Genomic DNA, 60948 nt, shown 5'->3' on the forward strand with positions numbered 1-60948 from the left:
AAGAACAAAGGAGGTGAGCCATGAAGGCCGTAGGGATGACCGATTGACAGGTCAGAGGCTTCCCAATCAGAAAAGATTTGGAAGACCGACGAACAGGGCTGCCACCAATTCTCCCCAGATCAAGAGCACTACCGGCCTCCCTCTGCAAGCGCAAGGGAGGCAACACAGCGAGCTATTATAGCATCAATGGAGGCCATGTGGCTGAGTGAGAGACGTAGAGAAGAAAGCTAGGAGAAGAGGAGGCGAGGGCGCCGTAGAGAGCTAGGGTGAGAGAGAAAATCTCTCCTAGGGTTTTTTTTTCCAAAATAGGTGGGTGTGTATACTATAAATTTATGGCTTTTTTTTAAGAAGGAACAAAGTTGATTTCATGTTTTATTGTTCTATACAAGTATTTACATTCAAAGTTTAGTGGACTTATATTTGACTTCTCTTAAGAGATCTCAATTATTGAAGACTTTTTTTGTCATTTCATTTTATTGATGAATATACAAGTTATGTTATTTTTTGCCCAGGGCCTTGAAAAAACTTAGGACCGGCCCTGATGTTAATCAGCTGACTTGCTTAGTATTTAATAGGGGAAATTATCATTTACCCAAATTTAGGGGAAATGATCATTCAATCAATTTCATGGTTGTTGTCCGTGTTTCTCACGTAGGTTAATGTGGCATTGCCTGGTTGCCTAGGTTCGTAGAAAATGTCATGCACGTAAGTTCCAGGAATTCCTAATTGTCAATCGGTCTTTTTCTAATTAACAGAAATATGGCTGACGCATATTAATTGTTATAATTAGCAGAGCATCAGCTGATCGACCTATAACAGCCTAAACAGCATCATAGCAAGAGTGATTTTGAGAGAAAACCGAAAGAAAACTTCGATCAGTATCTTTCTACGCTTCCTTCTCTTAAAATCCCAAGTCGAGACGCTTCGGATCCACGAGCTAGGTACACCATTGTGCCATATATGTTTCTGTTTGTTGCCTTTTAATTTTGTTATTGTTATAGGATTCCAATTCCAAGTTTTTTTTTTTTCTTCTGAAAAGGGATTTGGAACCCAGCCTAGCTGGCATGGGACTTCCAAGTTTAACAGTGTCTGAATTATTGTTACTTTTCTAATGCAGCTAAGACATATACAATTTCTCTGAATTTGGGGAGTTTCTCGGGCAAGATTGTTCGTGAATGACTATTGCATCCTGGGGACACTGGGAGTTGTTTGCATGTGTTGCTGAACCTGTGTTTGATGTCCATTGGGATGTGGTAAACAAGTCTTTTGCGTCTGTGGCAAGACTAGTATGTTCCTAAGGAAAAAAGAAAAAAGGAATAAATAGCTTCAAAAAAAAAAAAAATTAATGAATCGAGCAAAATAGATAGCATCTTAGTTATGTCAAAGAACTTTATGTGGATATAAGCATATTGCATCTCGTGTTGTTTAACTTCATTTCTTTCGTAATCTTTAAAGTTTATTAGGCTGAAAGGGTTAGATTGAAAAGAACAGCAATTTCTTGCTTTAGGTGTCGTTTTTTTGTTGTTGTTGTTGCATAGGATCCTGAAATGGCGGATGTTATAGGGGCTGTTTTAGTGGGTCTTGCTTTAGATGGTGTACTAGATAAAGCAACTGAATTGTTCAGTAAAAATATAAAACTGTGCATCAGCTCTCTGCAGTTTAGTAACTTCGTACGGGATTTCGCATATGGAGTAGATTATTTAGAATCTCAGATCGAAAAGGTAGACGATCAAAACAAGGAATTAAAAAAGACGATACAGAGCGCCAGAGGGCTCCTTGACAAGTGTCGGAGACTTAGTAATAGTAGGTGGAACGCCATCAAAAGATATAGATACACCGCGAAGGTCTTTCGATTAAATAAAGCTTTTAAAATTCATGTAAAGATCTTGGAGTTGATGAATCAGATGGAGATCTTGGAATTGTCAAGGAAATACCGCGACCAATTTGGTGAATCAGCAAACGTTGAGAACGAGATCTTACAATTGGAGAGGTATATAGCGGTGATGACCGAGCAAATTGGTAGTACTACCATGCGAACGTTAGCTTTTAAGGATGTTCCTTTGAATAATCTAAATGATCTGGTACGCAGTCAAATTAAAATTGCAAGATTTAAAGCTGGAATGGGTGTTCCTTTGAAGGCGAATCTAAAGGAAGCTGTAAATGATACTGAAATGAAAGCATCATCCTTTCACGTTGAACTGGATGTGCCTATAAGGGAACTGAAGAAGAAGCTCTTTACGGATGGGGTGTCAATGCTTGTTGTAAATGGTAATGGAGGTTGCGGGAAAACCAAAGTGGCAAAGCAGTTTTGTCAAGATGACGAAGTCAAAGGTGCGTGTGTGTTTTTTATTTTTTAGAATGTGTCTCTAATCTCTATATATATTAAGCTTCTACGTTGTAGTTAGAATTTTAATATCATTTACATCATATTTCTACATTAAGATCATACATAATACATCATTACATTGTGTGTGGTTTCAAAAAAAAAAAACATTGTGTGTATTTCTCTGGTTGTTATTGTACTTTCTATGCCTCTCACAGTGGTTATATTGTATTTGGACAGATAAATTCAAAATGAATATCTTTTTTGTGACGGTTTCAAAAAATACACCAATTATATCAACAAATGGGTTCAGAGGCTTGTATTTTCCAGAACGATGTAAGTGCAGTTATGTGGCTAGAACATTTTCTAAGGGAAGCGGGGCAAAATCCTTTGTTGTTGGTCTTGGATGATGTTTGGCCTGGATCAGAATCTCTTCTTCAGAAGCTTGATGAATTGAATAAAATGCCAAATTACAAGATTTTGGTGACCTCAAGATTTGAATTTCCCGGATGCGGCTCTACATATTATTTGAGTTCGTCAAATAGTAAAGAGCCAATGGACCTTTTATATCAGAAACGGCTCACCACTCCGACTTCAGCTATTTCTATAGTCCCAAGGTATGCAGGCTAATTCTGTACTGTAAAGACTGTTTTCTCAACAGCTCAAAGTACATATATAATCTCTTCTAATCAACTTGGTTGATCACAACCAGGATGGAGAGGAGAGAGGCGATGGCTGATGATGAGTTACGTGCTGAACTTAAAGCTGAGGTGCAGGCAGTCAAGCGAGACTTGACAAGTAAACTAGATGGCATCAACCAACAACTTGTCTACCTCATACAAGTAAGACTAGCTAATACATTACATTTCTATACTATTGCCAAGATACAGTTCAATTAATATAATTGCATGTACATGTGATATTATATATAGAGTAAAGATGAGAAGGGCCCGGAGCGCACAAAAGAAATTGAGGTTACACAAGGTTACACAAGACGCATGGACGTTGATGCCATCACTGAAGACTTCAAGGTTACACAAGAACTTCAAATCCTAGCAACAGAGCAACAATCAATGAGGCAGTTTCGGGCATGGATCGGTCATCCAGACGATGGGTATGTCTTTTTGTTTTTTAATTTTTCGAGTTTTTAATTTAGGTCTTGATGGGTATGTTTTTGTTAAGGCTCTAAATATATTTGGTGAAGCTCAAGTCTAACTCGAGTTAGGGCATTCCAGTCCTTTATTAGGACTGTTTATATTTTTTCGTTCAATAGTTTGGTACCTCATACACCTTAGCACAGTGAAGCATTACTGAAGCTAGGGTAGTTTGTATAAAAACCTTAATGTAATCTCTGTTAGCTCTTCAATCTTCATAATAACACAGAAAACTCCTAGCTACCTTTTCCATTATTCTTCTTTTGCAAGATTGAGCTTTTTAGCTCTGTTGCTACAATCCTAGAAGCTTTTCATGTAGGGTTTTTCCATTTACCTCAATTCTAGAGATTTTTTTTCCACTTACCCATTAAGTTTTTTTAACTCCCCCTTACCCAAAACACTCTAACTGTGCATTTGGATGAGAAAATTATAAAATCCATAGGAATTTATAAATGATGGAATCTTTAACTCCATCAATCTAAAATTCTATTAATTGCAATTTCTATTGTTTGGTTACATCTATTTAGGATTTGAAATGTGTAATAAATTAAGAAAGTTTAAAACAAATAAAAAGATAAAATAGAAAAAAGTCTTGTTTTGGAAATAAAAATTGAATACTGCAAAGGAATTCGTAAATGACACCTATTTTGATGGAAATTGAAGTGAGGAATTTAAATAACGAATTCCTTCATTTTTTTCCATAGAGAAATTTAAAATTTCGAATCTGATAATGCCAAACGAGGGAATTGACTTTTAGGAATTATGAAATCCTCACTTTCAATTAAATTCCATCATTTTTTTCCCTCATCCAAACACACTCTAAAGGAGGTCTTCCCTAATACCCCATTAAGTTTTTTTTTTAGACTATTTTACCCTCACCCCTTTGTTACATAGAGAGAGAGAGAGAGAGAGAGAGAGAGAGAGAGAGAGCAAAATGGACGAGATAGAAGGCAGCCGGATTCCCGTCACCGGCTGCCAAAATTCCGTCACCGCCGCCACCTACCAGACTTCCCTGAAAACCTCGCCGGAGGTCCACAAAGAGATTGTCGGAGATCTTATAGGTATCTAGAAAAGTTTATTACTCCCAAATAGGCCTGTATAATATTGCCCCCCAATAAGCTCTTATTGCCCTAATAGAGGAGAAATAAACCTCTATTGCCCCCAATAGAACTTCCAATCGCCGGAATAAGAACTAGTCTCGTTAAAATTAGACAAATAAAACTTTAATTAAAGAAAAAAACGATGAGATTACATCAACTCAAAAAACTTTATGATTTTTAATTTAGGTCTTGATGGGTATGTTTTTGTTAAGGCTCTAAATATATTTGGTGAAGCTCAAGTCTACCACGAGTTAGTGCATTCCAGTCCTTTATTAGGACTGTTTTTATTTTTTCGTTCAATAGTTTGGTACCTCATACACCTTAGTACAGTGAAGCATTACTAAAGCTAGGGTAGTTTGTATAAAAACCTTAATGTAATCTCCGTTAGCTCTCATTCATAACACAGAAAACTCCTAGCTAGCTTTTCCTTTATTCTTCTTTTTCAAGATTGAGCTTTTTAGCTCTGTTGCTACAATCCTAGAAGCTTTTCATGTAGGGTTTTTCCATTTACCCCAATTCTAGGGATTTTTTTTCCACTTACCCATTAAGTTTTTTTAACTCCCCCTTACCCAAACCAGTCTAAAGGAGATCTTCCCTAATACCCCATTAAGTTTTTTTTTTAGACTATTTTACCATCACTCCTTTGTTACATATATATATATATATAGAGAGAGAGAGAGAGAGAGAGAGAGAGAGAGAGCAAAATGGAAGAGAGAGAAGGTAGCAGGATTCCGGTCACCTGACTCCAAAATTCTGTCACCGCCGCCACCTATCGGACATCTCTGAAAACCTCGCCGGAGGTCCACAAAGAGGTTGTCGGAGATCTCATAGGTAGCCGGAAAAGTTTATTACCCCCAAATAGGCCTGTATTGCCCCCCAATAAGCTCTTATTGCCCTAATAGAGGAGCAATAAACCTTTATTGCCCCAATAGAACTTCCAATCGCTGGAATAAGAACTAGTCTCGTTAAAATTAGACAAATAAAACTTTGATTAAAGAAAAAAAACTATGAGATTACATCAATTCAAAAAACTTTATGTTTTTTAATTTTTCGAGTTTTTAATTTTGGTCTTGATGGGTATGTTTTTGTTAAGGCTCTAAATATATTTGGTGAAGCTCAAGTCTAACTCGAGTTAGGGCATTCCAGTCCTTTATTAGGACTGTTTTTATTTTTTCGTTCAATAGTTTGGTACCTCATACACCTTAGCACAGTGAAGCATTACTGAAGCTAGGGTAGTTTGTATAAAAACCTTAATGTAATCTCCGTTAGCTCTCATTCATAACACAGAAAACTCCTAGCTAGCTTTTCCTTTATTCTTCTTTTTCAAGATTGAGCTTTTTAGCTCTGTTGCTACAATCCTAGAAGCTTTTCATGTAGGGTTTTTCCATTTACCCCAATTCTAGGGATTTTTTTTCCACTTACCCATTAAGTTTTTTTAACTCCCCCTTACCCAAACCACTCTAAAGGAGATCTTCCCTAATACCTCATTAAGTTTTTTTTTAGACTATTTTACCCTCACCCCTTTGTTACATAGAGAGAGAGAGAGAGAGAGAGAGAGGGAGAGAGCAAAGTGGAAGAAAGAGAAGGCAGCCGGATTCCCGTCACCGGCAGACTAAATTCTGTCATCACCGCCACCTACCGGACTTCTTTGAAAACCTCGCCAGAGGTCCACAAAGAGGTTGTCAGAGATCTCATAGGTAGCTGGAAAAGTTTATTACTCCCAAATAGGTCTGTATTGCCCCCCAATAAGCTCTTATTGCCCTAATAGAGGAGCAATAAACCTCTATTGCCCCCAATAGAACTTTCAATCGCCGGAATGAGAACTAGCCTCGTTAAAATTAGACAAATAAAACTTTGATTAAAGAAAAAAACGATGAGATTACATCAATTCAAAATGTCTATTGCCCTCCCCCCAAATAGAACTTTTTTTTTTTCCATTTTTCTTTCCTTCTGGGCCTTCTTCTTCAATTTTACCTATAAAAAAAAAGTGATATGGGCACCCAGAAAATGCTCTAGGCACCCAACAGTCCAACAAACCCAGCACACTGTTGGAGATAGTGCCAAACACAGGCTGCTCACATACAGATTGTACAATCCCATATTCACCAATTTTCACCCACTTGATTTCTCCTGAAATGTCACAAACACACCACCAAAAAATTACATATCAGGAGGAGAGAATCAACAGTGGAGATCTCATCCTCAAGTGGTCTTACTCGTTCGAATTCAAGTGAAGCTCCACTTTGGAGCTGATGATGGTGACAAAGCCGATGACGGCGTTGCCGTGGCGGTACTGGAGAGGCGGAAGCTTCTGGAGCAAGTGGTTGTTGTCGTTCGGTCGCTGAAGCCTCGGGTCTTCTCATTCCAAATGCGAATCGGAGTCTCTAGGGAGGCATCATGGGAGTCCGATTGCGAATCGGAGTCGTCGGTTTTCCCATGGATCAATTGCTTCATGGTGTTTGCAGAGAGAAAAAATCGGATGAAAATCGGAGAAGCCGAGGAGGCATGCATGCATGGGAGTCCAATTGCGAATAGAAGTCGCGGGTTTTCCCATTGATTAATTGCTTCATGGTGTTTGCAGAGAGAGAGAGAGAGAGAGAGAGAGAGAGAGGCGTTTTGGTTTCATAGAGAGAGAAGGGGAGAGTCTGGAGAGTGAGACAGAGAGGAGAGAGAGATCGAAGGGAGGATAGAGATCGATAGAGAGTGGCAGTAGCTGTAGTTATTTAATTAGAAAGTGGGCAGAATAGTCATTTCTCTTTAAATTGTGTTAGTGAGAATAAAATTTGCTGCTGAGATAAGTGAGATAATTTTGACTCATTTTAGTTTTTTGGTCAAAGACGCTTTCATGTACAAACTATTTTTAATTTTGTATTGCCATGCATGTATATAATATTATAATCTATCCTTAATCAATCATTTTCTTTTTATGCAAGACGGCGCGACTTAGAAATCTTCGAAGCATCAAAGAAATGGTTGGAAGACTTGATGACCCCAGGCGTGTGGTTGAGTGACACGGTAAGTATAAATATCATGTATAATATTTATACAATTTAAGCTAGCGAAACAAACAACGTGGCTTTTTTTGTGTGTGTGTGTGTGTGTGTGGGGACCAGTACAAATATCAGAATACTTGGATTCTGTAAACTAATGTTGTATATACAGCATGTAGATGCTTTTTTGTACTTCGTTCGCAAGAATACACATCATTCCCAATCTACTCAATCTTGCATGATCCTGGATACCGTGTTTTGGGTAAGAAGTGGTGATGCTTTGTGTATGCACGTTTTTATATGTTCTTGAAATTGTGTAGTTAATTAACTTGGGTTGCTTAATTCTGTAGGGTTGGATGAGTGGGCGATGGACTTCTTTCCAGAATAACCCCAACTCCTATGAGTGGGATTCAGATATTATGGGCTACCCCCTTGGCAAGTCGCCTCAATTCACCCGACTATGGAGTGAAGTTGACTGTGTAAGTAAATGTTTTTATCAATTGCAGATGTCATGATCGATAACTAGCTGTTAGCTAATAACTCCATTTGTCATGTTAACATGCCCAGTTGTACATTCCGGTGAACGTTACCAACCAGCACTGGGTAGCTGTATGTGTAGACTTAATGAGGAGAAAGTTCACCATTTACGACTCGATGCTATCAGCAAATCGGGATGAGTTCATCTGTGACCTACTGAATCCCATTGCCACAATGTTTCCATCATTGCTTATCCAGTCGGGGTTTTATAAAATGAGGCCTGAGTTGTCCCCTCTGAATACACCGTTTCAGGTTGTACGTCTAGCAGAAAATATCCCACAACAATCGGAAAGGTGACCAAGTTGTCGCAATAAGTTCGTTATTGTTTTCACCAAATATTTGTTATCCAATTAACTAACTTACTCATCACATATGCATTTCACAGCGGAGATTGCGGAGTGTTCGTGCTTAAATTTGTGGAGTATTTGAGCTCCGGGCAGCAATTAAGTTTCAGACAAGAAGACATACCGGCATTTAGGGAGCGAATGGCCTTCCTAATGTTTGCCATGAGTCATGACATTGGTGGCAACATAAATACACTTGTGACTTAGAAGTGTAATTTGATCCTTTCATTTCTCCTCCACTTACATCTTTGAGTTTTAGAAGCTGACTAGCAAGATAGCCCGCGTGATGCTGCGGGTTTGTTTGCTTGCTAAAATTCACTCAATATTTGCATGTAGTCTTAAGAAACATTGAACATTTACATACTTTGAAACAGTGCACATTTACATATGCTTGATAGAGTTTTGCATTTATACTTGAAAGAAGATAAGGAGCAAGCATTTTGTGAAGTCTGCAGATTTGCTGTTCTTGTTTAATATCCTTAAACTCTTCTTGGAACTCCTCTAGATTTGCAAACTGCATGAAAAGGTACGAAATAGGCAGCATCCTCGAGCTGACTATCCCTCTCTTCCTACCACATACAAAGGGAACAAAGTTAACATTAAGTACCATGGTGGGAGAAAATGTAAACAAAAGAAAGAAAAAAAAAAAGCAGATTTCATATGTAACGCAGTCTGCATTCTTATATAAGCTAATCCCAGTTGCTTGAACAAAAACAAACTATTGAAAGACAATATTGTTGTCAAGGTCTACTACATCAAGAAAACTTTATACCAACAACAAATGAGAAACAAAATCCAGAGTTCAGAAAGGAATACCCCAAGCATTACTGAAATGGTTCCTAACAGCTTAATATATAATCCTCGAAATTGCTTTATGAAAATAAGTAACTTCAAAACGATGTGGCAAGATCCAAAAAATAACAAGGAATGTTAAAATTCACGTAAGATGTAATCAAAAACAAAATCTTGGTGTTAAAATACCTTACAGTTCGAACATTAATAACCTCTTTGGGCAAACGCACACGGTTAAAATCACCCAATGTCAATCCATGACTATGACGCATTGACATTTTGCTTCTATTTTTAAAATAAGGGTTTTAGTACTATTCATCATTTTTTATTTTATTTTATTTCATGTAGAATTTTAGATAATGCAGTACTAAATAAATAAGCTTTCTGTAATCACATTTATGTAAATCTTTAATTAAACATGACTCGGATTACCTATGAACTCCAAACCATTTGCCATTCCCCTTATTCGAGTTCCGATTCACCTATATTTTGATTTAAGGAGACAAACTCCTTGATTACCTGCAGTATTAATATGGTAGCCAGAAACTATATGCAAAGAAAAGTTACTTTGACATACAAAGTATAGATTGTTAAAGAATAAAGGAGTCGAGAGAGATTGATGAGAGAATTGTGTGTTCAATATTGAGAATAGGAGCCCTATATATAGGGATTACAAAGTACATGTTCTAATGTTACAAGGAATACTATTCCGAATAGGACTAGGAATTCTAGAACATTCTCTCCTATTACAATCATGGAACTAATCCTAGTTTTAATAGGCACACATAGTCAATTTCCTTCAACACTCCCCCTTGTGCCGCTCAAACTTGGTGGTGACGCTTCATCTGTTACCTCGTTAAAAACCTTGCTCGAGTGAAAAACTCGATGGGACAAAAACAAGCTCGAGGAGGAGAAAAATAGTGCAACACGTCCTTCACTCTTCGAGATCGAACATGTAGACATCATAACTCCCCTTGATGCCGATATCTCCCCCTGATTGCTACAGTCATGGGAGTTCGGATAACATCCTCAATCCGATGCTCTTCACATGTTTCTCGAAGGTGGATTTAGGTAACGACTTAGTGAATAAGTCTGCTACATTATCCTCTGATTGGATTTGATTCACTTCAATCTTTAGAAGTGATTGTTGTTGCTAATTATAAAAGAACTTAGGCGATATATGCTTGGTGTTGTCGCCCTCTCGAAGGTGGATTTAGGTAACGACTTAGTGAATAAGTCCACTACATTATCCTCTGATCGGATTTGATTCACTTCAATCTTTAGAAGTGATTGTTGTTGCTGATTATAAAATAACTTAGGCGATATATGCTTGGTGTTGTCGCCCTTGATGAAACCTAACTTCATTTGCTCAATACAAGCTACATTATCCTCATAAATACATGTAGGTTCATTCGTGGTAGATTTCAAACCACAACTTCCTCGAATATGTCTAATTACATACCTTAGCCATATGCATTCAAGTACGGCTTCATGTAGAGCAATAATCTCTGCATGATTTGAGGAAGTAGCAACAAGGGTCTGCTTTGTAGACCTCCAAGATATCGCAGTGCTTCCCATGGTAAAGACATAACCCGTTTGGGAGCGACCTTTGTGAGGGTCAGAGAGTTACCCTGTATCAGAAAAACCCATCAAAACATCATTGTCATTTTGATGGAGGGGAGGAGGCGAAACCCGGCCACCTTAGCCGGTGGCAGCGCCGGCGGCGTTGGCATGGTCGGTGGTCAAACTATGGAAGGTGTCGTTTTGCCTCTTGGGGTCCGATCCCAATTTTCCATCATTCCTTTTTTCTCTATAGGGATAAAATAGGATCATATCAATCGTACCTCTTAGGTATCGAAAAATTATCTTTACACCAATCCAATGGCGGCGTGTTGGCGTAGAACTATGTCGAGCTAACAAGTTCACTGCTAATGAGATGTCCGGGCTTGTGCATTGAGCTCAGTACAATAATGCGCCAATTGCACTTAGATAGGGCACTTCGGCCTCTAACAATTCTTCATCCTCATCCTTTGGACGAAATGGATCTTCTCCGGGCTCAAGACTACGGCCAATCATGGAAGTACTCAAAGGCTTTGCTTTATCTTCATTAAAGCGCCTTAGGATTTTATGAGTATATACAGACTGATGGATTAAAATCCCATCACTACGGTGCTCGAGTTCTAGACTGAGACAAAACCTTGTTTTCCCAAGATCTTTCATCTCAAATTCGGATTTCAAATATTTAGCAGTTTCCTTTAACTCATCTAGAGTTCCAATTAGGTTCATGTCATCGACATAAACTGCTACGATTGCAAATTCGGAACTTGTTCTTTTAGTGAACACGCATGAGCATATTTCATTATTAATATATCCCTTCCCAATCAAGTAGTCACTTAGACGGTTATACCACAACCGTCCGGATTGTTTTAATCTATATAGTGAGCATTTTAATCTTATTCAAAACGCGCTCCGTGGTTTAGGACTACTTGATTTGGGTAATTGAAGTCCATCTTGGACCTTCATATATATCTCTGAATCTAGATCCCCATAGAGATATGATGTAACCACATCCATAAGCTGCATGTCCAGTTTTTCGGAAACTACCAAACTGACAAGGTAGCGGAACGTTATAACGTCCATTAAGGGAGAATATGTCTCCTCGTAGTTGATTCCAGGGTGTTGTGAGAAACCTTGCGCCACGAGGCGGGCTTTATATCTAACCACCTCATTTTTCTCATTACGCTTTCCAACAAACACCCATTTATGGCCAACAGGTTTTACATCTGGGGGTGTCTGCGTTATAGGCCCAAATACCTGTCTTTTTGCTAGTGAATCTAATTCAGCCTGGATTGCATCTTTCCATTTAGGCCAATCCTCTCTTCGTTGACATTCTTTGATAGTGCGAGGTTCGATATCATCATATTCTATAATTCCTTTTGCAACATGATATGCAAATGCATCATCAATAGTCTTAGAATTTCTACCCATCATCTCATGTACACTAGTGTAATTCATGGAGATCTCCCTATTCTCTGGAATTGGTTCTGACATTGGAGTGTCCCCAATGATGTCTCTTGGACATAACCAAAATCCGGAATATTCTCATGAGATGGATTATTTACATCGATGATTAATGGATTATTTTGTGCCAAACTCGCTTTCTTTCTTGGGCGAGAATCCATCGAACCTATGATCCTCCAGCGCTTCCTGGCGAGAGCCGTGGGCCTAGCCATAACGTCACCAAGGGAGGGGACGTTAGTGCCATTCTCAGGTACTCTTGAGATGGCGTCATGTCCTCTAGTTTTAGGGACATCAATCCTTGCAGGCATATTTGCAGCAGGTATGTGTGATCTCGTCACTTTAGCGATATCAGAAAATGCATCAGGCATCGATTCTGCTACATTCTGAAGATCAAGAATTCTCTACACTTCAATTTCGGACTGAGCGGTTAGGGGATCAAGATGAGACAAAGTGGGGACAGACCATGACAATTCCTGTCGTTCCTGTTGAACATTTATGTTCTTATCTCCCCCTAACGACCGGAAGACTGTCTCATGAAGAAAGAGATCGCCTGTCAAGGGTTCTAAGTAGCTGACAATAGTTGGAGAATCATATCCAACATAAATGCTTAATCGTCTTTGAGGACCCATTTTGGTGCACTGTGGCAGCGCAATTGGCACATAAACTGCACACCCAAATATGCGTAAGTGTGAGACATCAGGCTCATACCCAGTCACCATCTGGGATGCAGAAAAGGGTTGAGTGGCAGTAGGCCTCAGATGAATAAGCACAGTTGCATGCAGTATTGCATAGCCCCAAGAAGAACTAGGGAGATTGGTGCACATAACCAATGCTCTAGCAACCATTTGTAGTCGTTTAATGGCGACTTCTGCGAGACCATTTTGGGTGTGAACATAAGGAACATAATGTTCAACTTCAATCCCAATGGACATGCAATATTCATCAAAAGTTTTTGATGTAAACTCCCCAGCATTGTCTAGTCTTATAGACTTAATACAAATGATCAGGGTGGTGAGCCCTTAACTTAATAATTTGGGCTAGGAGTTTAGCAAATGCAGCGTTCCTTGTGGACAAAAGCATGACATGTAACCAGCATATCGATGCATCAACCAACACCATAAGATATCTAAATGATCCGCAAGGTGGTTGAATAGGTCCACAAATATTACCTTGAATTCTCTGTAAGAATGGTATATTTTCTTTAGTGTCATTTGCATAGGATGGTCTCGATCCTAATTTGGCTAAAGAGCAGGCTTTGCAGAAGGAATGATGGGCTTTAGAAACAACCAATGAGGATTTTGGTTGAGCTATGAAGTCACAATTGACTTTAGAAGTAGGATTTGGAGTTAAAAGTGCATTGGTGGCGTCAAGGCCACCCTTGGGCTGCAGGGGGACAGCGGCGCCGGCCTGTGAAGGCCGGTTTTGGAGGTGAACTGTGCCGTGAGGTGCAGGGGCTCCTTTGGGGTCCAAAATTTGATTTTTACTTCTTTTTGTTCCGAAAAATGGATGTCTGTGTGAAGTCTTTAATATACAGATCATCATATCACGACCTGGGTGTCCCAAACGGTCATGTCAAAGCCTATATGTGTCGGAATCCCATAAATCATCTCTCATAACATGATTGGATTCAATTATTCGAATAGTGGTTGCATACAACCCACTAGATCTAAACAATAAGTTTCTCTAAGACTCTTTTATGTCCGTAGTCATTAGAGGTGATGCAAAGGAACTCCTGTCCATTCTCACAATGTGTTTCCACATGAAAACCATTAGCTCTTATATCTTTGAAACTCAATAGGGTTCTTCCTGCCCTAGGAGCATAAAGAGCTTCAGTGACATTTAAATTTGTGCCATTTGGCAGCCTAAATTGGGCTGGTCCTCTACCATGAATCAATTGAGATGATCCAGCCATCGTAGTCATAGAAGATCGAGTAGGCGCCATCCATAGGAATAATTGCCTATTTCAAAGGATGGTATGTGTAGTTGCACTATCCACGAGGCATTCTAGCTCTCCGGGAAACATACTGAAAAAATAATAAAGTTTGAAATTAAAATATGTCCAACACATAGAATAAAATAAGTCGAGACTTTGTTAATAAAATAGCCAATGATTACATCAAAGTTTCGTGACCATAATCTAATCCAAAAGAGAAATCAAACCGTCGACAAATCGTAGTCACTCGATCCATTCGGTAACTCCAATTTGGTTGTGACCAGGTAAGCTAAGGTGAGATTTTGGTGGAGCAATGCTCATTTTTAAAACCGTTCTCTCAGTTCAAACCTTTCCTAGACATCACAATTACTCTTGGAAGAGCCTAGTGAGAAAGAGTTAATACAATAAGTTATTTTATTGATTTAAGGCATAATTGCCATTACATAATTCTTGGAAAAATAAAGGACTACACTAATCAAAATCTACAGCATCCTTGTGCAATTCTTTATCAGATTGGAATTCCGCTATTGTGAGATTGACGTTGGCATCATCACCATCATCTTCTTCTTCGGCAAGATAGACTTCTTGCTCTCTTAAGTCTCTATATGCCTTGTAACGCGCAGTTAATTGATTGCTTGCATGCATTGCTTGAACCAATGCTTACTTGATCCACATCGATGACATATGTCATTGTGATTGCCTCCTTTTAATTGAGGTGCATTGTTTGCACTTGGGTGGCATCCCCTAGAGGGATTGACGCCATTCCCACGGCCTCATCTCTCACGTTGCCACGTGTTTGTCCTTCATTTTGACGATTACCTTCCTTTGTAGGGCGGTTGTATGGACCCATACGTCCATTTTGTCCCTTATTTTTCGGGTTTCGATCCTTGTGCCCTCCTTTGGGTGCATGATTATAATTCGCCTCTTGAACGCTCTTAGTTCTGATAGGCCTTGAATTATAATTCTTCACAAGGATATTATCATGTTTTTCAGCCACAGACATAACATTAATTAGTTGATGAAACCTCGTGATCCGTCCAGCATTATATTCTCCTCTGTATTGCTTTGATACCAAAATTGCTGAGACGGGGAAGGTGGAGAGAGTTTTCTCAATTAGCTCTTGCTCCGTGACAGGTTGTCCATAGAACCCCAACATGGTTTTGAGGCGTAGAGCTTCTGGATTATATTCAACTACGGACTTAAAATCGGCGAATCGTAGATTGCTCCATTGAACGAACTTTCAAGTCAGGGAGGAGGGAGTCCTTGACATTGCCAAATCGCTCTTCTAGCGCAACCCATAATTCTCTAGCATCCTTGATTGCCATGTACTCCAATCGGAGTGATTTATCCATATCGCGTCTCATCAAGATGAGGGCGGTGGCATTATTCGTAGCCGTACGCTCAATTATGAGCTCAGGGTTTGGAGCCATAATTACGGGTAGGATCCCTTTTGAAGTGAGATGGTTCTCAACATCCGTGACCCAACTATGGTATTCCGAGCCAGTTGAATCAAGCATAGGAAAGTCAAGCTTCAGCTTCGACATCCTGAAATAAGAAGAAGAAGAATATTAGTTTTGGAGTTAAAACTTCCACGACAACTAATAAATAATAAGATTTCCGAGCTATGCTACCAAGAAATCGATTTCCAAGAAAATTTGGATTAGACCAAAACAATGATGTTTATATGGTTATAAATCAATGCTCACGGACGCTCTTAATCCGAAGTCTTACGAACGCTTTTAGTTCGTTAATAGCATGAATCCCCACGATTCCTCTTTTCAAGAATCAAACCCACGTTATAAGAAAGGTGGGATGTAGAAGAAGGGAGGTTGCAAGTCCCCAAGAAAAAGAAGGAGAAATTTAAATTTCAAAAGCAGGAACTTTAATTTAAGACTTACTTGTTAATTCGAAGCTTGAAACCTTGATTCTTGAATTCTTGAACTTTTGGAAGCTTGGACTATTTTTGATCGATGGAGGAGACTTTGGATGGCTCGGTGGTGATGGCAACAGTGGGTTTTAGTTGTTGCCGAAGGGCCGAAGGTTGCTGGAAGTTAGGCCGAAAACTGCTGCTGCTAGTCCAGTTTTGGTGGCTGTTTGGCTAACCGAGAGCTGCAGGGGCAGCGGAGATGTGTGGTTGTCTGAGGGAGGCTACAGGGATAGCAGAAATGCAGGGGCGTGCTGTACGGTGGGCGGAGGTAGCGACAGTTTTTGAAGAATTTTTTGGTTTGGTTTTTTTTTTTCTTGTAGTTAGGGCTCGTACTGATAATGTGTTTAAGAATAAAGGATTCGAGAGAGATTGATGAGAGAATTGTGTGTTCAATATTGAGAATAGGAGCCCTATATATAGGAATTACAAAGAACATGTTCTAATGTTACAAGGAAAACTATTCCGAATAGGACTAGGAATTCTAGAACAATCATGGAACTAATCCTAGTTTGAATAGGCACACATAAGTCGATTTCCTTCAACATAGATTTGGATTCACAAGTATTACCTCTTTAACTCTTGTACCATTACGTAGACATGATTGACAATAGTCTTTGCCTAGCTAAGTTCAGCTCTCTTTTGTTGTTCCTTGCACTACAAAAAGTAAATAGGAATGCAGATACAAATTTTGTGATATAAGCAAAAAGCTACACTCCCAAATTGTACATCATGCTTATAGAAATTCACCTTATCTTATCTCTTAATGTTCTTAGACAACTAAGTAGTTAAAAGCTTATAAATAATGGAAATCACTTGGATCTTTCATGGAAAATAGGATCCAAGTTGGCTAATCATAAATTGGGAATATCATCTACATAGATCGGCTCCAAGTATAACACAGTCTTGACCCTGACAAAGAGTAATGTACGTATTTGCTTGATTGAGTATGAAACCAAGAGGAATTAAGAACTGAGCCAACTTGTCCTAAGCTCTATCACTCGGTGAAAATCTTTAAATACTAACCTGGCCTTGAATCATTATATAGTGTCACCAGCCTTATGTTTGATCCTTCATACACACTTAGAGGCGAACATATTTATATCAGCCTTATGTTTCCACTTACCAGTTCGTTGTAGATCATCAAATTCGACTTCCATATTATTTTTCCATCTATTGCATAAGCTGTTGGAGTGTTTAAAAATGGTTTAAATAAAAGTGGATATAGATCAATAACAAAGGATGCATGGTATTTCAAAAATGTAAGTTCTAGCCAGGAGCTAGGCTATAAGAAGTAAGAGCAAGTCCACCCATTGAGGTTGACTGGTCAAGACTATTCACTGCTTTTTGCCTTTCATTTCCACCTTTTTTTTCTTAACTAATCAGATACTGTTCACAAAAAGTCACCAAATGTCAGTTGGTAGGTCAAGAAATTGACCCAGAGTGACTTTTTGTGAACAGTATCTGACTGGTCAAGAAAAATGGTGGAAATGAAAGGCAAAAAACAATGAATAGTCTTGACTAGCAGCCAACCTCAATGGGTGGACTTGCCCTAAATGTGCAAACCAAAGCATGTCAGTGCATCAAATGCAAAAACAGATATAGTGTAGATAAGAAGTAAAAGTGCAGGAAAGCGAAAGAAAACCAGTGTGTACCCTCAGGCGGCTCGCCCTCGTGGTGGCGTCGTCAGACGGGTTTGGAAGGAACCTAGTGTCCGGTGGTGGTTGTCCATGGAATAAATCCAGTCGGAGAGGAGGCTGCGAGGTGGTCGTGCTAGCGGGCTCGGGGGCTTGTGGGTGGGGCTGGGCTCGATCTCCCCATGATCGGAAGGCAGTCAGCAAGAGGCGGCGTCGCCTAATGGAATGAAGATTGGATCTAAGGGGCTCAAATCGGATCAGAGGGATTCGATCTGGTATGTGTTGCTTGGAACCGTCAGGTGGAGAAGAGTGGATGGGGGTGGCAGCGATGCTTGCAGGTGTGTTGGGGAGGACGGAAGGATGGAGAGGCTACCGAGTTTGCTTGAAGTGGCAGGTCGGCTGTCGGTGGTTGGATGGTGTGGATCTGGCTTGCGGGACTGTGGCGAGCGGCTTGCAGTCTGCGGTCCTCTTTGGTTGGGCTATGAGCGTTCTGGGCCTGGGCTTTGGGCCCAAATTTGCTTTATTTTATTAACTTTATGTTTTATTGTTTTCTGTCTTTATTAGGTAATGGTGGCTATATGCCGACAATAAGTCCCTGTCAGTTTAGGGCAAGGCGATGTGGGCTCAGTCCTGGACTACACCTTGTGTGCGCTTGGTTTGCCCTAGTTAGGTTGCGAATTCTCAAATGGTCTCAACCTCCTAGTGGCAGGATGAAACTACGGTTTTCCGATGACAACATAGTGGGAAAGCTGATCTTATTAGTATATTATGGCTTCAAGTAAGCATTTACTTTCCGTTATGTCGCCGAATTTGTAAAGTGAATAGAGTAGCCAGAAGTGTACTCTTCGCTAGTTGGTGCCTGTTTAGAATACACACCTTTGTGGAGACTCTCGTTATTATCTCAAGTTGTTCTTCTTATACTTATTGTAATTTGAGATTCAGGTACTATATCCCCCTTGTATTCTAAAATTTCATTAATAATCAAGGCCTAAGGGCAGTTGTGCAAGCCCTCTTTCAAAAAAAAAAAAGAAGTAAAAGTGCAAACTATCAAATCAAATTGCATTTGATAAAGGTTTTACTTTTGTTCTGCACAGATCAAAAGAAAACAAAGCAGTTGGGTAAAGGAAATGCTGAAAAGTGTATCTAGCTATGCTGAAAAAGTGAAATGTAATTACGTACTGGAGGAACTTTCCATCATATTAGGATTTCTTGTTATGCGTTTCATGGTTTAGAAAAGTATCTAGTCTGCTAACAGTGTTACTAATTCCTTCCCATCTTATGCCTTGATGTATATGTGATCCAGAAGATACACTAGTTGGAGAGTTGACTTGTCACTGAAGCTTGCATACAGGCACTGGACATAGATTGCTCTCAAAGAAAAAATATAAAAGTCAACTCAATTGAGGTAATCTTCTGACAAGATGCAGAATTTAGGTAGTTGAGGATATACAATGCATATCTGATGGTGGTTTTCAATGTCCCTTGGCATTTGAACTCATAATTCATGCTTTGTTAAGACAATTGCTGATACTAAATGGCTAGTTAATTTTGAATCGACGTTGATTTGATTTGTATAAAAGGAAAAGAAGAAAGCTTTTTAGCAGTTAGGTGATCTCACAAACATTTAGCATGTTTTCATTCCTTTAGCATTTCAAATTCATGTATGACACCTTCTCAAAAAAAAAAAAATTCATGTATGACAGTTATTGGCCTATGAGCAAACCATAGGAACACATATACATAAATAGTTTTAAATATCCCACAAATATCCATTTGGATATCTGTGGATATAAAATTGGCCAGGATTTAGATCCCAACCAAATAATTCCCTTGATGAATAACGATGAACAAAGTTACACATTTTGCTTCTCTGCTTGTTTCCTTAATCAGTTCCTTTTTGCCGTGTTCTAGAAGAGCACATTTCTTTTTGCTCCTGGACCATTTGGAACATACCTGATATCGTATTGAAGTTTATTTGATTTAACTCCTATTAGTTCTGGACTCTACAAATGTAAGAGTAACCTTCCTTTCTTATGCTTAGAGGGATTTGTTTCCAGTACTAAAGTCTAGAATTAAGACGAAGGTTCAGTAAGTGATCAGCTGAAGTGGCTAGAATTAAATTCAAAGTTGCCCAAGCTCAATAACTGGACCGTTAACTTCATTTGGTTCGTCCATGTCTACCAATGATGCTGCTTCAATTCAAGAATTACAAATTTGAATGGGCAAAGGCCCTTTCAAAAAAAGAATGGGAATAGGCTCTATTAACAATGCTTGTGAGGAAACTAAAATTAGATTGAGAATGTGTTATCAAATCCACTTCCCCCTAAACCCTAATTTCAAACAAGCTATGCTATTCGTGTTTCATACTCAGGGAAAAAAACAAAAAAAAAGAACTAACCACGTTTAGGCAGAGCGTTTGTTGACGATGCTTGCTAGGAAACCGAGATCAAATTGAGAAGGCGTTGATCAATTGAAGAAGAGGTGAGACGGTTGAGGACGGGTGAGAGGAGGAGAAAAAAAAAACAATGTCTGAGGACGTTGCCCAGATAATATCACAAGAGTTTTTCTATTGGAACCTCCAAATTTACTCACTTGACCTCTTTATTTTTTACACCTCCTATCAAATTTTTAAATACTAAAATTACTCATTGTTAATGCTCAAGTCCGGCGGTAGCCAACTCTTTGTTTAACGCGGGTCCGGTGGGCGGACCTCTACTCTGAGGATTAGATGACTTCCGTTTACTGCAACATGAGAGACAGGGCGTCAGAGGGAGACGGTGTTGGGCAGTCTTCACTTCTCCGATGCCTAAGTCAGTCACTGTATATGGGCAGCACAACAATAAATGAGTAGTAATTGCGTAATTAATGAGGAGAGAGGAGAGAACATTTTATAGGTGAGGAAGAGGTTGAACCTCTTCTTGTTTCTGATGTGGGACTGATGTGCTTCGATTCCCAGCGTCTGGAGCTTCTGATGCTATCTTGACGCGGCGCGTGGCGGAGCGTCAGCGGTGATCTGGGGGCGGTCCAGGGCTCGAGCGGTAGCCCGCCTGGCCGTGCCTTCGCAGGTTACCCCCTTGGTGGGAGTCGGTACCTCTGGCGGTACCATGAACGTGGCTCATTATAGCTAATTATGCTCGTTCTGACACATGTAGGTACACTCACTAAACCTCACTAAAGTTCCTCAAATAACCTCACTCATAAACAAATTATTATCTTTAAAATAAAAAACTTAGTCATTTCAATAATTTAATTACTCTATAAATCTTAACTACATATACATACCTTAATCAAACAACATGCATAAATTGTTTTTCCAATAAAATATAAAAAAATCAAACACAAGGTATTGAGTTTCGAAAATTAATTTCTAATCAATAAGAAAATAACATGAACTATTCTGTGGTTTTTTTTTTTTTGTATTTTAGCTGTTAAAGAAAATGAAGAAATCATTTTTTCTTAATGTTTATTTATTTTCTCTACTTTTTGTACCTCATGATTAATTATTAAAAAATATATATTTTTTAACTGCTACTCTTTTTTTTTTTTTTGCAAATATAATGGATAGACTTAGATTCAGGTCATAAATTATAATAGGATTTATTTTGTTTTCCCTCACCAATGCATGTTCAACATATAGATCAATATATCATTCATTTTTATGTCACATTATCTTAATAATATTTTTAATTCTTATTAAATATATATGAATGCTTTAATGAGTATGTAGTGAAATTGAAAAATGAAAAATAGATAAGGAAAATAATAAAGAATACAATCTAATATTATTGAATTGGAAAGTCTGCATAAAATAAATATAATATATTTTTTGGTATAATTATTGTTCTTAATAGTCATTTTATAGTAGGTTATATATGTCATTTAATAATTCATAATAGAATGAGGTCAAATGAGTAGATTTGGAGGTCCCAATAGAAACACTCATATCACAAAGAAAAAAAAATAGGGTTTAAAAGATAAAATCAAGAAAGTAAAAAAATAATAATAATAACTTTTGTAATTAAGAAAACATAGAAATATAAAAATCAGAAATTATGTTTTGATAATATGGATATGCCACATAAGCTGCCACCTAAGGTGGGCTCTAGGTGGTTCCCCAATATGAGTACTATCTAATTAATATTATAAATGTAGAGCAAATATACATGTCAATTAATTAAGAAAACTATTTTTTGTAGTATTTGTTTATAACAGAGTTCTCTTAATCAGTACTAAAGAAAAGTCATTGTATTTATTATGTTTTACCGAAGCAAAATGTGGCTTTGTCTTTGTCTATTTTTCTGTTGTTGAGATTTTCTGTAATTTTTGCAACGGGAAAAGGAAATGAACTTAACAGTTCAGGGGCATATGTCTCAGAAGAACATGTACGAAAATAACTTTTCAAGACGGCTAAAATTAAACATGAAATTTGGAGTTTGATGTCCAAGAGATTATCACCACTAATTCCAACATTGTTGTGGGATTGAAGCAAGTGGGGATATATTCAAGATCTAAATACAGCAGCCTCAGTATGGTTTAGGGAATTTCGACACAGTCCACAGCAACGACTCATCACTTGCTTATTATGAAGAAAGAACTATAAGGCATAAATAAGAACTATAAGGCATAAATAAGCTGCTAAGGAGATTCCAAGAACAACAATGATATGTGTGAAAACAAAAACTAGCAGTACAGGAGCAGAGATCAAACAAATTTGAACAATGGAAGACAGAAAGAATAGTATATGTTTATAGATATAGTGATATACTAACCTGTGCAGAGGCTGGGAGGTGATAGAAGTGATGTCCGGCATTACAGCTTTCTCCAGAGCTCTTTCTCTTGCTGAATTCCTCTACCTCTGTTTATATAGAAGAAGGGGGAGTGCTAAAAAGTGATACCAACAACCTTAGCACCCAAACTGTAGCAAATAAAGGAACTAACTGATACACTGGAGCACATATAGTCATAAAAGGAACTAAGCGAGACACTGTAGCCAAAAGATTTGATAAGAAGAGTGGAAGACTAAGCTAGCAAAAAATTGACCGGAACAAAAAATTCACCGGAACTGGTACACCGTGGCACATAAAGGAACTTAGCGAAACACTGTAGCAAAAAGACACGGAGTGATACACTGTAGCACACAAAGGAACTAAGATACCAAACACTGTAGCAAATAAAGGGGAGTGCTAAGACTAAAACTGTTGCAAATAAACGGTGGAGCTGGGCTAAACGACAACGAGATGTAAAAGTAGGAGACCATTTTTCACTTCGAAATACTAATCTGAATGGAATCAGTTTTAGTCAAAAAAATGATAGGGAGAGTTTAACTCTGAAATCAGTCTGCTAAGAGAAAATTTGATAAGAGTAACTGGCTGGCGTTCATAGACGCAAGGCTTTTTCTTTTCATTTCCTTTTTTTTTTTTTTTTTTGAAAAAATGATAGACGGGTTTAGTTCTTAGTGGTAATACTTCGGAAGTATGCAAGAAAATAAAAGGTATGGTGTGTGGCTGTTTCCTTTTTCTATTGGGAATACGAGTCAGTTTCTTCTTTTACATAGACCAAACTTTCTAAGAAACCATTCTCAAAAAAACAAAAACAAAATTAGAGCCGAATAGAACTAGGAAATACAATCAAACTAGAAGTAGGTAACCTAAAAAAAGGGACTTGAATTGCAAGACACCCAAATTTAAAAAACACTTACTTAATTGATTAATCCTAGTCCCACTACTACAAAAATTGAATCAGACGACGGCTAAAAAGCGTCATCTGATACGGAGGCAAACCGTAGTCTATCGAGGCGCCGTCTGATGAAGATCGATTGTAGGGAACCGTCGTGTGAAGTGCTCGGCAGCATGTCGGCAGCATGCCGGCAGCCTGTCGACAACATTAGCTGTTGCGTGACTATTCTTCAGACGACGGGCGACTTTAGAAACTATTGTGTGATTACAATTCAGAGGTCGCTTTATTTTATGGCCATTGTGTGACTTTCATTTAGACGACAGTTTTTCAAAGTATCCATTATCTATTTTACATTCAGACGACAGTTTTTATTTTTCGGTCATTGTGACTATTGTGCACATACGACAGTTTTTTTGTGGCTATTGTTGTCCTAATAGAATGATTCAATGCATTATATTTGCTGGATGTGGAATCAAAAATGACCAAATTAATAGTAACTAATCAATATATATATATATAGAAGAAATTGTTATAATCCACATTATGCACCAAAATGGATTGTACAAAGATAATCTTTTATCCACAGAAGTAGTACATCTAATAGTCCTCTCCTATCAAAATACATCAAAAAATTTACTTCAGTGTCTAGTTTTGCAAGCTTTGCTGTTCTCATGACCTCATTGGAGTCTAAGGAGCTTGAAGTTTGAGGAGCTCCCAGACTCAACACTCTCAATATCTTCTTGAGTTTCTTCAATAGCATCAAATTCAACTTTTCTTTTAGCATGTGCTTTAAGCAACTCAAGGTCCTGTTTGAATGTGCTTCCTTACTGCTCGAAGGCCATTCATATACTTCGATTTATCCAGAGCCTGTAAGGGGCAGGAGAGAACAAAAGGAGAAAAATGAGAATTAACGATGGACAAAGTCTCAATTATGTACATATAAAATAATGGTTGATCACACAAATATAAAGGAGAATGCATAATTTGATTAATGGAATTCCCTTAATCTGGACCCCTAAAATGAAATTAAAATAAATGAATTAAGTGCATATGAAAATATACCAAGACCTGGCACAAAGTAAGCTGAATATTACCAGCTCCAGGGGGGCATGTCAACAACAAGGTAATCCGGCCAGCTCTCCCCTACATAATGAAATGAACACAATTAGACACTAAAAGTACCATCTTTTAGCATTGAATTATGTAAGGGCCTCTGAACTTAAATTTTTTAAGTTGTGCTATCGAGATCTAAAAAAAAAAAAAAACTGATGGAGATGGAAGCTTCATTAACATAAGCTTCACAAGAATTTCATTGGCGATACAGTACTTAGCTCATGAAATGGGGATAATGATCAAACAAACTTGCCCAACTTATTTTTGGAAGCATGCCATACCACTCTGTCGTAGTTAGAAGCTGGTCTCTAGACAGGAATTCAAATTAAAAAGATATACCATCATCAGAAGGTTTAATAACAACAATCAAACCCTACAATTGTAAATTGAAACCATGAAGTTTAGCATGTAGCTCAAAAGAAAAATACCAACTAAGAAAGCACTAGACAAATATGGAAAGTCTACCTTGCAACTAGAAACTGGCACAATATTTAAAATTGTCTGTAACCCTGCTGGAAGTTGCCCAACATAAAGGGGTTTTGCAGGTTGTGCTGACACAGTCACATTGACATTCTTGACCCAAGGAAGCTTGTTCACCACCTCATGATTTGCCTTTTGCTCAAACTGTAATGCAATTAAAGCTTATTATGATTGCTATTTCTTTCAACTGAAGAAAAAAAAAAGTTTCTATTTTAGTATTTCTAAATCCTCAATTGATTTATTGGACCCCAACTATCTCAATAGTCCATTCAATGTTACAAGTAGAAGCTAACAAAGTCATAATTTTTCTCATAAATGATAGAAGGTGAAAATCATGAAGCTAATAGTTACAGCTGCATCTTTTCATTAGATATAATTCATTCAAAGGACAAGAAAGAAATTGAGATTCATTCACATATACATCAATCAGTAAGCATTTTTTAAGTGCACTTATAAATCAAAAGTCTACCATATCAAATTATCAAGTATATGCAAGTTCTTGATATAACAATGGTGATTGTGTCAATTACCATGTCCTTTACTGGACGTACTGGAGTAGTGAGCTCTAACCGAAATGAAACCTGAGATGAAAAATCAATATACCTGGTCAGGACATCTTTTTTAATGTCTGTCATTGAAAATCTTCACATTCATGCTCTAAATGACCTCTCCCAAAGCCTCATTGATTTGTAGTCTTTCACAAATCCACACGAGACGATGTCTGTCCCGAAGTCTGGATCAATGATTTGAGACAATGATTTCAGCACATCACTCTCAGCTATCCCATTTGAAACTGCAGCAGCACCAGCTACATTTGACCAAAGGCAATAGGATAACTAAAAATGCTAATCGCAAAAGAAGCCATTAACAAATACCAAAAACTACCTGCCAAAATTAACATCTAGATGTGGAACGATGAACAACAAGAGTGCTGGTTTATTCACAGATGATGAACTATGAAGAAGGAATAAGGAACTAGCAGAGAAGTAACAACCAAACTGAAAACTAATATATTGAAGAGTAAACAAGAAATTAAGAACAAAAAATGAGGAATAGGGATATTTTTTTTTTTTCTCCTAGTCTAGAGAAGAGTTGGAGATAAAGAGTAATTACGAGAAAACAAAATCATCATATCAATCTAGTGTAATAAAACCATCCAAGGAAAAGTATTACCCAGTATCAAACTCAATTTCTAATATTGTTCAATAATTCAAGACTTTCTCCAATCTGATTTGATAGAAAATTTTCAATGCTGCCCAAGTTCCAATCTTGAATGCTAATGCTTAAATTTTCACAACATAAATAATGCTTCTTTTGTAAAAGTTTCATTCTTAAATCTCATGGCTTTGACCATATGGAATTCTGAACAATTCCAGTTCATTAAAAAAATCAAAATCCCTCTAAAGAAAGGCAATGGGTTCCTTCTGGAGCAAATCAAAGACTAACAAAACTGAATTGTGCAATTTTGGAAACTGGGTTTAATCCAGAAGTAGTTAAAGCTGCTGGGTTTGCTCCAAGAAGGTAGAGAAAGCCTTACCTTCCAAAGAAGCAACTTTAGTTGTGAAGGAGCTTAACACAGTGCCTCTTCGTGATATCCATTTCTGGTTTTCAAGTTTCTTGTTCAGTAATTCTAGTATACAACCATGAACTGCTGCAGAAGCACAACAATACCGAATTACCCACAAAAATATATTTGGCAGAAACATCAGACAGTTCCAAGATTGACCCAAACCAGCAACAATTCATTATGTTATTCTAGAACTGGTCTCATCTATAGCTAAATCTGATTGATGAATACAGCAACAGATAACAAACACAGTTGATGATGCATGAGAAAGTAGACCTATGCTTCTAAGCAACCAATCAAATAATTAATGAAACTAATTAGTCAAGCAAATTTCACAAAAACTGAGCAAATGGAACAACAAAAACATATAACAAGAGAAGAATGAACAAACAGACCGCCATGAAAAGACAGAGCACTGAGTGAATGCCTATCTGAGGATTTGAGCTGAAACCATTTCTAGAGAGCATCTGAGAGACCCATTTAGGGGAGGTCCTTCTCTTATGAAATCCTGAATACCCAGAAACAAAAGCGAATCAAAATTAGTTCTTGAGCCCAAAAAGAAAAGCGAATTATCAATACGGTATGAAATCCACATAATTTGCGCAGTACCAAATTACAATCAAAGATCAACACAATCGATGAGCATGAGAGAGGAGAAGAGAGACAAATGCCGATAATGGCAACATGGAAATCAGAAATAACGGAGAGGTTACCACAGATGCGAAGTATCTCGAGATCCAACTCTAACATAGATTCAATTGGGGACATTTACCTTTCAGGAGAGAATCAGTTGCGATGGGGTTCTTCGTCATCTATGCTACGCACCGACTCGATCTTCTTGACCAGTTCATGGGATCAAATGAGCTTGAGCTTTGGGTTCTTCTGTAAACATATATAGAGAGAGGCCACCTTGGATTATGCAAGAGAAAGAGGACTCGAAGAATTGGAGAAGAGAGGGTTTCCAATCTAGGGCTCTCTGCTGTCTATTTTGAAGTGAGAGTGATGGGATGAATTCACCATCAATCCTATGAGGCGGAAACTGGTTTGGTTGTCGGGGAGAGGAGAGAGGAGAGAGGTCCAAGGTTTCAAAATGATGGATTTGGGGTCTAGGGGTAGAATATAGAGGAAAAGAGGAGAGAGGTCTAGGTTTTAGATCAGATGGATTTTGACACCGTCAAGAACAAAGAGATATGGTTGAAGTGCAGAGGCACTGAAAGTTGTGGGTTTTGGTTACAGGTCTGTGTCGAGAGAGAGAGAGTGAGGCGCTGTCGAGAGATTAAGGATCTGTGGGTATTTTTGTTATTGTTTTGCTCAAGTGTCAGGGCTTCAAGCCCAGTTATATCAATTTGGATAAAGACTCACACAACAGAATTTTATAAAAATGTGGTCTGAATGTAACCATTTTAAATTTGGGATTCGTCTCTAATCAATTTGACTTCCCTCTATAGGGAGGTAGAGAAAAATTGTGGTAGGAAATCTCCCTCCTTCAGCCAAACATATTGATCAGACCACAGTTTTATTATTTTTTGTCGTATGATTAATACATGTTGGGGAAAAATTTGGGGTTTGAGATGGCATTTGGCACCATTTACATAGTGGTAAACTTGCCGCTCAATTTTTTAAGCGTCACACAACGGTTTTGTCTTTAAACGCCCACTATGCCAAAAAGGCCTTCAGACGACATAACTGTTCTGTCGTCTGAACGAACCAAAATATGTCGTCTAGTACGGTGTCGTGTCTTGGGGGTATCAGACGACAGAACACTTCTGTCGTCTGAAAAATCAGACGACATAAACAAATGAAAGTCTTGTGTTGTCTAATGAGTTTTGCATTTCAGGACCAATGTGATATGTATCTTTAAAAGCAGTAACACAACAGTTTTGTGTTGTCTGAGAAACAAAACAACTATATTCTAATATAAATTCTATTGTGCGAAGCATATCTGCAAGACAGATTTCTGTCGTTTGAGGTTATTAACACGACAAATATTTGTGGTCTGAATATAAAAGAGACCACAAATTTTATGTTATTTATATTTTCTTTGGTTAAGTCGAACCACACTTATTTGTTGTTGTTATACGCTTTAGCCAACATTTTCATCCAACTTCTGTTGTCTTTTTGCTATTTAGACTACAATTTTCTGTTGTACCAATGCCAAAAGGGCAATAGAATTCTAATTGGTTTTTGTGTTGTTTTTGTGCAGCTGCAACCACACATTTTGGTGTGCTTTTATTGTAGCTTGCAATTTGAGATAACACATATTAGTAGTCCCCTGTTACAATTGGTATGCATGCATTCTGGAAATTAAAATTGCCCATTCATGAAAGTATGAAATCCACATCCAAAATCATTCATTGCAATTTCTATTAATCCACCATTGTCTTATGTACACAACCTAATCATGAGCATCGATCAGTTCAAAATGGTCCATATCTACTAATCTGAATCTGCAGACAAGTCTAAATGCTTAATGAAGGAAGAATCTACTAGACACAAGTTAATAAAGGAACTAGCTAGCTGCACTGCTGTACTAGTTTCACAATCTGATCATGAATGGAATCACCTGAATCATAGAAGTGGTCATAGAAAACGGAAGGTATTCCGGGCTGCGTGAGTATATATGCATAACCCTGCAGATAATATGCACATAGAATGAAGTTATATTTGCTAGTGCTTTTAGTACATTTATGACTAGATAACTATCACATACTCTGAGCTATTGATGTTATTGAAGAGCTTCTTTACCTCCATCTTTGATAGATTCTAGGGCATCAAACTATGAGTTAGTATAGCCACACTAAATATAATTAGATAAACTTTCACATGTGTAGTTTCAGTAAAAAGAAATAACTGAGGTGATGCTATAGACAAAACACCACCTAAGCAAAACAAAAAAAAACCCAGCAGGTTTTGACGAAAAGGACTCTTTAAACTCAAGAGTCAGTACTAACCACAACCAAAACTAAATAGCAGACTCCAACGAACATAACCAAAACCAAAAATAGTTTCAACAAACTACACCTAACAACAAAAACCAAGCACAAAAATCTACTAATTGCAGCGAACTTCAACAAATATAACCAAAACCAAAAACAATTTCAAACAAGTACAACCAAATGGTACGTAAAAAGAAACTCAGACAACTTACAGACATATAAAAGGCATAAAGTTAGGGAAGAATCAGTATTTTCAGAAGACATAACCACATCTCGATAACCTCCACTAACACCTCATAAGACTAAAATCTAAGATACCTGTATTCAAAATCATGTGCCTCTAGGGTAGAACCATGGGTATGTAGTGAAAATTAAGGCCAGCATGGTATAACTAAGGTAGAAATGTATAGTTTTACTGATCAGTTAATAAAGTGGGTGGAAAATAAATTACCATTTGAATGGAAAAGAAGTTGGAGATCATCCTGCTCATTCTAGGATGTTCCACAAATGCCGTTAGTTAACCATGAGATGGCTGAACCCTCACAGTTGCTAGAACTCGGTCCTCATCTGTAAAGAGAACAATACAAGTAAAAGAAAAGCTTAATTACCTAAATTGTCTTCGATTTGTGAAGACAATTCCATTTTTCTTAAAGCCTAAATAAGCTGCAGTTGCTACACAAGTCAAAACTAACATAGCCTAACATGCCTTTTACAATTACAAGTGCTTATCTGAAGGTTTTGAGGTACTGTAGGAATTACTAAGATAAGTGGAGGAAGATGGATGATAGAAAGACCAAAAAGAATGCTGAAAGCTAGCTCATTTTCGAGGTCATCTAAAACCAAAAAGCTAAGCTACCATCATCAATACAGGTTTACGAATTTGCTTCCTGTCACAACCCTTTTCAGTGAAAACTTCATATTGCATAACTAAACCCATAAACATTTGCATTTGTAGAGGTAAAACAGCAATACCCGAATTAGTACTTTAAGGCTGGTAATTGACTTGAAGAATTAGACAAAAAATCCCAACTTCTGATCAACTATGTAAATCTAGTTCATCATATAATGATACCATATACCAAATCTTTTTTATATTACTTGCAACCGTATCATTGTTTGTCTTCCTCTTCCAGTCAACTAATCATACACTCTAAGAATATTAAATCGACAAGCCTCAGAGAGTCAATAAAATCGTTTAGAGCCATAACTTGGAAGGGGAAAAAAAAAAAGCAACAAAGGTAACTCACCTTCAAGTAAAAATCTGCTAGAACTTGAAGAAATTAGACAGTCCTGAACACAAATTTGTCCTGAAACATCTTGGAAACATGGAGCTTGCTCAAATCAATGGAGGTATCCACTTGATAACTCTCCCATCGGTAAAGAGAACACAAGTAGCATGGAGCAGAAAGAAGCAAAAGCAATTTTCTCATACATACTATGTGCATATGGAGTCCACTAAAGAGTTCAAAGTTCAACATCATGAAAGAAAATATACAAATTCTAAGTAACAACTATGCCATAATCCTTCAGTTTGGTACAGCATATAGTAAGACATAACAAGAAAAACAAAAACAGCTGAATGTCAAAAGGCAACATATTAAGGAAAAGCATGTCAGACCTAGGTGTAAATCATATTGAATGATCTTGTAGTTTCTAGAAAAGATTCCAAATGTGAACAGAATCTGGATTCTACCTCTACATACTCCTCATCTGGTTTGTAATCATGCTATATGCAAAAGGGAGAAATTATAATCACAAAGAGAAAAAGAAAATATTAATGCAAGTAGGGAGTTAGGTGTGAAGGTCAAAAAGAAATGAACATGAAACAAGGTGGTGGTTTTAGGTGTCAGAGGGAGTTGTAGAGATTGAGTACTCTTAGGAACACTCACAATAATTACAGAATAAAACCAATAAATAGCAGCACTATAATTGGAAAAGTAGGAAATAGTGGATAACTGCAGGATAATATTGTCCAGGCCCAACCTTCTGATTCTAAGGAAGGAGACGGAGAAAGGCTGTCAAAATAAATACAGTTTTGCAGCAAACTCTAAAATTCATGTCTGCCAACGGGATGAAACCAACACTGGCACTTGGAAGAAGATGGTCACCCTTAATCACCTGGTCCTTCTTGGTCCTTCTTGAACCTGCACAGCAAGCAAATTTATTAAAATTAAAGACAATCTTTGAAACATCCAATTAAGAACAAATTTGGTGCACAAGTCTTTATGCTGTGCAAATGTATTAAAATTGAAGACAAGCTGTGAGCCCCGGAAAAATATATTGAGCTTATGGGAGATCGTACGAGAAATTATTCAACGATCTTGATAAATGTCAGGGTGCTCGAGGAAATTTTCAGAAATTTTCATAAAATGAAATCCTCAATTTAAGAGTTGGATAATAAAGTACACGACACGACGAGTTCGTGGGAATTTTTGGGGAATTTTTCGGACACCCGAAGTGTTTATAATGAATTTCTGAAGTTTGGAAATTATGGAAATTCATTTTAAATAAATAGAATTTGTCCTGATGCGATCTGGGCCATTAATTAACCACCGTTTGATCTCGGCCGTTGGATCAGACTCAAGTTGGGCTATAAATATTGGCAGATGAGAGTGAACGATCCAGATGGCTCCGGAGGATTCCAGAGCTCTCGACCCGGATCGACGACTCGACGACCCGATAGTAGGACCCAACCGGAATTTTCGTTTCCGGCGACGAAACGACGGCAGACCACCCACGTTCGTTTCCTCTCTTCATCGCCGATGCACCGCTGGCCTCAAATCGTCCATTTGAGGAAATCCTTCTCCTCTTCATTCTCTACATCTGGGTATAATCAGTTTTCGAATTCGAATAGGTTCTAATGAGATTGTGTTTTTGGGTGTCGTCGGACCTCACTGCAAATCCGGTTTCCGGCAGCGTTTCTAGAGTTTTGAATCGTCTCCGATAGCGATTCTAATCCTAGAACTCAAAGGGGTGATTGTATTGGCTAGGCTGAGTTGACGAACCCAGAATTGATTAAGCTGGAGATCGGCTTGCTGTGTTCGTCCGCCAGGGAGCAGACCTGCAATATGGGTTCTGTTCTTCATCTACTTTGATCACAAGGTTAGTTGGAATTTGTTTTAAGGGTTCTGCGAATTTATTTGCGGCTGGAATTGATTGCATGCGTTTGCATGCTTACCGTGAAATTATGTTTGAGGGAGGTGATTTTGGTTTGTTGTGAATTAAAAAGGAATTGGGGTTAATTGGAAACCTGGATGAGTTGGTAAACTGATAGTGTGTGTCTAGATTGGGTTGTTGCTTTCTGATTGGAATTAAAGGTGATCAAGCTTGATTGTTAATTGGACGTGTGAGGTTGAATTGTACGTGGTGATTCCCTTTTGTTTGACTATTGGTCAAGGAAAATTTCCAGGGTATGCCATGGTATTTTCAATTATGGCATAATCATGGTTTTGTTTATCATGGGATCTGGATGCTGAAAGTTACACCATTAAATAGAATGCTAATCATGGTTCAAGTTTAATGTTGGGTGCCCTTAGTAATTTTCAGGGTGCACCTAATTGAAAAGGAAATTGTGTTGACTTGAGAAACATCTTGATATGGTTATAATTGGTGAAAAATCTAAAAATGATAAAATATTCGGTAATTGGGATAATTATCGAATTTGTGGTGATTGGTCAAAGGTTGGTCAATGTTGGTCAAACTGTGGTCAATCCTGGTCAAATCAGGAAAGGTTGGTTAGACGATTAATAAATCGTCGATATTTTATATAATTGTTCAATATGATATTAATGGTCGAAATGTCGGAATCTAGGACTCCAGTTACCCGATGAATGGAAGGTTCGTGACTCTCGGAGTATATGCAGGAAAGCATCGGAATCCAAGTAGGGATTCAGGACTCTCCTCGGTTAGTGATTTTCTTATATTGTTATTAAATGATGCATGTTAGTTGGTATGGTTTGGTTATGTTCAAATGCAATGCATACTAACCAAACCATGTGAGAAATGTGATGGCTTGAGAGCGAAGGGTGGCTCTGACTTCCTTGGGTTCGATCCCCAAAACCTCCGAAGGGTTAGTTACGCTGGTCGTCCGGGTATTCCGATTGTAATGACGGGCCCGGTACGTGTGTGTAGCTAGGTAGTGGACGCTCTCGCTACGCTTACCTGGTGATAAATTAATTTGAGGTAAGGTCGTGTAGTGGGTCTATGGGACCGACCATCAGGTAATATTTGGATTTGGCGCCGTAGTTATTCAGGCATCATGCATCAGTTTTCAAGTTGAAAAACATTAAAGTTTGTCGTTTCTTTTAAACACTTGGCTTAAGCATGTTTTCATACTGAGGCCTCAATAATTTATTTATCGATTTTTCAAATCTAGTCGAGATAGAGTTCCTGTTGAGCAGCGAGGACGAAAGCTCACCCCTACAACAGTGTGAATGCAGGTACTGTGCACTGGTGACGGGACAATAACGGAAGGAGCTGGGTGTGCGGAAACAAGTTCGGTAATCGTCGTTTGAACCTTATTCTAAATTCTATTTCTCGAACTTCGTATTCCGAGACTTGTTAATAGTTAGCCTTGTGTCAATGTTGGTTGAGTTCTCATTTCCTTGAAGTTCGTACCTCTTGTGGGAGAACTCATTTCAAGTTCTAGACGAATGAAATAAATTTTAGCAACTCAACTATTTTCACCTCAAAAATATTTGTAACCTCCGCTGTGTTTTTACGAAAAGTTTTCAAATAAAATGCCTAGCGGTTCTCTAGAATGTAAATTGAGCGTTCGGTTTATGTTTTAGAGACTCGCGGCACTGTGACGTGCTTAAGCTGGTGATTTGCAGCTTGGGGCGTTACACAAGCTTTGAAGCATCCAATTAAGAACAAATTTGGTGCACAAGTCTTTATGTTTGCAGAAGGCCAAAATAGTTTGAGGCGGTCTGAGGCTTTTAACACCAAAAGATGACAGGCAAGAAAGAAAGTGCAGTGGAATGCAAGGCGAGTCTCAAGTTGTCAAAATTAAACACACACTTTGTGGCAGCCAATTCCAAGACAAATCTGATGCACAAGTTATTATACTTGCAAAAGGCCAAGACGATCAAATGAGGCAGACTAGGACTTGAGCTCAAAAGGTGACAAGTACGTGTTCGTGAGTGCAGCGTGTCAAGAGAAGAAAGAAAGATGAGAATTTGTGGTGGAATTGACTAAACAAACTTCAAAGTTCAATTATGTGCAGCAACTTTGGAGTATTTGTGTTCCAAAAAGCTTCAAACAGTGCCAATATAAAAAGCCAAGTAAGAGAAGCCCTTGGCGGTGGCACTTTTGTCTGGGCATGAAACTTTAACCCCCAAGTGTGGCCAATATCATCAAAATCATTCTAGAAATTGACAAAGCATACAGCAATGTATATAAAAATAAAAAAAATAAAAAAAGAGAAGTGGACGTTCTGGTGGTGTACTGGTGTTGCAGACCAAAAGATTAGATTAATTAAGCTTTGAATAAGACAAAAATCACTTGCTGATTTTTAGAAGAATGGTACTTAAAATAAAAAAAACCCTAGTAATTTCTGTATCAAACAATCACTTGCCAAACAAAATGTAATACTCTGTATTATCATAACCTCTATTCTGGATTATCAGCAAAAATGCTTGCCTCAACGAGATCTACAATTAAACAAAGTATTTCAGTGCAATATGAAATCAGAAAGTGAGAGATGAATCTTCAAAAGGTAAATGGCTATGAGGATCAGAAATCAGATCTTGCAAGAGACTTACGGGAACCTCAAAATTTGAGGTGCTATCTCTGCAATATATACGGGCACCTAACAATATGATCACCAAGTTAGTTCTCATCACAGTAACTCTCTGAATAATTCCAATGTAGAATCACAGCATTGAACAACTGATCAATACCACATACGAGATTATTCCCACGCCAACCCTTCCAACAACCTTCCCATGTAGAGAAATGAAGAATCTTACAGAAAGAATTCAACTCGATATTAGACAGACTGTCCTGGATTGCATTTTGCACTAGTCAGGGAAACTCACTTTGGCAAATGATATGGCAAGTTAGCCGATGACAATAGGAATGGCGGCGATCATTAAAGGCTGCAACCAACACAGAATACTAATGGATGTTAAAATCTCAAACACTACAACCAACTCAGAATTAAGTAAAGAACATTACGGCAAAGATAGGATGATGCTTAATGAGGAATGAATGGTTAGAATAAGTGACCGGAATCTTACCCCTTTGCGCCCAATATACTCAGAAATCTGACCACTGGCTATAGCCCCACCATGGCACCCACATTTGATAAAGAACCAAAAGGAGAATACTGAACCACAAGACTAGTATTAGAAGCTAAAAACTATACAAGAAATCAAAAAGCAAAATTCCATTAAAAAAAGAACTGAGATTCAAACCTCTGACACTGAGAGTCCAAGATCAACGATGATTGCTGCTTGAGTCGGAGAAGAATATCCAGCAAAATCTGCTAAACAACATTTTCATCAAAACAAACAAGGTAACAGCAAAGCAGTTCATCAAGTCCTTAGACCTACAAACAATAAACCTAATCCTTGATTGATATTTGAACTTCTGTTATACATCTATATATACATCCCACAATAATCGCGCTTAACTTTTCTGCTTTCACCGATTTTAATAGAGACTTGCAAACAGATCAAGAGGTAGAAACTCATACTACATCAAACACGACACAGAACAGAACAGAACCTGATTGATTTTAGACCAACAATCTAATTTTGACAAGAGCAACATAGCAATATTAGAGCTTAATCTGATTAGAAACAATAACATGGCCCCAAATTACCTAGATTGACGTTAAACTCTTCAAACTCATCACCGTCCTCGAACATATCCACCTTGTCAGATGCTACCTTCTGATCCTTCTGCATTGGAACAAAGCCTGCGAATTTGCAATCAATGAATCAATTAGCTCACTTAAATTTAGATCCAATTACCAAAAATCATTCAAAAGGCGATTGGCATTATCAAAATCAAATCTTGAATCTTTGTACCTAGAAACAACAAGATTGAATCAGATAACCCCAAATGAATTGCAGAACCTAAAACTACAGATAAAACCCTAAAATTGATTGAAGATTGAACCATAAAATCAAAGTTTTGGATAATATGCAACCCAAAATTTGCAGATAAAACCTTAAAATCGATTGAAGATTGAACCCACTCGAAACCCTAAACTAAAAAACGATTGAAACCCTAAATTGCTTACCAATATCTGAATTGAAAACAGCTCTTGCTGGAGAGCTCCATTAATCCGGACATGAAAGATGAAGTAGAGACTAAGAAGAAGAAGGAGAGACTAAGAAGAAGAATCGAGAGGGTGAGAGGATGAAGGAGAGAGTAAGAATCGAGATCTGAGAGAGCTCAGTGAGAAGGAGAGAGGCTGGTGTTTTGAGTCTTCCAGTTTCGCGGGTTCTAGGTCGAGCAGAGAGAGCTGAGTGAGGAGGAGGGAGCGCGCGGGGTGGTGTTTGAGTATCTAGTCGTGGTCGAGCTGAGTGAGAAGGAGAGAATGACTTTGAGGTTACTATGTCAAAAAACACAAGCCAAAATAACTTGGAAAATTTTAAAACAAGCTCTACACTTAGACAACATTTAAATGTTGTCTGAATGTATCATATTTTTTGGTCAACTAGGGCTTGGCTGTTTGAGAGGGAAAATTGCTTAATCAAATTTTGGATATCCCTTCACTTTTTTTTTTTTTTTTTTTTTTTTTTTGAGGAAAAAGGATAACTTCATTCATTTAACCATGGCCAGAAGGCACGTACATCAAATGTTGTCTTACACCAAAATCATAAATGGTATAAGCTACCGAGCAAAGGACAGGTGACCCTCACTGCTAACACATTCGCTCATTTATAAGCCTAATCATATGAACACAAGTCCAAACTATCTAAATCCTTGTAATAGCAACCCTAGCCGCCTAGAGACCTCAATTGGTGTACAGCTAGTGAAGCAAACTTAAACAGCAAGAGACCATATTCAGATGCTAGACTGAGAGACACTAAATAGTGTAATCGAACCAAACATCCTGCATAAGTTCTCCCGGGTCCCAAATCCAAGCCCAAAGAGAAATCTGACCCAACAGAAACTTGAGTTGGGCCCCACAACAGCCCAACATTCTGGAAGCCAGATTTGATATGGGCACCCAGCGTCGGGCACCCAGAGATGGCCGTCGTCTGTCAGTCACCCAAAGCTTCGTCTGCACCCAACAAAGCCGCCAGCCTCCCTGGATGAAGGATCCGATCAGCCAAGCCATCGACTCTGGGTCCCAAATCCAGCTCTTCCATAGGATTCGTGGGTACCGCATCGCACTGATATGAAAACCCAAGAACAAGGTGCCCAGATTCAGTGCTTGAGTACGATCATCGCTGCCATACGTCTGCAGCCACAGCAGCCACAATACCTTCCACCACAGCAAGATTTTGGTTCCTGTGCCTCCATCAAAAATCTTCCAATCCCTAAAAGAAGGAAGACGCCGCTCTAGCCCGATCTCGGGTCTCCTCACCCAGCCTAGGAGTTGTCCCCGCCGTGGTCGCCGACAGAAACTGAGCCATTCCAAACAGCCTGAAATCCGCCTCTCCCTGACACGAGGAAAGAGCTGATCAAAAGTCAGCCTCAAACATAGAGTAAGTGGAGGCGGCAGAGTCCTCCCTGGAAGCCGCACCAAGGGAGAGGCGCTAGGGTTCGCCGAGGAAAGGCTCTCGACCCTCTCAACTCTCATTCTTTTTTAATATCCCTCCACATTTGAGATAGGAAATCATCATCTTTTACAACAACAGAAATGTGTTGTCTGAATGCTGACCATTTTTTCAAATTGAACGAGTATGGTTTAAGTCTATATTCAGACAACACAAAAAAAAAATTATGTCGTCTGAAAAACTCAGACGACATAAAACAATTCTTATGTCGTCTGAAGTGTGTTGTCTGAAGCACATTTTGGCATAGTGGCCTTCTGAACTAATTCATAAGTCCATATCAAACGACAAAACGTCCAAAACAATAAAAATTAATCAGACGACGGAAAAGTATGATACGTCATGTGATAGGCGTCGTCTGATTCAATTTTTGTAGTAGTGTCCAGTTAGGTTATGGATGGAATGCATGACTATAAAAACAAAGGTAAGTAAATAGCAACCTTCAAAATCAAAGCTCTCGATCATAGCAATTAATTACACCACGCTTCAAGATGTCGACCTCCTACAACAACGACAGTAACTATAGCATATATGTGACGACTTATAGCAAAGGTTTTCCCGACGTAAAATCGCTTTCGAGTCCTCGTGTCTCAATTCTTTGGAATGTCATCAGAAGATACAACTCAGAGAACCTCAGCTTCATCGAAGACCACAATTCAAGCCACACATTTGATGATATATTTGCGTCAATCGCATCTACCAATAATGATTATATGTCACCTCAATCGCGGGATACTATCTCCACGATGATATCTCGTATAAACTTCCACTTTGAATTAGATAGGCTGATAGGCTACGCTGGAAAGTTCGTTTCGATTGCAATAACACAATAGTGCCGCTAAACAACGTTGATGAAATGATAAGCCAAACACTTGAAGTTATTAACGGCATGGTTGTCTCGGGACGCAAGAAGGTGGACTTAGTTGTCACAGTTAATATGCAGGTTGAAGAATATCAAGCAAAGGTTCAAGCCAGTAAAGCGAGGGAGTTAACTGAAAGTTTGAACAAGCTCGTTGCTACGCTGCAAAGTGACCTAACTCGTGTGCAAAATCAACATCAGGCTGCTGGTATGATCTGGAGAGCTTATCATGAACAACGTAGAAGAATTGAAAACGAAATGCGTGCCAATAATATTTCTCCAGAAATGACTATGGGTAATGGAAGAATATTGTTGGAGCTGGATTATTCAAGTCGAGGCCTGCAAGCAAGGCATCGGTTGAGGCATTGGAGAAGTTTGTGTTGGACGACGGAGATGGAGGTTCGAGTTCGATGTGTGTGATTTGCCAGGAGGAGATGTTGACTGGTTTTGGAGTCATTCGCTTGCCATGCTCGCATATGTTCCATGGAGACTGCATTGTAGAATGTTTAAACCGCTGGGATCATACGTGTCCTGTGTGTAAGTTCAAGTTGGCAAGAGAAGATTGAAGAAACCTGAAAGAGAAGAAGTAAAATGAAGTTCGGGTTTTAATATTGCATCCATTTATCTTTAGTTTCCAAATTACTTTCTTTTTTTAAGTTGAACTTATATTCAAGTTCTTGTAAACAAAAACACTTGTACTGAGATTGATATAAATGTTTGTTAGAAAGATGTGTTGGAAAATTAGGGCATCTTTCGAGTCTTGTAACAAAGATGATCCAAATCCTAATTCTACATGGTTTATGTCTGTTTCCCTTTAAGATTAACTTTTTTTTTCCGCAAATAAAGGTTGTTGAGCATAATCTTCTTCGCTAATTAATGACTTTGAAACAAGGCAATCCTTTCCCGTTCAAATTTGCTTATTGATTACTGCATGGTTGTTGTGTCAAGGTAGCAATACTACGAAGAGAGTACTAAGTAACTCTTCCAAGAAAAAAATATACTTAGTATTTGTACGATGAAATGATTTAATTTTAAAAATATTTGGTAAAAGTGACAAACACTAACATTTATCATTTCTTATAGAGTATATACCATGATATTCATTTATATTTTATCACTTATTCGGTGGAGAATTTTATGCCCAAAATTTTAAATAATAAAGATAATTTCGGAAGGAACCTAGAATTTGTTCGACCTTGACATTTACGTGGCCTAAGGAGAGCCTCTTTCTCCTTTTACACCAAACTCATACAATTGAAAGCCACGTGTCTAAGCATATGAATCACCTACAAAATCACCATCGCTGATAGACTGATCTACCGTATCTAAGAGATTGAATCAACGGCAGAGATTCATGTAACAAACACCTGATCAGTCCTAGCCAACGTCCTTATGTCGTTCGGTAGTTAATGGAAGTTGAAGGAAGGTATCAGTTATCACGTTGTAGCCTTAAGGTCGCCAAATGGCATTTCAATTTCATCATTTGAGTTTGAGGTTACCAACAACAACTAGCTGTATTTCTTCAAAAACCCAGTTCGGTTATGCCTTGAAACCCAAGAATTTAACATTTGGTAAACCCAAGAGGCTCTTCTTCTCGGTTCGTGCAATGGGTTCCTCTGCTTCTTCTCCAGACAGCAGCACTTCTCAAGGTTTCATCACTTTCTTTCTCTATGTTAATTTGTAATGCATAGAACTGTGACTCAATGAAGAATTCAATGTAATAACCTGACACTATTGCAATTCAGTTTGTTTTGTATAATTGTTTTACAAGGATGCCTTGCTTGCCTTTTCCAAAAATTTACTTGATCTCTGTCCTCTAGTTATTAGTCTGCTTATGCATGTTTTGGTGCTTCTGATCATAATTTCTCAGAAACTTGACATAGACTATATTTTAGATTGTTGGAAGGTCATGTTTGGTGTTGCTCTCTCCATTGGGAATGTGTACGCCATTCTCTTTTACTGGCAGAGTTACTGCTCTGGTTATATGCCTAACAGACTAAGAATATTTGGTGAAAACTTTCTTGGAAAGAGTTGTTACTAGATTCAATTACTCTCCGTTCTCAATGAAAATCGTCTCTTGGAACTGTCGAGGATGTTCTCGATAAAATTTTGTAGACTAAGCTTAGTTCTATAATAGGTTACTCTGAATGGATGTTTTTTGTTTGATTGATACAAGAATGATTGAGGCAGCAGCTAATAGTGTTCTAAATAAGTTTCCTGGTTTTGATTGTGCTGAAATTTTTCCCTCCAATGGTTAATGTGAAGAATTGATCCTAATGTGGAATGGAAATAATTTAGATTTATCAGTTGTGATAGTTTATGATCGCTTAATTCATAGTTCAGTTCAACCTCTACACACCGAATATCATTTTTGTCATTTTTCTTTATATGATTCCTCAAAAGGAACAACAATTTCCTTTTGGGAATACTTTATTAACTCTAAAACCTGTTTACAATACCATTGGATGATTATGGGTGACTTTAATTGCATTCTCTCTTTGAACTACAAGGTACATGACTCAGTTTATGGATTTATTGAATACTGCTACTTTTAGTGTCTATGCCCTTTACTGGGGTAAAAATCAAGAGCCTGTGTTCAGAATCCATGAAAGATTAGATCATGTTGTGGTGCCTTCTTCTTGGCTTATTTTATTCCCTCAAGCTTTACTATCTACTAATCTGACCGTGGTCCTGTTAGTTTAACTTTGGATGGCACTCCCACCAATGCTAGAAAAGCTTTTAGAATGGAAGCTATATGGCTGAAACATTCTCAATTTCCTACTGCTGTGAATCAAGCTTTTCAGAATATTTATACTGGAAACCCTTTGCAAAAGTTTAAATTTGTCCAAGAAGTGGAATTTTGAAGTCTGTGATAATTTATTTTATGGAAAGGAAGCTTTGCATACTAACCTTCAAGTAATTCAACATGTCTACATGTCTTCAAAAGACCCTGATTTGCTAACCATTGAACCACAATTTTTTTTCAAGAATTCCATTAGGTTCCAGAGGGGTAGAAACAATTGGCTGGCACATGGTGATAGAAACACTACTTATTTTCTAATTCATGCCTTAAATTTTTATTTTTTTATTTTTTGGGGGTGGGGAGGGGATTGTAGTTACTATGATTTTTTGAACAATTGACAAAAATAGATGTGGAGCCTTTTTGAACAATTGACATAAATAGATGTGGAGCCTTGATCAAATCATATCAGCTGAAGGGCTATGTGTATATCTAGATATCAACTACTGAAATTCTATGTATTCTACTTTAGTCCTCCTTAGCACTTCAGCTGATATGATTTGATCAAGCCCCTACATCCATGGACATAAAATGAGATATTCCATCTAACAGTGAATGCATGCAAGAGTAGTATTTCCCAGGTTACTTTAAATCAGGCGGATATTCAAATCTGTAAAAGGATTAACAGATAGATCTCCTCAGACTGTAGGTGAGAACCTAACTTCATTAGACCAACAAATTGTGAGTAGTGGCATATTTATTTCAGATTAGTCCATCATAGTTCAATTGAGAATAAGATTTTCTTGGCCTTTCGGCATCAGTATGAGAAGAATTTGAATTGAGGCATGAAGAGCAACTTTTTACCAGCTATAATTCTTAACTCTAATAACTAGCTTTAGAGGATCCTTCTCTGTTAGTTGTTCTAACCAATTAGAATTTTGAATTCAAATTACATGTCAGTTTCATGATTTAGTCTATTATTCTATATATATTGTTTACTGGAATTTATTCTGTTATTTCTATATGTAATGGCTATCTTAGGCAGCGCTATGCTTTTTATTGGAGATCATTCAATTGCTAATTCACTTCTGACTTTCCATAAAATAAATAGCTTCCACATCTATTTATTGTCCGAAGATAGCCACATCTACTTTAAAGCTTCCTTTCCACAAAATAAATAGCCACATCTATTTATGTAATGGCTATCTTAGGCAGAAGGGTATGAGTTGTTTTAGTTGGAGTGGCATTCATGTTAATGTCATTCTTGACGATTGTAGTAATTCTTGATTCATGGTAAAATAGTGTTGTTGGTCTTACTGTGAGCAATGAATGATAGACCAGTCTATTTTGCCGCAACTCCTTCGAAGTACTATTTAACCAAAACTATAAATCCTCACCCTCAAGACAGTGTAGATTATGAAGTGACATGTCAATTCTATGCTTTTTCTAGCATCCTCTGTTATTTGACCAAAATATTTTGTTCTCAGACTTCAGATGTTATGTACAGAACATGTTGTTAAAAGTCTTCCGTGAAAGTAATGTGCTCTTCATTGTATAGTTGGTATAACGAGAATAACTGAATATGTTTCATATATTCTTTCTGGTTATTTTAGTATAATCAAATCAATCATTTCAGTTATACTACTATTTAGAAGTTATTTTTGGGACATATGCAGAGACTGGTGACTATAAATCTATAAGTAATGACGAATGGAAAAATCGGCTTACGAAGGAACAGTTTTACATTACTCGTCAAAAGGGAACAGAGAGGGCGTTCACTGGGTATGGTTCTTAATTGTACTTCTCTTCTACGTGTTTGCCTTATTGGTGTTAATTTAATATTCAGCTTCTTTAGTTACTCGTTTGGGAACTTTCAAGGATCTTCTCAGATATCTAATCAAAGGATGAATGATAATCATGTAGGGGGAGATTTGCAACCACTAAGAGTTTAAAAAAATTGAATATTCTAATTCTGAATTCTCCTACATTAGATTCTTCTGATCTGATGAAGTAGTGAGGCTTCTTGTATGCACTTTAATAGGGAATGTGTAGCTGATTAGTTCTTTGACTCTGCCATCTCAGGTTCTTATTCACCTCAATGTGTAGTATGTGGGTGTAATTTCTGGTGTCATGCATTGTAGAAATGTAGTGTGCATTTTTCTAGTAGCACAAAAGTAGGGTTTAACCTTGTTTGTAGCAAAAGTTTGTATAAAGATAATCCTCATTGAAGTTGGCCTGCTTTGAAGTCAGTTTGGCATCCCAACTATGTTGCTTAGCAAATGAGCAATCTACGATTCTTTATGCATTTTTTTCTTTTTTGGGGTTGAAAGGTTTAGGAAAATGATGAACAATTAACTAATTTCATATTATTATTTATATTGGTGTTTTTTCTTTTTATCTTCAGGGAATACTGGAATACCAAAACTCCCGGAACTTACCATTGCATATGTTGTGACACCCCTCTTTTTGAGTAAGTGATACCTATTCATTTTCGACATAACAGTGTGTTCTTGATTGTTTGGTAATCCTCACATCAATTAGGTGTTCTCTCTTCTCAGATCATCTACTAAATTTGACAGTGGAACTGGTTGGCCATCTTATTACCAGCCGATTGGAGATAACGTGAAGTCCAAGTTAGACTTGTCCATTATCATCATGCCTCGCCAGGAAGTTCTTTGTGCCGTTTGTGATGCTCATCTTGGCCATGTCTTCGATGATGGTCCACCACCAACAGGAAAGCGCTACTGTATTAACAGGTAAGTAGTCGGTTATGTTATTGTTTTCCTTTTCTCTCCATATGTTTACCTGACTTCATGTAATATAACTATCCCTGCAGTGCTTCCCTGAAACTACAACCAAAGCAGGAGTCAGCCTTACATTAAAATCTTGCAGAAAAGCGACTCTTCTATGCTTGCCACCGTATCATATATAGTGCTAGTCAGTAGCTGCAGAAGTGGACGTGACCTCACAAATTGAATCATGCTACGAGATTATGAGATAAAGTTATGTTCACGAGATAAAATAACTGATATCCATGTTCATGAAATAGCTACTATGAGTTCGTAATGTTAAATCTTTGTATAGATGGGCATTGTAATATGCATCTTTTTATACAAAGGGAAATTATATTTGTATTTTCTACTTAACTCTTTGGTTTCAATGAAGAGCAGATGGACGATAGGCAGCATTGTTTCCACTACGAAAGACAACTGCAAAAGAAAAAACCTTTTTTTTTTCTTTTACTACTTGGAGCAACAAAACAGATTACTCTGTCAGTTGGAGCAACAGAACAACCTATGACAATTCCTAACAAAACCTTCTCTCCTCATCCTCTGCGTAAGAATTCCACCTGGTGCGCACTGCATCTCAGACAGAAAGGTTCAAAGATATTCCAAGGGGAAGAAGGTGGGGCAACAGTCTTAGTCAAATGCAGGATAATGGGATTCCACATGAATCATATGCTGGAAGCAATTCGAGGGCTGAATTGCATACTATGTAATCTCATCACCTGGTATTGCTGACTACGACAAACCTTTTATTGGGCAAGTTCATATGCTTTTCCATTGGCAAGAATTCTATGCTACCCTACATCAGGAAGCTCACTACACAAACTACAAATTTAACATCCAAATAACAAACAATTGTAAATTTATCATCCAAATACTGTCAATGAGCAACAAGAGAGATTTGTGTTTAAAAGGCCTAACTCAGTCAAAAATTCTCTCCCCGGTTGAGAATAGTAAAAATACAAAAGAACTGAAAACGCAGAGCAGACCCGGAATTAAAAACACCAGTCTCCAGCTCTCTGGACTTGAAAGACTCGAATCAGCAGTTCTTGCAGCTTCAAGAAGCTTGCCAGTCAGATCAACTCCAATAATGCCAGCTAAGGTACCAGCAGTGTTTGAAACTCCCATTACAATACCAGCATATCTCGGGGCAATATCCATGTGATTCACTGCAAAACCAGCCCTCCCGAGTGCCAAGAAACCAAGAGCTACAGAAGAACAAAAGACAGCCCCAGCAGAAGTTCGGAAGATGGGAATTGCCATCAACGCAAGAGAAGCAACTATGAAACCAATGGTGTTCAAGAACTTGCGAGTATTAGTCACAGACAATATTCTCTTGGTGACTAAATGGTCAGCTACCACCCCACCTATATTTGAGAAAATAAACATGTTGAGATACGGCAACATCTTAGAAGAACCCATTTCCTGAAGGCTAAGTTGGAGGCCTAATTCAAAGTATGTGGGCAGCCAGTTCATCAACACGTATAAAGCATAATGGAACGTGAAATTATTAACCACGATTGCCCAAACTGGCAAACTGAGTAAAATTCTCTTCCATGGGATCTTGGCAGTTCTAGTGGAACTTCCTCCATTCTCTACTTTCAACTTTTGGTTTCCTTTGGTCGGCAACAAAGATTCCCCAAAACCAGCAGCTGTTGCTTTTGGATGTTGAGAGGAAGGTGGATCACTGGCATACTTGAACCACAGCAAAGACCACATGGCACCTAATGCTGCCTCAGCAAGAAATACGGATTGGGGGCCCCTGTACTTTACAAGGCTTGGAAGGAGAAGCATTCCTGCAGCTGCTCCTAGGTACATACCAGAAGTAGTAAGAGAAACAGATCTGGATCTTTCATGTGGTGGAACCCACTGAGCTAGAACTGTGTGGATTGAGGGGAAAATGAATCCTTGTGCAACGCCCACAAGCAACCGAGCAATCACCAAGACAAAGATTCGATTGGGGTCTAGAGGAACTAATGCACACGTAGCTGACCATAACACAAATGAAAGAAGAAGAACCTTCCTTCCCCCAATTTTCTGAGCTGCCCAACCTCCAGGTACTTGTGAACAAGCATAACCATAATAGAATGTAGAAAGAATTGTGCCTTTACTCGATTGGTTTACCCCTGCAGCATCGGCAGCAACAGTATATGCAATCGAAAACCCGACCCGTTCTATATAGCAAACAGACGTGCAGATGAAGGTCAATATGACGATTAAGTAGCGCTTAGGAAATTTCACCATCGTCATACTTCACCTCTAGTGACATCTATAAGTACTTACATTGCCAAATCGTCACCAATCTTTTCAATTTTCTTCACACAATTCAACAATCACAATCTCATCCGCTGCAGCAAAAAAAGAATGACGTGTTTAGATGACGGCTTTCGACAGCTCACTTTTTTTCACCAAAAAAAAGTGTTTCGGAGAGTAAGTGCAGCAGCATCACTAGCATTACAAACCAAATGTTGCGATAAGCTGACGGAATCTATAGGGAAGAAAAAGAAGCAAAGTAAATGAAGATTCCAGTTTACTCTGATCAAAATAAACAAAGCACATGACTAACAAGAACTACACAGTTGAAAACGCTTACAACAACTCGAAACTAGATCACACTACAAAACTATAATACACAAACACACATTCTGAGTAGATTGACGAGTTTTCTGATTAATGTAACTAACAAACAAGAGAAATGAAGTAGAGCATTGACTAATTTGGCTGAAAGATCCCATCTCAAATTAATTTCATGTTCATATGCAAAATCCCCAAAAATCTAGACAAATTAATCAAGTAAAGCCCAAAATGCACTCTAGATTACAAATGAGAGGACAGCAAAGCGAGCATTTCATCAAGATTCAGAGGCCAATTGAGAAGCTTAGATTTAGAAATTTGGCAACTGAAACTAGAGAATCGAAAGATGAGAAATGTGAAAGGGGTTGATGAGAAAGGAAATACCTGTAAAGCCATGGCTGAATCGTTCGTGTTTCAAGTAGAGAACCATGGCGGTCTCACTCTTGAAGGAAACGAAAAAGCCAACGAGATCTCAGAGCCGTCAAGCAGAGGGAGAAGGAAGACCAAATCTCGGGGTTTTAAGGGCTGTGAGTTGCTGACTCGTCGTTTCTATAATAAATGGTTATTTTATTTTATTTTATTTTATAGATAACATAATATCGCGTAAGACTACTAATACTCTATCTAGAACTAAGATAGAATCTTGAAGTATGCTAAAAAGTCGTCCTATTACAAAGGAAATGGAGTGCAGCTGGCTAGGAACGTACCTTGAGCAAAAATGCAAATCCTTGGTAACCATGATATGTTAGGCAAAGTGTTGCTTACGGTGTGTGGTCAATTTGGAAATAATACAATCTTTAGAAATAATAAAATCTCACTCTAATAAGACGCCTTTATTTTAGATAAATTTTACTCAAATGCTAATCTCTACTACTATAAAGCCAGGCGTGGTTTTGGTGTCAAAGGCTTCACCAATTTTTTAAAGTCCCCAAATTGTCCACCACAGATACAAAGTTCAGTGAAATAAAAGATATCAAATAGGGCTATTACTGTAAAAGACTAATAAAATGAAAGAAAATATAAATACGGAACTACACAACTGTGCGGCAGAGAAAAGAAAAGGAAAAAAAGAATTTGCATGCAGTCGCACACGATCTGCAAACCACAGATAACTGCCAGGGAGCACGATCTAAACACAAACGAAGATTCAGACGTCGTGGGAGTTGATCGGAGTACATATGGCTCCAACAATACTCATCCCTCACTCAATTTACTGTTCATACAGAAAGAGGAGCAGAAAGAGGAGGGGAATTGTTTATCAAGTCGGCTGACAATTTTGCAGATTCACCTAAGGTCAGACTTGATAATTGTCATTGGATAATTTTCAGATTTCAATTTTCATATGCACTTTTTGGGTTTTGATGGGTTTGTGTATAATTTTTGGGGTTTTGGTTTTCTTGGGGTTAATGGTTTTCTGCCAGGCACAGAGCAACGACGATACTGGCATTGATGCAGGAAGTGGCGCAATTCTTAAGAACAAAGGTATGCCGAAATTTATTATCTAGGTGTCATTTAGCTTACATTTTGGGGTTAACTTTTGTTCATAGTTGTTTTCTCTAAATTTTGCAGGTATCTTGAACTAATCACTAATTTCTTTTGTTCCTGGTAATCGTTGCTCTCTGCTTTCCTGTTTTCCTTTTCCATGTATTTAATTTAATTTAGTTTCCCAATTCCCAATTTCTATTTATTCCCTGTCATCACTCATCACTATGGATTATGCTTTCCATTGATTATCAATATCATCACTAAGGATGTTTTTTTAACCTAGATTGTGAATATTGTCTCAAGAATACAAACATGGCAAAGAGAACAGGTACTCTTATCCAGATTATATTTGATTTATGCAGTTACTTTTTCCCATTTATCTCAACCTGCGGTTGTATTGTTTTGGATTTTCTTGGCTTTTGCAACCTGTTTCTATAAATTCACAATCTAGAAGAATAGGGAAGAGATACAGATTGGATGAAATTGATATACCAAACACTGAGAAGTGAGAACATGCACTTATCCGATACTAAAGTGATCTTAGAATTGTTTATGATTTGTACTCCCCTATTATTAGGTAGGTTTGATGTGCCTCTAGGATACGGACATATGGGTTTATATATATCAGTATTGACATCGAATTCTACCTAAGTGAATCCAGTACTGGAGTCTATCATCAGTCTAGAGCCTGCTCAATATTACAGATGAAGAACAATGGTTTATATGAATTTCTTACTTTTTGGTTTAAACTTCATTGTTCTATAGGTGAACGTATTAATACTAACTCTTTCCTTTTGTTACTTTCTTTCATTGGAGTGCAGATGCAGGACTTTGGAATATGATGTTGCTGATTCTTTGATTTTATATCATCCACATGTCTTTATAGGTAAAGGTCGTTCTGTTCAGTTCATGAATGTCTTAAATTGATTTGTCCAGTTCATGAATTGCTTAAATTGATGCTCATTACGCTTTCTTTTCTTTTTCTATTTCTTTTATTAATCTCACTTAGACATCTTATTCATTATTCTTCTTTTACTAAGTACAATAAACTATACTAATTGTTTCCCTATGTGAAATTGGGAATCTGGAGCATGCAGGTATTTCTCTAACTTTGTTTTAGATGAATTGCAGTGATGATATTGTATTGTTTGGTCTCAGACCCTTGATCTACAGTTTTATAGTACTGATATACTTTATAGCTTATACTTCTTTCAAATTTTGGGTAGTGTGGAACTGCGGATTTCCATCGTGTTTCTTCACCATGAAACTCAAACTACAAACAAATACACTGATTACTACAGTTTTACTTTGTAGGAATTGTTTTCAATGGAACTTCTATTCTTTTTCTGCAATAATGGACGCAAGACTTACATTCAGGGTATGAAAATCTTTATTCGATAATCGGTACCGACTTTGAAAGATCAACATTCAGGGTGAAACTAATTGTTGATTAGATGATTGTAGTGTTTCGTTTATTGATTTTGGGATTTGCTATCTAATTGTTTTGTTTCCTCTGTGCTACTCAGGAATATTGAACATTTAAGGAATTTCTATATAGAGTCAGATTTCTTAGATTCCAGGTATGATTTGGTTTTTTAATTTGAAAGAGAGTAGCCGCCAAAATGAAGTTTTGTTCTAATCGTCTTAATTTTGAGAAGATTCTGAGAAGATTGCTGCATCTGATTTTTTTTTTTTTTCTCTCTCTTGAAAAAGACACAATCTTGACTTTGGGTTGCCATATGAATAGATATTTCTGACATCATATAGTAGTAGAGATTGCGCACTGGCATTTTTGAATTATGCTATCTAATTTTGACTTGGATGATTATCTGGCCCTTCACTATTTTTTTCACTCTCACTCACTCACATCTAGCCATTCCTCTGTTTGTTTTGTGTCTAAGCTATGGATTTGTTTCACCAAATTTTTTTAAAGAAAAACGCTAAAGAGATGTATTATTTTTTGTAGATACTAACCCCAACGACTCATGGACCTATTGGAGCATGCACGTATTCGGCATCGACAACGGCGACAGTCAATGAGTTATTCACAACAACAAGCATATTTGGCACGACCATGTGCAATAGCTCAAGGAAAGCGACTAATGGTGGAAACTAGCCCAAGCAACAAAACTGAACAAGCTCGAGGTACTTCTTTATCAATAGATAAATAAGATTATAAACTTACATATTTGATTGCATTTTTCAAAATTTATTACAACCTTTGATTTTGTGTAATTATTTTTATTTGTAGGAAATGTACGAAATAGGCGCCCTCAACAAAAGAAAAAGTTCCAAAGAGACGAGGGCTTTAGGAGACGTGTTTCTGTGTTTTCATTTGGTTGGCGGATGGGACAATCAGTAAAAATGAACACCGCTTATCTCAGTGAGCTGATTTTGAAAGAGTGGAAGAAAAAGAAGCATGTACAGTATGTAATCTTAAGAGTTGTTTCTTTTCTTTTAAGTACAGTAATTTACTTGATTGTCACCATTTGAAATTCTTGCAGTTGGCGATACAAAAACGCACGTAGAGAGTTGATGACACTTGATATTTATCACATTAAACGAACTTGGAGAAAGGTTTTGCGCATTAGGTATTCATTAGGATCTATAATTTGTTCATTTTGTTGCATGCATCTTCAATGGTCACAAAAATTTATTTACGTTTTTTTTTTTTTTTTACAATTTTGAATATGGATGAGCAGGAGGCAAAAGCATCGTGAACAAAACAGCTTTTTAGCTAAGGTATTATAAATTTTAATTGTGATACTTAAGAGCAAGTATAGAAGAATAATATTGGACCATTATGAAGCCTCCTCACAATAATAATGTGTTTCTCCTAATAGTTCTACATCAAGCATTTTCAGAAGTTGAGGCATAATACTGAGGTGATTATATAATGAGTTCGTTCGTATGCTATACTTGGTCAAATCATACAATTAAGAGAATATGCATTTCCTGTTACTACAGAATTCTTCCAATAATTGGAGCAAAGGTGTTGCAGTAAAGGAATTATCTAACTTCATGGTATGTACTTCACTTAGTAGATCCATTTCACTTTATAGTAAAAAACCAAACACACTATCTTATGTTTTGTTATTATTATTTTTTTTAATAATCTTCTGTTCTTTTTTGTACTCTCAATTTGTAGTTTGGGCAGCGACTGATGACAAATGGATGGCTGAGATGGAGTTGATTAGAGCATGTGGACTTTACTTTATTGAACAAATATGTATATAGGCACTTTGTGGAAGTTTCTTTTTAAAAAGTACATTTCTATTGTAAAGATCTGTATTTATGTTTTTACTAATGGATTGCTAAGGACATATACAATATTTTATAATATCTGTATATGGTAAGTGTTAGGTAATATGCAACACAGAAATTAAATTCCACTCATGAGTAATATTTCAAACATGCATAGCAAGAGAGGAAGGACAACACGCACGCGCGAGCGCGGCCCTTCCGCGCGCGCATCGCTCGTGCAGGAAGGCTAGTCCTAATAATCGGAGTCCTAAGCTGTCTAACATTACTTGGCAACCACAAATTTGTCAAGTTGAATTTTGACGGATCGGTAAAGAAGTGTAAGGTTTCTCTTGGCTTTGTTATTAGAAATTCGGATAGTGACTCTATTGTTGCTTTATGCAGAATTATTGGATCTACTAATATCTTAGTTGTTGAAGCCACAGCGTTAAGAGAAGGCCTTCATACTGTAGCTCTCCAGCGGATATCTCATATCATTGTGGAAGGAGATTCCAAGCTTTTAATTTATTTCATTTTGGGGAATACTCCAATACCTCGGATCATCAAACTTCTCGTACGAGATATTAGGATTTTAGCTCAGTAATTTCAAGCAAAAATCATTAGACATAGCTTTAGAGAAGCAAATTTTCTTGCTGATCATTTAGCTTCCCTAGCTTATAACTTCCAGAATCCTAAAGTTTGGTTTTATTGTCTGCCCCTTTCGGTGTCTCCCGCGTTCCAGTTGGATCAGCTGGGAAGGAGAGTTCTAAGAGGATTTTCTTTTGGCTTGTAAGTTTTTTCTGTCATCACAAAAATGTGGTGCACACTAGTGGTTTAATTAAAAAGAAAAATTTAAATAAGGTTTCACTAAGATCAATTTTTTTTAGTTACTTATGCTATTAATCTAATAGTGGTTATATGCAACAATAGAAAATCACTCTCAACTCTAGGATTTTTCTCTAAGGCTTCGCTAGTTTTGAAATACTCGTCAAATGTGAACAATAGTGGAGAAGGTTTCAACTCAGATGGTTGCTGCTCTTGCAATCACAGATAACGGGAGGGTATCCTAGCGGCGATCTCTGACAACTCTTATGCTATTGGGAGGCTTCTCTCCCAAAAAAAAAAAATAAATAAATAAAAGAAAACCGATTCAAAACCATTCATGGCCAACATGGCTAACATTTGGGGACTGAAGCAGCTTCTCACCATTCGAAATCAAGGTGATTGATTTATTCTGAGATTCAACAAGGAGGATGAGAGGGATAGGATCTTGTATGGGAACCGTGGTAAATTCTATGGCCGAACAATGTTTGCGTTGGCAGCGTATAATGGACGCATCGATGCGGCGACAGTGCCTATCTTGACTATTTTTGTTTGGGTGGAGGCTCTCGGCCTCCCTCCGATTCTAATGACCAATGAAGTTGTTGCCATGATCTGTGAATCTCCCAGCAAGGTGCTTTAATTGGATAAGCCAAATATCCAGCAAGGTATGAAGACAAGGGTTCAGATCTCTCACTTAATCTCATCACCAATGAAGCAAGCATACCCTCTGACGTTGTATGAATTCGGGTGGAGAAGCTTTGGAGCATCTGCAATGGTCACATTCAGGTATGAGAAAGTTTATGGATTCTGTTGTGTTTGTGGTTTATTGGAGCTAGCACCCAAAAAAAGGATGTGTAGGGCCGCCGAATATGTCTGGGGCCCAAGTGGTGGTAGGGATGCAGCTGGATGGCTCAAAGGTAGGGAGCAATTCCTCAAACCCTAGCCTTAACCCTAACTCTGGTAGGGCGAGGGTGAAGGGGGTCAGGTCGGGTTCGAAACCTAGTGCTCCTGTGCATTAGTTGGTATGCTGCAACGAGTCGACAGGGCCGAAGGTGTTAGTTAACCCTTGCATCTCCTCTGGCTTCGTCCTTTATGTGCCAGATGTTACAGTAGAGGAGCTAACGAGGCAGCTTACACATTACCATCTCCACATCGGCCTATGGTGGTGAGAGAGGTGGTTAGCAGGATGAAGAGGTCTACAAATACTATGGAGCTAGTTAAGTATAGTAAGAAAGTGAAGGCTGTGGTGCTTGTCCCTGACACTGGTGCAGTGAATTTAGGGTTCGTACCTGAGTTGGCTATTCCTCAAGAAGCTGGTTTGCTACTGATCTCACCTCTTAAGAAGTACAAATTTGGAAGACCTCTAGGAGTGAAGAATAAGCCAAAGGTTGAAGAAATTAACCTTTGGAAGCGTAAAGCTGCAGCTTCGAAGAAAGGGAAGAAACATTAGTTTCATTCTGTTAAGAGAGTTTTGGAAATGAAGAAAGATGTGGTGGCAACTGAGGCTACTCTGGAGAAGGACACCTCAATGTATCTGGCTATTGTGGGAACCTACAGATGTCCCTCTACATAGGGAGGTCCTGGGTTTCTTTGAATTGGGGTATAATATTTTCTTTTCTTGCCCTAACATTGTCTAGTGCTTGGTTCTTGGTCCTATTACTATGGTGATTTTATTAGGTTGCTTTAGGATAGCCTGCATAGGTTTATATTGACGTGGCCCTCTCGAGTAAGTCATGTTGTGTAATTACCTACATTTGATTATATTGAAGGCGTGACGTCCTACTTCAAAAAAAAAAAAAGTTAATCAAATAGTTATTAGATTTTAGACAATTTTTCCGGATGAAGATGTAATTTATCTTTGACCTTTAAAATTACAAGGAAGTAAATCAGTTTTTTTTTTTTTTCAAACTCAAATGTTACAATCAAGATTCGAACATGGGACCAACTTTTAAAATTACAAGTATATCAGTTTTTTCAAACTCAAATATTACAAACAGGATTCGAACATGGGACATGGCCATTACAACAAGTTGGCCATTACAACAAGTTGGTTGACAGTGCTATTAAGAAACTCATGTCTATATATACACTTTTTATGAATAGAAATTTCAACAACAACAGAAAAATAATAATCAGGTGGGACCCGGGATGACCTGGTTCCAACATGGCTCTACCTCTAGTGCACACCAATAGCATGATCTTGAGATCTGTGGAACAAACCATTTGTGACTACTAAAAAAAACAAACAAAATTCCAACAAGGGAGGTTTTATTCGTACCTTCAAAATTGGTAGTTGGACCTCATTCAATTTTTGAACATTTCATAATCCTATTTCACCCTTGATACAATTAAGCTGAAAAAAAATTGAAAAAAAAAATAAAACTCTAGTTGGTAATCCTCTCTCTCTCTCTCTCTAATTACTATAGTATCCTTATATAATTCTGATAATTATGATTGTAGTTGTTCCTGAAGCCAACAAAGGGATTGGACTTGAGATAAGTAGGCAACAATTGCTTCTAAACGAGTTGGGGGTGGTAATAATAGCAAGAGATGAGAAAAAGAGCCACATAAGCTGCTGAAAAACATTAGGCTTCTGGGTTCTCCAATATGTTCCAAAATAATTTAAATAAAATAGACAAATAGATGTCGCATAGATTGCTTTGCTTAATGTTTGAATAACATAGGATGTTGTTGATGATCCTAAGGTCATTTCTCAACTTGAGTAATGAAACTATCATTTGGATTGGGGAGAAAAATCTCTTCGATTGAAGACGTTGATGAGGCAGATCGTAGTGGAGGTACAAAGGGAGCAGGGAGGTGTAGAGAGAAACCAATAAGGGCAAAACTGAAAAACTAGTGGTAAAAATATCATTGGAGGTCCAAATACAAATAATGGAGGTATTAATAGAAGCACTCTTCCAACAAATTGTTCGAATAATTTAGTCTCAATACGAAACAAATTGCTTTCATGATAGATATTATTATTTTTGGAGAGTGTAATAGATGCGATCTTAAATTGCTAGAAGTAAATCTTTCTTTCTGGTTGAGTCGATTTAAGTTTGACATAAATTTTCCTTCATCTTTTAAAACCCTTGAGAGAATCTGCACATTTACAAAATACTACTCTGAATCAAATCATTAGAAGAGCAGCTATTTAGCTCATGCTTTTCCTGTAGCTGGTTTTTTTTGGTAAGTTTAATTAAGGACCAGGAATAGCTCCTAGTCCTACTCTACAAATAGATTAATGTTTTCATATTCCCAATCATATTAGGCTATTAGTTTCCTAGTAGATTGTGTCCTAATTAGTATAATTAAGAGCAATTTCAACAGGTTCCCTATAATTTTTATATTTTAGGGAAGCAAAAGTCAAAGCTTTAGCCTCTTTTTCTTCTCCAACTCCAATAGATTCCCTATTTTATAACAATCTCCATAATTCTCTCTCTTAAAATTTTAGAGATTGTTGTAAATTGAGGGAATTTGGTGTTCTCTTTCCTCACTATCCCTAAAATGGGAATAGTTTTAAGGAATCTGTTGGAGCAAAAGAGACTCATTTTTCTCTAAAATAGAGAAAAATCAAAATATAGAGAACCTGTTGGAGTTGCTCTTAGGCACCCCTGATATTGTACTTTGCTTCTTTTTTTTTTTTTTTGTAAATATCATTTATTTTACATTTATGCATTCAAGCATTCATTCCAATAAGGAACCAAAAAGCTAGAAAAATCTCTCTTAATGCTAGAGAAATATTCTAGCTATTTATTTTGGTCATTAATAGGTGGGACGATTTCTAGCTATTTGTACATGAGAAATGGCAGTGACATTGTTTCATGACATCAATTCATATGGTGGTCAAAGAGACAAGATAACTACTTGGCTACTCGCAGTTGCATCACTAGGTATCAAGTTTCAAAGGATGATCTCACTGTTTATGCCAGCTATTTTAAAGCAACCTACACCTGAGCAATGCATGAACGCATCATAGGAGTACAACCACATTTCTGGCCTACTTTGTGGACAAGTCACCATTGAGGATTCTGAGATTACGGAGAGGAGAAGAAGTCTGGTGATAGTGCTAAGGAGGTAGTCAAGTCATCAATTTTGTTGGATGTGAAGCCATTGGATACCGAAACTGACATGAAAAAGCTTAGGCAAGTTGTAACGAGTATCTAGATCTTAGGCTCACATTAGGAAGAATCTGAACTATGACATGTTTGTTGTAGGATCAACAAGCTCACTATAATGTTTACCATTGTTGATCAACTCGTCTCAGTGGACAGTCTTATTGAAATTTTTTTTACAGCTGAACCTATCAAAAAGTATGTCTAGAGCTAATTGTTGGAGTCAAGGAGATATGATTTACTGGAGCAGTGTAGTGGTAGAATTTTGAGTGTAGAGAACAATGGGCACATATATGTTCAGCTTGGGCTGACTGGGAAGACATTGAATGAGGAAAGCTATAGCCAAACTGAGTCATCTTTTAGCTAACAAAAATAATAGCAGGAATTCTGAGTGGAAAGGAGAATGGAGGTACATGAGAGTGATCATTCTTGCATTTTCAAATGAGGTCTAGCATTTCCGGTGCTTTTGTAGCAGCTTGTTCAGTTTTAAGCGCAATACGATGAACGAAAAAGAAACTCTTAAGCCAAAATACTTGAGCTTTGTAATGAGATAAGATGCCAAAATACTTGAGCTTTTCAGTCATCCTGGTTTGTCATGCACAAAACGTACTGAACATAAACATATACATATATTTATTTCTCATTTATCACATTTATATACTTACCGTACTTCACTTAAAAAATCGTGGACATTTTTATCTCAAAAATAGGACAAAATTTAGTTGAATTGAGCAACAATAGAGGGTTTTTTTTTTTTCACAACGTTTATTGGGTTGTGTTATAAACATCTAAAAAATAATAGGTTTAACAGTGATATCAATGTGGAAGAGGATCCTCTCCTGAGCATTTTATTTACTGAGCTGCCTAAACGTTTCAAGAGATTAAGACACATGGCAATATCTGATCTAATGGTCTACAACACATCTAAAATTGTTTTCATCTCTTTAAAGATGTTTCTATCATTTTCAGTTTTGTCTTTCTTGCCGATCTGTTATTCTTTTCCTCTCTACCCCCTCTCCTTTTCTTTTCCTTTCTCTCTCATTCTCTTGCGATCTATCATGTTGACCCATTTCTCTCCCTATGACCCATTTCTTTCTCATTCTTCTCCATAATAATCCAAGTCATTAAATTCTTCTCAACCCAACAACATGACAAATCAAGTTGATCTATTTCTTATTTTTCTTCTTTATTGATCATTCAATTATTGAATTAAGACCAAATTGACGGATGGGTGTGGCTGATTCTGCCAATCTGAGAAAATTAGTGGCCTAGTCCTAAATTATGAATCTCAATCCCAAATTAAACATGAAAGATTGCTGAACCTTAAAATATGACAAACTATTCTGAGAGCAGAGAAAGAGAAAAGAGAGGAGAGGCAGTGAAATCAGCAAAGGAGAACAAAGCACTTTTGGCAAAGACCTGGAAAAATAAGATTGAGATGGATGTGAGAGAGAGAGAGAGAGAGAGAGAGAGAGAGAGAGAGAGATCATTAGAGCCAAAATTTTCAACCTACCATTAGCCTTTGATGTAATTTTCATCAAGATCTCATCGGACAATTTCAAGCTCATCGGCTTTTCAACAATGATGTTCAGCCATGAAAGCACATCGTTGTTTACTGCAAACTTGGTTCATGGCAAGAAGCTTAAATAGAGGAAGGTAAGTAAAGATAAGGAACAATAAGATTAAGCTGCTTCTTTTTCTTTGGTTGCATCAAAAGGTAGAATAGTAAGGATAGTGTTTTAGTTCTATTTTAGCCGTAGGATTAAGGTGCAAAAAATTAGAATGAGTACAATAAAGGATAAGAGCCATTGGTTGTGTTTTTGGACACATGGCGGTTTGTGATCAAAAGGTTAGGAAGCTCAGGTGAACAAGAAGGTCAAGAGATGCACTGTCACTAACAAAATATGAAAATAAAAAGTTAAAAAAAGAAAGTGTTTAATAAAAGTTGTCTTCATATTAATTTTTTTTTTAACAGCTGTTATATTAAGTTACTGGATGAGCTGTAATTGTAAGACATACGTTGTCACGCCCCTGATTTTACACACATGAAAATCGATATATATAACCCCATAATTATATATGCGTGAAACGTCCAGTCATCAATACAAAATACCTGGAATCTTTTTCCCTTTAACTTACACAGATATTGATGCCCTGAACCCTCAAAGTTAATATACACTCATCCATAGAGTTATATATTACACAAGCATACGAATTAAATTGTCAACAACAAAATATCACGTAAAGGCTGCTCAGAGTAACTATACAACGGAAGTCCTTATCAAAGGTAAAGTCACAAAGATGGCTTCCTACCGTAAAGCTGCAAGCTCGCTGCCTCAACCTCGATTATCCTAACCTGCAGGATTTACCCCTACACCGTTGGAATGGTGCACCGGGTTGCCACACAACAAACCCGGTAAGCTTTTGCAAGCCCGTATGAGTAACTCAAAACACACATGCACAACTCACGCCAAAAACGAGGAAAACCTTTCAACTCGCGAATATAGAAAACATACCATGCTTCCAAAATCAATACTCTTTTCCCAAAAGAAACAACGAAAGTCACACCGTGACAAAATCATATAAATCGTTAACCTAACAATTCAAATATGATAAATCGATCCAACCTGGATAAAACAACAAATCGGTCCAACCTGGACAAAACAACAAATAGGTCCAACCTGGACAAAGCAACAAATCGGTCCAACCTGGACAAAACAACAAATCGGTCCAACCTGGACAAAATAACAAATCGGTCCAACCTGGACAAAACAACAAATCGGTCCAACCTGGACAAAATAACAAATCGGTCCAACCTGGACAAAACAACAAATAGGTCCAACCTGGACAAAACAACAATTCGGTCCAACCTGGACAAAACATGTACCCAGGAGTCTTAAGTAACCTACTTAGATCCCTAAAGTACGATGGCAGACAGACTAGAGCTCTAACTGAATATATCGTAACCTGTCACCCGGCCAAGGTTCAATCTTACGATATAATATTGCCATGAGGATGCAACCTGCAACCCCGGATCCTTAGGCCAACCTGACCCTCAGATCAAAACGTCAAATCAAATCAAAAGGAGAAATCACAACCTGTGACTCTCAAATCCTCAGACCACCGGTCGTCGGATCAAAACATTAAATCAACCCAAAAGGAGATATCACAACCTGTGACTCTCAAATCCTCAGACCACCGGTCGTCGGATCAAAGCATTAAATCAACCAAAAAGGAGATATCACAACCTGTGACTCTCAAATCCTCAAACACTTTTCGAAACAATAGAAATACCATTTCCCACCAATTGTTTTCCAAAAGCCCCAACCCAAAACAATAAAAAGCATCGCTCATGCATATTGTTCCACAAATCCACAACTAATACTTGAATACGTATGCATATATATACATCCCATAATATATATATATACACACATAGTCATCTACTCAGAATGTCACTAACACCATCTATAGTTTGCAGTTAACTAAATAACTCTCAAAGCAATAGGGTTAACCCGTTCGTGATATGAACTTCGTGAGATTACTCACCTCAGAATCCCGCTGCGTCTTCAATACAGAACCGAACTAACACTATCACTAACAACTCGTCCAATTCACCTTTAGAAGCACCTAATCACCAATGATCTCAAATTAGTAACGATTCACAAATGATTTAAGTCCGAAACCCTTGTTTTGAACCAAAATCCCCAAAGTGGCGCCAATCGAGGCGAAACCACATCCGAGACCTCCCAAAGTCTCTGGAATACGTCCACGATCGATGTGACCAAACCACAAGTCGATCGGACGCTCAAATCCTCACGGATAGCATAAATTGATCGGTATGAAACTGCAAAAATCATAACAATTCCAAACGAACTCCAAAACTTGCATATTATATATCAAAACGCTCGCATCAACGAGTAGAACATATATAATAACAGAAACAGTTCCTTAAGTGGCCGGAACACCGCCGGAACGCCACCACAGACGGTGGTGCACCGCCGCCGGCCAAAAACACATTATTTCACAAAACTCCCAACATCAAAAAGCTTCATCTAAGCATGC

General features: G+C 37.8%; 5 protein-coding genes across 9 annotated transcripts; 3 read left to right on the top strand and 2 right to left on the bottom strand.

Moving 5' to 3' along the window:
- The first annotated feature begins 805 nt into the window (after positions 1-805).
- Positions 806-8846, top strand: LOC112167459 (sentrin-specific protease 2-like). Of its 2 annotated transcripts, XM_024304487.2 has the most exons (10): positions 806-941; positions 1118-2331; positions 2564-2940; positions 3036-3165; positions 3256-3437; positions 7511-7592; positions 7740-7829; positions 7918-8046; positions 8135-8397; positions 8490-8846. In XM_024304487.2, the coding sequence occupies exons 3-10, from the start codon at positions 2627-2629 to the stop codon at positions 8653-8655; spliced, it is 1356 nt and encodes a 451-aa protein (XP_024160255.1). In that variant the 5' UTR covers positions 806-941; positions 1118-2331; positions 2564-2626; the 3' UTR covers positions 8656-8846. The 2 variants fall into 2 exon arrangements, with proteins under 2 accessions (XP_024160255.1, XP_024160257.1); XM_024304489.2 differs by lacking the exon at positions 7740-7829.
- A 16631-nt stretch (positions 8847-25477) lies between these two features.
- LOC121049468 (fe-S cluster assembly factor HCF101, chloroplastic-like) lies at positions 25478-27087 on the bottom strand. Its single transcript, XM_040506943.1, has 2 exons — positions 26562-27087; positions 25478-25832 (listed from the first exon to the last, which is right to left on the bottom strand). Exons 1-2 carry the CDS (start codon positions 26728-26730, stop codon positions 25675-25677), a joined length of 327 nt encoding a protein of 108 aa, XP_040362877.1. The 5' UTR covers positions 26731-27087; the 3' UTR covers positions 25478-25674.
- A 13444-nt stretch (positions 27088-40531) lies between these two features.
- Positions 40532-45007, top strand: LOC112165377 (peptide methionine sulfoxide reductase B1, chloroplastic). Its single transcript, XM_024301869.2, has 5 exons — positions 40532-40770; positions 43538-43643; positions 44266-44331; positions 44420-44617; positions 44698-45007. The coding sequence occupies exons 1-5, from the start codon at positions 40584-40586 to the stop codon at positions 44741-44743; spliced, it is 603 nt and encodes a 200-aa protein (XP_024157637.1). The 5' UTR covers positions 40532-40583; the 3' UTR covers positions 44744-45007.
- Positions 45008-45464: 457 nt separating this feature from the next.
- On the bottom strand, positions 45465-47763 carry LOC112165375 (probable anion transporter 5). Of its 3 annotated transcripts, none has more exons than XM_024301868.2 (2): positions 47606-47763; positions 45465-46995 (listed from the first exon to the last, which is right to left on the bottom strand). In XM_024301868.2, the coding sequence occupies exon 2, from the start codon at positions 46895-46897 to the stop codon at positions 45569-45571; it is 1329 nt and encodes a 442-aa protein (XP_024157636.1). In that variant the 5' UTR covers positions 46898-46995; positions 47606-47763; the 3' UTR covers positions 45465-45568. The 3 variants fall into 3 exon arrangements, with proteins under 3 accessions (XP_024157636.1, XP_024157634.1, XP_024157635.1); XM_024301866.2 differs by having other exon boundaries at positions 45465-47135; XM_024301867.2 differs by having other exon boundaries at positions 45465-47095; positions 47606-47762.
- Positions 47764-48339: 576 nt separating this feature from the next.
- LOC121053134 lies at positions 48340-51984 on the top strand. Of its 2 annotated transcripts, XM_040519652.1 has the most exons (14): positions 48340-48514; positions 48643-48703; positions 48791-48826; positions 48990-49034; positions 49528-49592; positions 50021-50084; positions 50233-50286; positions 50673-50851; positions 50958-51132; positions 51211-51297; positions 51409-51448; positions 51550-51591; positions 51674-51730; positions 51855-51984. In XM_040519652.1, exons 8-14 carry the CDS (start codon positions 50692-50694, stop codon positions 51897-51899), a joined length of 606 nt encoding a protein of 201 aa, XP_040375586.1. In that variant the 5' UTR covers positions 48340-48514; positions 48643-48703; positions 48791-48826; positions 48990-49034; positions 49528-49592; positions 50021-50084; positions 50233-50286; positions 50673-50691; the 3' UTR covers positions 51900-51984. The 2 variants fall into 2 exon arrangements, with proteins under 2 accessions (XP_040375586.1, XP_040375587.1); XM_040519653.1 differs by lacking the exon at positions 48791-48826.
- The last annotated feature ends 8964 nt before the right edge of the window (positions 51985-60948 follow it).

Source organism: Rosa chinensis, chromosome 5 (assembly GCF_002994745.2).
Source record: "Rosa chinensis cultivar Old Blush chromosome 5, RchiOBHm-V2, whole genome shotgun sequence".
Classification (NCBI taxonomy): Eukaryota; Viridiplantae; Streptophyta; class Magnoliopsida; order Rosales; family Rosaceae; genus Rosa; species Rosa chinensis.

Bases quoted from the DNA above. Each gene is read 5' to 3' on its own strand.
- LOC112167459 (XM_024304487.2), top strand. From the start codon at position 2,627: ATGGGTTCAGAGGCTTGTATTTTCCAGAACGATGTAAGTGCAGTTATG. The intron at 7,830-7,917 runs GTAAGAAGTGGT...TTAATTCTGTAG, and splicing joins TCCTGGATACCGTGTTTTGG to GGTTGGATGAGTGGGCGATG. The intron at 8,047-8,134 runs GTAAGTAAATGT...TAACATGCCCAG, and splicing joins TATGGAGTGAAGTTGACTGT to TTGTACATTCCGGTGAACGT.
- LOC121049468 (XM_040506943.1), bottom strand. From the start codon at position 26,730: ATGTTTCTGCCAAATATATTTTTGTGGGTAATTCGGTATTGTTGTGCT. The intron at 25,833-26,561 runs GTAAGGCTTTCT...GGTCAAATGTAG, and splicing joins TAAAGTTGCTTCTTTGGAAG to CTGGTGCTGCTGCAGTTTCA.
- LOC112165377 (XM_024301869.2), top strand. From the start codon at position 40,584: ATGGCATTTCAATTTCATCATTTGAGTTTGAGGTTACCAACAACAACT. The intron at 43,644-44,265 runs GTATGGTTCTTA...TTTTATCTTCAG, and splicing joins ACAGAGAGGGCGTTCACTGG to GGAATACTGGAATACCAAAA. The intron at 44,618-44,697 runs GTAAGTAGTCGG...CTATCCCTGCAG, and splicing joins AAGCGCTACTGTATTAACAG to TGCTTCCCTGAAACTACAAC.
- LOC112165375 (XM_024301868.2), bottom strand. From the start codon at position 46,897: ATGACGATGGTGAAATTTCCTAAGCGCTACTTAATCGTCATATTGACC.
- LOC121053134 (XM_040519652.1), top strand. From the start codon at position 50,692: ATGGACCTATTGGAGCATGCACGTATTCGGCATCGACAACGGCGACAG. The intron at 50,852-50,957 runs GTACTTCTTTAT...TTTTATTTGTAG, and splicing joins CAAAACTGAACAAGCTCGAG to GAAATGTACGAAATAGGCGC. The intron at 51,731-51,854 runs GTATGTACTTCA...CTCAATTTGTAG, and splicing joins AGGAATTATCTAACTTCATG to TTTGGGCAGCGACTGATGAC.